At 35.7% G+C, this 72,089-nt stretch overlaps 1 protein-coding gene across 1 annotated transcript; it reads right to left on the bottom strand.

Moving 5' to 3' along the window:
- Window positions 1-6,231: 6,231 nt before the first annotated feature.
- Window positions 6,232-46,789, bottom strand: disp1 (dispatched RND transporter family member 1). Its single transcript, XM_088927332.1, has 7 exons — window positions 46,233-46,789; window positions 21,004-21,033; window positions 18,188-18,311; window positions 17,208-17,335; window positions 14,889-14,986; window positions 14,140-14,237; window positions 6,232-11,718 (listed from the first exon to the last, which is right to left on the bottom strand). The coding sequence occupies exons 1-7, from the start codon at window positions 46,754-46,756 to the stop codon at window positions 8,119-8,121; spliced, it is 4,602 nt and encodes a 1,533-aa protein (XP_088783458.1). The 5' UTR covers window positions 46,757-46,789; the 3' UTR covers window positions 6,232-8,118.
- Window positions 46,790-72,089: the final 25,300 nt, after the last annotated feature.

The following is a 72,089-nucleotide window of genomic DNA, read 5'->3' on the forward strand; positions in this document are numbered from 1 at the left end:
AAACGTAATTAATTACCATCCAATTCAACTTTTCCCTAACATCATTACGCAGTAGAATGAGTTCCAGCTACAATTTATATATCCAATTATTACACTTTGTCTTTACTTATATAATAATATATAACACATTGTATAATAATAGAAAACACATTTATGTGCACTTTCCAATTATAGACAGCCAGTATTCCATAATTGTTGTTTAATTTTACATGTGAGTAATGAAGTTCAAAAGTCATCCAAATATTATCTTGTCTACAGTAGGAGATTGTTCTGTCTTTGTCAGGGCCTGTTGGTAGCAGTAGCCCAAATAATCACATGGGATCCAAACACTCCATTTAATTGATTTATATCACCACTGTTTCCAGTTCTTAACTCATGATTATGTTACCTAAAATACCTGGAGTACAGCAGCCCTCAAGGACCAGTTAGGTCCTTTTAAATAGGAGAAAGGAGGAATAAAAGCAGAACTGGAATAATTGAAAATCCATCTTGAATTATGAAGTTATGAAGAAAACAAAGATTGTCCAAATTGTGCCAAAGGATTTTGCCAGACTGCACAGAATATAGTTGCAAAGGTGAAACATATAACATGTTAATATTTAAATGATAAAAATCCTAAAATTATATTAATCTACACTAATCAAGTCCTGGGTCCTCACTTGTAGTCCTTAATTTTAACATGATGCCATTACAGAAAAACAACACACATCCTCATGTGGATGGTGTAGCAAGAGATTTCCTGAGAGACCAGAATGTGACTCAGGAAAGGGCTTTGAGCCCCATGGAGCTTTTGTGGGATGACATGTAGCATCTAGGGTTTAGAGACAAGTAAGCACAGCTGGATCAACCCTGTTGATGGCAAATTAATTTACCGTAATAACGTCATGTTAAATAAAATGCGACAGCACAAAAACAAATTTCATCTTCCGGATCATTTCCTGAACTTAGATTTTTGCTCATCATACATCTACGGGAAAGACAAATCAAACTCAGTAAATTGTAATAGATTATTACCGGGTAAGGGCATTAATAAACCATTTTAATTTCAGATAAGGTGCAATACTGAATGACCAGATTAACATCATTATAAAAATGTAGTTTTAAAATCTTGTTCTATCTCAAAGTATCTTGGTAAACACCCAGCCAGGGAAACCAGCCAGGGTCTCCCTATTAATAACTGCAAAATCTTGGGCCTCTCAGGCCTGGCATCTTGAAACAGATTTCGGCAACTTATTTCTGTGACATTCATAAGGTTTAAAAAGTTTAACAGTGATAGAAGACTGAAGACTGAATTAATTTAATTGGTGGTACAGAAGATAATTTTAAAAACTTCGAATATGAAAATTAAATAGTGCAAATGCCATCTGACAGAATTATTCAACAGGCATTGCTCTGGTTAAATATCTTTATTATCCCTAAATCCTTACATACTGTAATAGAGTAACATGAACCCAAGGTTTTTTTTAAGTTAAATGCAACAATACATTATATTTTGTTAACCAAACCAACAAAACGAAAGCTTATCACTTCTATCACTATATTATTGTAGCTGAATATTTTTTCATATTGTAAATTGAGTTCAGTAATTCTGCAAAGTAGCAGCTATATCACCCTGCAACTCATAACTAGCAATCCACTAATTAGGTTATCAAGCAGATGTGAGGAAAGCTAAGATTGCAGGTGTTAGCGGGACCAGTAGGGAGTGCTCACCCCACAGTCTTTGTAGGTCCTAATGCTCCAATATGATAATGGGGACACTATACTGTAAAAAAGGCACCGTCTTTCGGATGAGATGGAAAACCAAAGTTCTGATTCCACACGGTCATTAAAAATCTTAGGCTATTTCTTGCAAAGAGCAGAGATGGAACCCCAGTGTCCTGGCCAAATTCCCCCTTGGCCTTTACCAATCTAGTTGTTGTGCTGTACTGTGTCCAGATGTGATGGTTTGTTCAGTAAAACATCAACGTGAAAGCAGTCATCCTATCCTAAATACAATTTTAATAAAAACTATTAAACTATATTGGAAATAAAACCATTCTGTCCTTGTTTTTATGTTGTTTGCACAAACAGATAAGAAGTTTTATTTTACTAAAACATAACTATTCAAGTGTGCAACATCTACCACTATAAAATTTCAACAACCAACATCATCAGAAGGATGGCAGTAAAAAAAATAAAATAACAGAACACAAAATGTACTCTGAAGACACACCTAATGGTAACTTTAATTCAGATGTAGTTTTCAATCTAGTCAAAGACCTGGATATTCAAAAACATCAGTTACTGTAGTTCATGTTAACTGCACTGGCAGTAAAAGAACTGTGTGTGGTAAAAGGAAGCACAAGTTTGGTTACAAGACTCCTAAATCTCAACAGGGTATATTTTTTGCATGTCTAAAGATTAACATTCATAATTATATCAGTTGTCTATTGCTATAGAATACAAGGCATTATTAATTTGGATGTGGTCTTTACAAAGTTACACAAATATGTAGTATACTTACTGACCACCTGAGTATATAGTAAAACATTATAAATGCATTTTAATAAAATATTAATGAATACAAACTGCAAGATATACTGTATAAATACAGTATATATACTTAGAAATAGAACTGTTTAATTATATGTTGTAAATATTGAAAAAGAGATATTAGAAATAAAGACATAAGAATCAATTGTGGTAAATGTGTAGTGTAGTTGCTTGTGAACCAGTATCACCCTTGACTGCTCCTTCTAATGTTTATCAGCTTGGGTCGATAATGGTCGCTTTTTCACTTTGCAGAATTTGTGTTATACTGTAGATGTATAAAAACGGAGGATCTCTGACATGTTTCTTATACTGTATATGTACTTTTCCCCACACTCACATCTTCAATGTTTTGAGCAATCAAATATAAGAATTTCCTGTTCTTTTTGACTGATTTATTGCCTGTCACATGCACAATGTAAGCAGTGTCCATTTTTATTTTTGTAACCCTTCTACAATGAGTCCCAAGTGTAGTGCAACTTTTGAGTACAAGAGGTAAAGTACTGTAGTAGTATTACCCTGGGCATTAAATAGGAAGTTAAAGTATTTGCCAAAAGGTGAACAGACAATTAATGCTGGACTTTATTTGGGACTTCTTCTGATGGGTACATGCAAAAGTAAATTGAAAGTAAAGCAAGGTTTTAAAGCATTCCAATGTGAATATTACACAGCAAAATGCTACAATCGAAAAATAGCTGTATGGATAGGGGAACTCCTTAAAAAAACACATCAATCATCCTTATCAGGAGATGGCCCTCAACTTGTATGAGGATTTAAAGGAGCTGGGAGAAGTTGACACAAAGAGAGAGATACTGTTTAAGGCTGCCCTTGGAAAAGAACTGTGTGTGGTAAAAGGAAGCACAAGTTTGGTTACAAGACTCCTAAATCTCAACAGGGTATATTTTTTGCATGTCTAAAGATTAACATTCATAATTATATCAGTTGTCTATTGCTATAGAATACAAGGCATTATTAATTTGGATGTGGTCTTTACAAAGTTACACAAATATGTAGTATACTTACTGACCACCTGAGTATATAGTAAAACATTATAAATGCATTTTAATAAAATATTAATGAATACAAACTGCAAGATATACTGTATAAATACAGTATATATACTTAGAAATAGAACTGTTTAATTATATGTTGTAAATATTGAAAAAGAGATATTAGAAATAAAGACATAAGAATCAATTGTGGTAAATGTGTAGTGTAGTTTCTTGTGAACCAGTATCACCCTTGACTGCTCCTTCTAATGTTTATCAGCTTGGGTCGATAATGGTCGCTTTTTCTTGGAAGATTTAATCAATTTCAGTCAAGACATGAGTTTAAAAATTTGAGAATGCAGGGAGTTCACTCAGTGCTGACACAGAAGCAACTAATTGAAATAGGCAGCTATCACCTTAAACAGGTATTTGATAGATGAAACCTGGAGGTATAGAAAATCTAGGACATACAGTACATTTCTGTAGAGAAAAAAATGGTTCTGGCTTTAAGTCCTCAAAAGATTGGCTAACTCTCCTGGTAGGAACTACTGCTCATTTACAGAAGTTAAAATTCATAGGCACTCTCGTGAAACCTCAGCTTCCTGTCACATGGAAATCCCATTGCAAGGCCTGGATAATGAAGCAGCTTTTCTGTATGTAGTTGATGTAGTCTCTAAGTAGCTCCTTTCTGACTATTGTGTGGCAAAATTAAAAGGTACTCTGAGAAGGAGAATTTGACATTTTGTATTTTTCTCTTCTTTGATAATGCCAGTTCCTACAATCTGGATTTCAAACACAAAAGTGTTCAAACATACTGAAAAAGCTACTGTATGTTTATGCCACAGAACACAATGTGGCAGCCCATGTTCAAAGCATTATTCCCAGCTAGAATTGTGATGGACATTCCATAAATCTAGCACTGAAACGGATGATGATGAAAACTCCAGTCCAAGATTTCTGGAAATCTGGAAATCTAAACATCTTAGATTTATTCTCTTCTCACTTAATGAACCTGGTTTTGCAAAACCCATATCCAGATGGAGTGCATAACTACTGTATGAGGGGGTTAGATGATACCAAGCCAGCAAAGCAGGCTACTTTTGAAAAGGTAGGAGACAACAATGAGGAAGATCTGTTGGAGTTGCAAAACATGCCTATAACTAATGAAGACCTTGCTGAATCAGACAAGCAAACTTGTGAGAGAGTATGGATGATGATTCTTCCAACCAAAAGGGTTCACAGTTACAGAGCAACAGCGTTTTGTGAACGTGCCTGTGCCATGTTTAATCTCATCCAGACACTCAACACTCACTCCGGCTGTTCTTCAAAAGTGAAACAGACTGTAAAAGATGCTTTATCATGCCATAAATTTAAAAGACAAAGCGAAAAGAAATTTTAAATAAAACGGTAAATTTAAAAGACAAAGTACAGTAGGCAACCCTTGACTCTTTAAAAAGAAACCCAATGAACTCTAGCCACTTACAGAGAAGCCTCAACCAGGAACTACTGGAATCATGAAGAAAAGCACTGCGACAACCATGGCAGGTTGTTTTTGCATTTTGGTGATGCAAAAAAAAAAAAAACCCAAATATAAAAAGGACAAGGTCCTGCGTTAGACTCTGTAGTAAGGGACAAAAGCAAAGTGAACCGAGGCAGACACTCTAATGGATGTTGTTAGTGATGCAAGGCAATCAAGAAAAACTCATCACTTTCTCAAGGTAAGATCATAAACAACATTGATACGTGAAGGTAAATTTGTATCCATACACTAAAATATTTTTAAAAATACTAAATGTTTAAAAATGTGATAGATTGGGGTGAAGATGTTTTTTTAAAAAATGTGTTGAATATAGTTTTCCATTAAAAATGGGTTAAATACTATTAAAGACGTTTAGAAATGCTAATAAAAATGGCTTTCAAATCAGTGTGCAGTATGTAAAAAAAAAGCTGTTATAAGGTATGTGTAAAGTACTTGAACTGTTCACATTTTTAAGGTTGCTACACATGAAACAATGCTACCCCACCTTCCAGTCCCTATCCTTACAATTATTCCAATTATTTCAATTATCACACATTGACTCCCATGTGTTAAGTTTAAAATTACTCACTATCCCCCTTAATCTTCCATCCACCTTTTTTTTTCCTATTTGGGGTCGTGGGGAGCCTAACCTGGCAAGTAACAGCCGCAGCACAAGAACGGGACTCCAGTTCATCGCAACACATTATGCTTATGAGGAAAAATTCCCCCAGTCGAAATCTTTTTGCTCTAAGTAGCTCCTTTCTACTACCTAACCCTATTGTATAGCAGGGACCCCCATGTACACTATCACTATATACAGTACTGTGTGCATATACACTGTATTGTAATAGGTACCGCTGCCCCCATGACATCCTGGGGAGACAACCTGGGACTAGAACAGTTGATCCCAGTGCCAGATGTTGCAGCCCCTGCTCAAGGGTAGGGGAGTTGGGCAGAAAGGGAGGGGCTGACAGCCCAGCGGCTCCTCTGTAGCCCCAAAGACTGTGCCTCCTACCGAGGGCTTTGAATAGCCCGACAGAACAGCTGCTTTTTCTAAATGTGAAATTCAGTTTTTTTTTTCTTGCAGGCATTAGATTAAGAAAACCATACAAATTCTGAGCTACCTGCCCATTCATGTACCCAGTACAAAAAAAAAGTACAAGACGTATGGATAAATAAACAACACTTTTATAATTGAACAGAAAACTTTATTACAGTCTTTTGATTCTTAGTAAACCTTCCATTGTAGAACACCTCAGCAATATATGCCATTTCATTTTGAATGTTGTATACACATATATAACTTAAGAACATTTAAAATTCATGTTTATTAATTCCCTTTTATCCTGGAAAAAGAAGACAGCTAGACTTTTTTTCCATAAAGTGGCTGCAACGAAATGTCACCGCTAGTACTCTGAAGACACATTTCAAATGAAGGAACTGGAAATGTAAATAAAAAAGACTGAATAAATAAATAAAAGTGATATCTTTGTGTATCACAAGTGACGAGTTTAAGTTTGGGAAACTACGGCACATTAATTACACCACACTTAAATTAGTCATACAAAAGCAGACACATTATTATTCATTTGTTGAGCAGATTCCCCTGTTCACTTTAAGATCTCTTCAGAAATTGTTTATGTTACCTTACAGGTTTATTTTTTAATAAATAATTTTGAAAAGCTTACTTTAATTTAATACAGTTTTCACTCTTCTCTTCTATTTTTACTTCATTTGACAGTGGTTTTGGGTGACTAGTTCCAAGGTAAACAACCAGATACAATAATCTGTCTCCTCTAAGAAACATGATGAAGCAACTCGCTCAACTTGTATTTCACAGTGTTTTAACCATGAACCACTAACTACTGTCAACTAAAATTTTAGAAGAAAGCAGACCAATGAAATACTAGCAAATTAAAATAAAGCTTTCTGTTGCTGAAGATCTTACTTTTCGAGAAGTATCATTGGAATACTCTGGAATCCAACATTAAACATGTCTGTATTTTAATATGGAAAGATCCTGAGCAATGCTTACAACTGAAGACACTGGGCCCCTTCTTAAGCGCAGAGCATTTTAAGTCTAGGAATTCAACACCTGTCAGTATTAACTATAAGTAAAGCCCTAAAGGCCTCCAACAACCTACCATGGCTGCTGGTTACCGGATTTGTGAGTACAGTGGTATATTATTGTTGTTTTTGTAGTGTCAGTTAATTTGACAAAACCACAGACTTAAATACAGTATGCATGAAATCCCCACAAACCACTTCAGCAACATCGCTAAGCATAACAAAGAACAAATGATAAAGAATTTTTTTTTTAGCTGGTGAAATTTTATAACAGTAGGGTACAAAACCTAAGTCATGAAATAACAAATCAATATGAATGTGGGGCTTTGAAAAGTAACAGTTGCTTTTCCAAGATTTGTTCTGATCAAAGCTTCTAGGTTTTGGAAGAATGAAATATTCTCTCAGGGTTCAAATATTTTTTAAAAATGCACGAGTAAATCAAACTTCAAGCAGATTTTCAAAGGTCATGGCCATGATTTGTTACATTTTATCAGATTCTTTGGGAAAAAAAACACTCTAAATGAAGCACACTCCCACACTGCTTTTTGAAAAATGGACAAGATACTCTCAGTATTCCAGTTTCCTAAACTAAATGTTAAACAGATTACCATACATCTATCACAAAAGGAGGTAAAATGAAGTCATTACACAGGCAATCTGCCATGAGAAAAACATCAACAATGAGTGTTACTTATTAATTCCAGTCCCAAAAGAAACATTTATTTCAGCCCATTTATAAAAGGAAGTCTAGCTGCCCCACAATTCCATATTTAATTAAGGACTTCTGCAAATTATACCAAGCAGCTTTTTATATTTTTGCATGTTAAAAGCTCCTGATCAGTTGTCCAATGATTGTTAAAACAATATCTGATAAAAATGTTTGTGAAAACAAAGAGACTTAATTGCTTGCACAGGATAATTTTGGTCTGTGAAATCCCAGATATTTGTTAAGAAGGAACACAGCACTTGATGGCGATATATTGAGTTTTATTGTTAGAAAGTCTTGGATTCAGGTTAACATAAACTTTCAGATGAAGGTTGTGAACTTATTGAGAGAGCAGGCACATTGGCTTCAGAGTTTGGAATTGAACAGTTAACAGAATTGCACTTAACTTTCAAAGTTCTGTTAAAATAGATTTTTTCAGGTGAGACTGCAGGTGTCTTGCTTTTACACTGAGGACTGTTTAGATCTTTCTTCACCTTCTCATGGGTAATGAAAGTAGTTTCTGACTGTTCAAGACCACCAGACATCTTTTCATTGAGATCAATTTTCTCCAACTCCCAGCTTTCTGTGTTTTGACCACTGATTTTGATTCTATCTGGGCTTCCTGTGTCACTGCCCTGCACTTTCCAGTTTTGTGTTTCACCACACTGAGAAGCTGCGGCTCCACTTTGTGTCTTAGTGGAATCTACAATTCTGTCAATTACTGGGTTGGTGCTGTCAGAAAGAGTTCTCAGGGCGTCCTCTGCACACCTAGAGCTCTGAGTTTCTGAAGCCTGATGTTCACAGGGTTGCTGGTGGAGCTGGTGGACTGAATGTACACAGTAGTTTCTCAGGTGATAGCTATGAGATGCATGTCTCTTTGCTCTCCCTTGTGAACAAGAGTGGTAGTGAGGGTGGGCATGATGAACATAATGCACGTGACATTCCATAGAAGCATGCATTTTATCCAGGGGAGACATTGGACTTTGAACTTTTAATGAATTTGCAGCAGAAGAAATGCACTGGGCACAAAAGGCATCTCCAATTTGTGAATGAGAATGAGGGCTCCATTGCATGCCTACACATTGGTGTGGGTCTCTTATATTACAGTTTGTATTATGTGTAGTATAATGGCATACATGGGCCTGGTCTAAAGGAGTCTTAGGTCCCTTCTCAGGAGCTCCACTTTTTTCAGCCTCTGCTTTGTTACTGGGTATGTGCATACAGTTATGAGGGGGTCTTCCATTGTGTAGTCTGGAGCTCATTTTTGCTTCTTCCGATGGTGCCTTCTCAACGGTCCCACTGCTGGACGCTAAAGGCTCTAGTTCATAGTGCTCATGTTCAACCTCAGTATTTCTGGCATCCAGTTGATACTTACTTATTTGGCACAACTTACTTTGACTTCTGGTGGCAGGAGCTGCTGAAGATCTTTTGGAAAGTGCTTGGCACTGTAACTTTTTGGGCAGGGGAATCTGACCACAGGTACCTTGCGGTCCCAAACATCTGCACATACACTGGAAGAAAAAAGTGGCAAAAGCCCAGCTGATGCACATGATGAGCATCATGAAGGTCCCCAGCTGAGTGTAGGCCAGGACGGTGGATGGCATCATCATTGCCCCAGCAACAAATGTTGTCAGAGCAGCCATGGCAATAGCAGATCCCATCCGGCTCAAGGAGAAAACCACCTTGCCCTCTCTGTCTGGCTCTGGTGCGAGGCGATAAGCCACCCCATAATGGACAGCAAAATCCACTGACAGGCCTACAGCAACAGAAATGGTCACCGACTCCAATACATTGAGCTCCCATCCAAGAAGCACTAACGAACCTACTGTGACAAATATTGTTCCAGCAATAGATAAAATGGCATAAAGACTTATTATAATGTTCCATGTTGTAAGCAGCATTACACTGAAAGCAACTGCCACAGACAGTCCCATAGCAATTAGAGTGCCATCTGATAAACTGTCCTGCAAGTCATAGAACTCCAGGTTGCTCACAAACCACCCAGAGCTCAGGCCTTCAGGGGCAGTCTGGAGTTCCTCCTTGATCCAGCTATCTACCTCCCGGTAGAACTGATGCATCTTTTCATAAGCCAATGTGAAAAGATAAGTGCTCTGAAACTCCAGTACAACACCCCTGATTGTATCATTGATATCAAACCTGGGTCCCGGAGTCTTGCTATCTAAATGATACCCAGTGCTTCTTTCAAGTTCCATGATTGCTCTCTTTATACAAAGCTCAAAGACTTCCTGCTTGTAGGGGAATGTGGACTGGCTGCAGCATGGGTACACTGTTGCCTCATCGCAGTCTTGATTGTCCATCCACTGCTTAAATGTCTCAATGAAACAGCTTGTGAAGTCCTGCTCGTCTGTTTGGTAAAAGAAGCTCTGGTTTCGCAGCTTTTGGCAGAAATTTAAAATCCAAACCTGCGATGCTGGGCTGGCAATATTAAAGTGGCTATCCAGTGTTAGTTTTCCTTTGTTTTTAGGATTAAGTGGATCTCCATTGTCTTCTGGAATGATCCCCCAGATAATTGTAATGGGCATGTGGAGTTCTTCTCCATGGTGGACTCGTTCAAACATGAAGAGCTTCTTGTATTCTGCGTCATAACGTTCAAAAGGATGGGAAGACCTAAAGACCTGGAACTCGGACAGCTCAAGAGAAGGCAACTTCATTTTGGGGTTTACACAAACAACGTAAGCCCCACCTACTGTGATGGCAAGGAACCAAAACAGCCAAATGTAGCGGAACTTGATTACAATACAAGGGAGAACTTTCTCAAAGAATATCCTTGAGGCTTCAGACACTGTGAAGAGGAACTTATTAATCTTTTGGCACAGCAAAGTCCAAAAGCTTTTGGTGTTGTACACCCTCTGCTGGGGAGTCTTGTAGCATGTAAAAATGTTGAGCAGGTATCGTTCATGCAAAACAACAACTGCTGGCAACCAGGTTACCATTAAAATATAATTGACTAGTATAGCAGTGCCGGCATACACACCAAAGCACCGGATTGCTGTTATGTTACTGACATAATTAGCATAGAAGGCAGCTGCTGTGGTGAAACTAGTAACAAACATAGAGAGGGCAGCATGCTGCAAGGTAATCCCCACTGTCTCTGACAACTCAGAGTTGGGCTTGTCAAATTTAGTGTAGTTCCAAACATCACACAGGACAAAGGCATCATCTGCTCCAATGCCAACAAGAATGATAAGTGCCGTGAGGTTCATAAAAGGGAAAAATTCGAAGCTAAACACTATGCGATATAGGAAGTAAGAGACGATCAAGGAGCTTATGATTGCAAACATAGTCATCAAGGTGATAAAGACTGACTTAGTGTACACACACATGACCAAAAGGACAATCACAATTGCAATGGCAGGATACACAGTATCCGTTAAAAGGTAATCTTGGAACAAATTATGCTTGATTCCAAACTCGATCCCAGTTATGGTTGTGATGCCATCAGAACAGTTCCAGTTTTCAAAATTGTCAAGGTAAATGTTCATCATGGTTTCTCCCTTTTCAGTTGGGGAAAACAACATGCTATATTTTAAAGCTGGCATAACGTAATCTGTAGTTTTTGGACTCAGAAAGTCCTTATCCACTAGAAAGTGAAGAATCTGATAAACCGCATTGTATTTTGTGCACTTCCGAGGCACATTAGAACACTTCAACTGGTCTTTTCTTCGAGCTGTCATATCCCAGCAGTCTGGTCCCAGTGTGCCATTGTAGTAGTATTTGGAACAAGAGCGGAGTATTTTTAGGGTATGAGAAACATCACGGTCTGTAATTTTCTGACATGAGGATCTGTTGTTTAAGATGGCAATATAGTTGCCCAGAGTCCAGCTTGGGCAGCATGAGGCATGAGAGGTGCGCTGGCACAAATCCCAGTACTGTGGATGTGATCGAACCTGTGTTAGAAAGCAGAACAAGAGTTAAGAACTACAAAATTGCAACAAGAAAAAGGGAACAGAAAGTTTTCCCACACCTGTGGGAATCCTTTTGCCTTTTGAAATATTTCTGGGGAGGATTGTAGTACTTTTTGATGCAGTAAGGCCAAAACCTAAACTACCAAAAAGGTATGGGTCAGCCAAGATGGAGAACTAATTTCATGAGGCACACTTTATCCCTACTTATGTATGTCTCGGTTTCCATATCAGATATAGCTCCAGTCTCTGGGTGGAGACCTGGTCTTTTGGGAAGACCAGACCTCTCTGTGGATGAGAGTGGAGTTTGATAAGATGTTGCTGATTTCTGGAGCTGTGGCTGCTATAAGCTTTTTGAATGCCAGAGAAGGAACAAGATTTTGTGAAAATGACACCTAAAGGGAGTTTTTAGAGTTGTTAGGATAATGTAAATATCTGGGTCAAAGTCACATGTAAATAAAGCACCTTAGCACATTTTTGAAACTCCTCATTTATATAGTCCTACTTTCTGAGCATGGGTGCACACCTGCAGTAAGTAATACAAAAAAACTACTATAGCAATTTGTGGATGCTCCTGAAGGAGGTGTGTATGTTCATGAAAAACCGTAAAACAATAACTGCTGAGTCATTTTAGAAGAATCAAATCCCAGTCTTCAGGGGATGGAGGATCTTGTGCGTTTCTTGATCGGTAAGTGGGCATTTAACACCTTCATTTTCAGACATTTAATTCATGTGCAATTCAGTGGATAATTAGTTAATTCTACAAAAACCCAGGAGCTCTTAATAAAAAGAGTTATAAATGAGAAAAGACCATTTGGTCCATTTTGCCTATGGAATTTGTACTGACTTCAACAACATGGCTAGGTAACTTGTTCTTGGGAGCTTGTTCAACCTTCTGTGATTCTCTTGTCCTTATTTATGAAAGTCTTATGTCCTTATTTATCCTTTATGAAGACCTAATTTTTAAATGCATAGACTATTCATAAAACATGAGGTCTTAATAGTAGAATTCTGTCAACCAATAATTTAAATGTTGTGCTTTTCAATATCTATCCTAACATTTCAGATTCCCAAGTCTTTTTCATATATAGCCTCTCAGCGTTTCCCATTTTGTAGCTATAGTTTATGTTTCTGCTACCCTTATACTCTGTACTTGCCTAAACATTTTTTCAAAGCGTATAATCAGTCTTGAAATTTATCTGAAACTCCTACTGTGTTTGCCAGTTCTCCTATATTGCTCTGCAAAGTACAGTACACCAGAGTTTAGAGATCATTAAACAATTTGAAAAGTACTGGTCCTAGCACAGATCCCTGTGGTAATCTGCTAATTACCTCATTGACCTTTTATCTATACTTTATGAATACCTTTTTGAAAATTCAATTTGAAAATTGGTTGGTGCTTGTTTGAGGAACTCCACAAAGCTAGTTAAGCAAGACCTAACTTTTCTAAATTAATGTAGATTATCCCCTAGGATTATATGTTTGTATAGTTGATCCTCTAGTTTAGTTCCAATTATTGGTTCAACTCTCTTACATGTAACATAAATCAGACATACTAGTTCAAAATTACACAGTTCGGTTTTGTCACCCTTTTTATGGATGGGCAATATATAAGCAATCCTCCATTGCATGGGTACTATCCCCATCTCAACTGATTGTTGGAAGAGTAGTTTCAGTATGTGATTTGTTGTACTGTATCTCTTGTTTCATTAAGTACAAATAGTGGAATACCATCAGAGATTTGTTAAACCTAAGTGCTTCTGGTACACAAAATACTGTACTTCTTCTATGTTACTAATAATAATATATAATGTGTTCCTTCTGCTGCCTCGGCATTATTTTGCTTTCTTTCTTCGTAAACACCTGCATTAAACTGTCATTTATATATCCACATTTACATACTGCAATACTACTTTCCCTTTCACTGTCTAGATCACTGATGTTCACTCCTGGTCCTGGAGGGCCACAGTCCACCAGGTTCTATAGTTAACTTAAAGTCCTCAATGAATACAGACCAGGGTGAAATGAAAATGAAAAAACAGTGAACTTCCAGGATGAGGACTGAATATCGGTGTTTACCATTATTATCCTGGATACATTGCACCTCAGCCATTACTATTTGTGCTGTTATAAAATAGTGAAAGAGTCTTTTATTATTTGTCTTTTAAAAATATTTTAGTTTTCCCTACAATTTGGGAATATATGTTGGAGTACAAGTCCATTGCACAGGAATTTTAATATTTTAAAGAGGAGACCTTAAAAACATTGAAATAATTGATTCCAGGATAACACACAGCATTCCAACCATTAAAGTGAACACAATCCAGAGAAATTATTGAACACTATCATATCCAAGAAGTCAGAGAGAGAAGACTTTAAACAAAACATTTAAAGAGGTAAACTTACTCGTGCATTATCTAGATTGCACATTGATTTAATTGCTTGAATGCTCCACAAACTCTTTCCTTCAGCAGACGTGAAGACCAGTCTGGAGTACTGATCACCTGTTGGACACAAGCACAATATTTTAAGTTGTCTCTTACTGTGCATTTGTTGAAGAAGTAAAATCCAAAAGCCACTATATAAATACTAGGAAAAATTAAACGGAAACCACATGATACTCTCAACAGATCATGCATCACACATGCAAATGTTGTAGGAGAGTACAAGAGATCTGCAAATCTTACAGCGAGGAGTCAATGAAAGTCAAGACTTTAAAAGCATTTAAATATGCTTTGGAATGCCACTATAACAAACTATCTAACAAATCATCTTCTTACTGCTATCATAAGAAAGTGACACACAGTATAGTGTATGAATCTGGTGTCAAAAAGTACTACTTTTTAATATAAAATCTCTGAAATGAGGCACACTCAATTGTCTCACAATTGCAACAAGCACTCCATGACTTCTACTCATTTTTTTCATTACAACCTTCTCTATTGGGAGGTTTAATACAGAGAAATATAACCTATACAATAAATCCCATCCTCATAAGTTACCTTGTTTTCAAGTGCTATTTTTGTATGCAGAAAAGCAGAATACAAAGTATTATATCCATTACAGTGCATAACATTAGAGTTATTTTAGTGTGCAGTTTTCTAACATGATAATCTAATGTATGATCAGCAAATCTGGCATTCTGATTTACCTACCAGGTACATCACAGAAGAAGCTGTCCTTGCTGAAATCCCATTCTGCTTGTCTTTTATCTCTTTCATAATGATCATCTGACCACCTGTCTTCTTGGTGACTACAAGTTCAGAGACAGGAAAAAAAAGCCATTATATTAAATTTTGACAGTATACATCAATACATTCAATTAGATTTATATTTTCCTTATCGTGAGAAACATGTAAACTGTTCTGTATTAATGAAGATAAAAATGGATGGGAAATTAGATAACAATTGATAATCTACACCCCAAAACAAGAGTGAAATAGAGACTGCTGTGAAAAAGTTTTACCCATTGTTCTAATGTTTTATTTACAGTTTTTCCTTCTTCACACACAAAAAAACAAAGATATGTTAATTACCTAATAGAAACATTTTGTTTAAGCTAACATATCCTGACAGATCTGTATTTTATTATAAAAAATGTAGCTATCCAGCTTGATGACTATAAACCTAGGACAACAAGTCAATTAGATTTGATTCAGACGTGAATCATTAGTGACTATAACACTTAATTTATACACTGCTTTAAAAATATGAACCACTTTACACAATACGAGTTAAGAATTGCTAAATCACAAGCTGGGTTTCCTCTCACTTAAAATAAGTTCTATTAATAGCCATCAAAGCTGTCATAATAGTAGAAAATACATACAATGCCTTCAGAAAGTATTCAACCACCTTGGATTGTTTTTACAATTTGTTAAATTGTACACTCAAAGAGGAATACAGTACATATACAGCATATGGAATTTTGTCTACAAATATCCCTCTATAAGGGCATGGAACAATGGAACAAAAGTTCTGGAAATGTTTAATATCTAATATAAAATAAAATTTTAAAATGTTGATTTGACAAGTATTCATCCCCTTTGCTATGACACTCTGAGCCAAGAGTCTGGCTGTGGTCACTTCTATTGGCCAACAGGATTTCAGCAGAAATACAACTGTCAATCCCTCGGTTTACCAGTGCAACTCCAAAACTCTAGCATGAAGACCAAAGAACTGTCTGTACAACCCAAAATAGAATTTTGAGAGGGCACAAATGTGGCGAGGTGTATAAAAAACATATCTAGGGTGTTGAAAGTTTCCAGGAACACTTCTAGGTGCAGCATTAGGAAATGGAAAGAATAAAGAAGCACCCAACCTCTTCCTAAAGCAGGTAATCCACCAAAATTGAGCATCTGGGCAAGTATGATCTTGGTCAGAGATGTGACAAAGAACACAATGACCACCCTGAGACCTACAGAGCTCCATGGCTAAGATCAGACAACCTGTCCAAAGATGTGCACCACCACACAGATTCAGACTCCATAGGAGGTTGGCTAGATGGAAGCTATCAGCAAGTCTGGAGTTTGTAAAAAAGCAGATACTGAGGCAAAAGATTCTCTAATTTAAGTAATTCTAAATGTGGTCTGAAGAAACACAAATTGATTTTTTTGGCCTTTGAAACTGAAATAACTATACCTGGAGCAAACTGAACAAAGCTCATCACCTGTGTAACTTCATTAAGCATGTGGTAGAAGAATCATCTTAAGTGGATGCTTTTCAGTGACAGGAACCGGGGCTCTTGTCAGGATAGAGGGGAAAATGAATGAAGCCAAATACAGGCAAATCACTGAGGAGAACCTGCTTCAGACAGCAAAAGACATAACCCTGGGGCAGAGATTCAAATTCCAGGACAAAACAACAGCACTGCAGTAGTTACAGAACAAGAAGACAAGTGTCCTTGAGTGGCCCAGCCAAAGTCCTGTCTTGAATCCATTAAGAACCTGTGCAAGGCCAAAGAAACCATCATACTGTACTTGACAGAGCTTGAGCAAGTCTGCAAGGAAGAAAGGGCGAACATCACCAAACCCAGATGTACAAAGCTTATACAGAGATACCCAAGAAGGCTAAAATAATTATTTGCTCCAAAATGAGATCCTACAAAGTTTTGACTCGGGGGATGAATACTTCAGTAAGCAGGATATTTTCATTTTTAATATTTCATTATTTTAAAAATATTTGTTACGTACAGTATGTTGTGTGAGTCAAGGGGAAAATTTCTCAACCAACCAGTAAAAATTCCGGTCATAACAAAAATATATGTATCCGTGGGGGTGGGTGGGTGAATACTTTATAAATGTACTGTATATAAATCAAAATCATAAATGTACTGTATATAAATCATAATGGTAAACACCATACCCATGGCAAATTTATGGAAAAGGTTAAGGATGTAAATGTGTGTATTATGCCACACTTTATAGGAACAGTTCAACCACACAATGTCAACATCTAGTACACACACGAATTACCTTTTTGCCTGCTCATCTGCGTACTTGAAAGGATAGTTTGCAAGAGTTGCTTTGTACCCTGTGTTTTTCACCATGTTGTTCCATGTAACTAACCGCTGGCCAATTTCCGTCCCCCTTGGTTCAAAACCCTGCAGTTAAGAAATTAAGACAGGAACAGAATGTTTAATGTCACTTTCTAAATAAAACAACCCAAATAAAATATTTTTTTAAAAAACTTGACTAGCTTATCTATTAATTTAAATGTGGGCTCATGATTTAAACAATTTAAGAAAAGCATCTTTTTTTTTTGTAGATGTATTCATGTTGCCCTGTGAACATATATATAGTCAGATGCATAAACAAAGATTAAGGAACTAATGGAGTTGTACAGTAGGGGTATACCCATATACAATGTGAAATCTTTAAATCCAAGTATTGAGCATCTCCAAATACTATAAAAACATGTTCATTTGAAGACCTCTCTTTCAAATCCTCAGTTAGTAGTGATTTTTGACATCTTCCACTTTCACAGCCCAATCCTATATTCCAAGAGGTCAGCAGCTCTGCCACAAAGACAGACCTCTTTCCTGTTTTTCAATTGTGAACAGCTGCTGTTCCCATGGGGCAGCCACTTTGCCGCAGAGCTTTAACAGCAGGAGGGAGAACAGAAACAGAAACTAAATGATGCAAAGATGATCTTAAGAAAAAAAGACACATATTCAGTGTGTACATGTTTCTTGCCATTGAAGGTTCTCAATATTTAAGATGACGTGACAATTTATAGCATGAACCACAAGAGAATCCTCTCCAAAATCTGTAGTTAAGGACTGATAAGTCTTGAGATGTTGCAAAACATTTGTATAAATTACCAATTACTGAAATCATTCTACTTGGCACTTTTATTGCTAAAATTGGAAATTATTTTATGAAATCTTATCTATGAAATTTTCTGTACTGCTTTTCGTTTACATACAAGACATTAATTGTGAATTACAACTCACCAACAAAGGATCTGAGAAGTCTGGCAGGTCTGGCACTAAAATCCCCACAAGTGCACAAACCACGATAAGCACAGTACACACTCCCAGCACAACAACAGGCCAGTCAGCTATCAGTGCTGCATAACTACAAAGACCAAGAATGAACAACATTAGAATATGAAGAGCAAAACCTCTTACGGAGGCCTGAATTCTCCTTGCAGGAAAATATCATAACAAATGCTTAAATACAAAGACTGCTGATTTACCCCAGGGAAAATCACTGTTATTATGTGCAGGTCATTTTAACTGATTTTCAAATGTAAAAATATAAATAATATAAATAATAATCTAATAAAGATTAGAAGCAGTCCTATTGTCTTCAAAATTAGGCAGAATCTCAATAATCAAGACTTTTTTCCCCCAACAGAAAACATTCTTAAGTCGCTCTTTTCAATGAAAACATTTGTGATGAGAAATTAAAACATCCAGATTTTCTGTTTTCAAACCAGGGAAGGCTTTGGTTGATGTTGAATATCATACTTAAGTGAACTCAGGCAGGGGTTTATGTTACTGCAGGAAAATCATAAAAGAAAAAAAAATCTGGGATAAAACACGGCAAAGATTGGATGCATTTGTGAGGAAAACCGACACTTACAAAACCCAGATGCTTTATCCAGACCAAAATGAAATGCCAGTGGTTTCACAAATATGAAATTTGAACTTTGTACGTACTGGCCTCTGGCCTTCTTTATAAGTCATTTGTAACTTACACAGTACACAAAAGTTGCAAGGTTTTTTTATTATACATGAGTTCTTTATTGCATCTTTTTTCATGCAAGTAAACAGACAAAGGATTATTAGATTTTGGCAGCACACTATGTAATCCATAGTGATCATATCTGGAAATCTGGTCACCTTACTCCTTCTAGGCAAAGCAATACTTAGAAATTTAAATGTATTTTGTCTAGTCATCTGTAACGTTTTCATGTATTTGTAAGTCTAACTGTAGCATACCTTTGATAAGATTCTATATTTAAATGTTATGGTTATTGTAATTAAATCTAATGCTTGGCTCCTGTAAGCTCCTTTAAGCACACAAATCAAAATCTTAGTTATGATGAAGAAAGACTAAGTGAGAATGATAACAAATGGTCCTATTAGACAGGATCTTAATGGGATATTATTTATAACTTCTAAAACTAAATGAACACAACTTAACAGATCCTAAAAACATGCCAAAATGTGTAATATCAATAAAAAAACAGCCTGCAGCTCCCTTATTTATTTCATAATCCAGGAAAACCTTTCACAGCCAATTGTTGTGAAGCAGGCTATGCCTTTTCTGTGGAAAAAGAGTAAAACTAGTGAACTACAGTGCAATTTGTCTTTGGTTCTAAAATGGGCTATGATATAACCCGTTTGGTATATAGAAAAAGAGTTCAATTTCTGCAAGACTTCAACGGAAAACGATTCACCATCTGAGAGAAAGCATTCTAAGCTTTAAATCTAAATACACATTTAGACAAAAATGTTTGCTTTCATATAAAGCAAGTGAATTTCTGGGATGATAAACTTCGAATTGGTGTTTTATTTTAACTTGACGGTATATTTGGTCAGATCCATTATAATGAAGTCATAATCAATGTTTTAACATACGTGTTATGAATCCTCTGATTTTTAGGTGACCAAATAAATGATAAAACTGTGTACTGTAATTACAGATAGATGCTTAGGGAAGTATGCAGAGACTTTATATTATTTTAATACAGTGGATATAAAAAGTCTAAACACCCTTATTGAAATTGCAGGTTTTTGTGACGTAAAGCCAGAAATCAAGATAAACCATTTTTCCTAATAATAATCTGTTTTTCTCCTGAATTTTGTTGGCTGCAAGGTCGCATTAAAGATGGAAAAATGTCTGACATGATTTATCTTGATTTCTGGCTTTACATCACAAAAACCTGCAATTTCAATAAGGGTCTGTAGACTTTTTATATCCACTGTTTATATACTGCATAAAAATTGCTTATCGTGAACAAATTACTTCAGTACTGGTAACTGATGTATCATGTTAATTGCATTTTCTAAAAGACTTTAAGGGTGAATTGAAAAGAATAAAATGCAAAATTCAAAGAGGTATAATGCACACTGAACAAGGCAAGATGACACCTCAGTAAATTGCTGCATCTTTTCCTAGTATGTGAAGAGATCCAAGGTGACCAAACCCCTCCCATCCAGAATTCAGAGGGGGTTGCCCTTGCCCTTAGTAATATGTATCCTTGGATACACCTTGCTAACCCATGCTTAACAAAGTATAAACAAAATACCCGAACAAAAAACATGGCGTGGACTGGCACTCGTGGACTGGTCTGAGTTGTGCCAAACTTGGACACAAATGGACCATAACAATGATAATTAAAACACAAAACAAAGCTATGTTTTTCAAACATTGCGATTTTTCTTTTTCAAACCCAGAACTGAAATTAGCTTTATTGCGAGTGTGCAGCTTTCAGAAAAAGGCATCTTTTTAAAGGAGAAAACAAAACAATGCTGATTGACTTCCACTGCGTACAAAGTACTGGAACATTCATTGTAGATTTTAAAACTAATCACCAGGTCCTTCCAATCACTCAAATCTATCTGGAAGCATGTCACAGCAAATACATTTCACGTGGAGGAGAAGGGCTTTGAGTTAAATGAATACTTTCATGTCGGCTCTCCTCAAGGTAGTGCTGTGACTCATTAGCGAGGAATGAGTGTTCTACTGAGTTCCGATAAACTGTCTGAGAAAAGTATCTGTTCAAATAAAAAAAACTACAGATTTTGGCAGGACTTACCTTTTAGGGAATCGGAAAGGTCTTGCAGGGCTGGAAAACAAAGAAAGAAAATCGGGTTTAGATTTAAAAACATCCAAGGCAAACTTGAATTAAAAACAGATTTGACTCTGCTTCTCTGCAAAAACATATGGCTGTCTCAAAATGAAAGGAGAGCCATATGCTATTCGCAGATTACGTAGAGTGCATGTAAAATAATTTGCTATGCCATCTAACAAGCAAATGCTTCACTCCCAGTTTTAAGCGAACATTAAATACATATAATTCAAGGGGTTCTGCGAGTCCCATACAGATTAGTATTTTTCAGGGGACCAAAAGAAAACAGCACACTAAATCTCTGATGGATTAATACTTTCAAAGAAACTTTTCCTTTGATATTATGACATAGGTAGAGAAAGCTGGAGAATTTCTAATGAGGTGACAAAATAACAGCTGTGTAACTAGAGTTATACTTTAATCAGAAAATGTCTATTGTCATGATTGACTTGGCTGGACACTGCATTTTCTGACCAGTCAACCAGTCACACCGGATGATAATGTGATTTTTAAGTGAAAATAACTCTTATGAAGGCATCTTTGGAGTTTAATACTTAAACATGCAAACTTTCAATGAATCATCTGCAGTTTCACAAACTGAGTAATAAAAACCTGTCGACCGCAAACATTATTCCAAAACAAGGAGATGACAGCAATGAAAAAGTTTCCAGCATGGGAATGGAAATGATTTTTTACAGACCAAGCTTGTGAATTCTTATCTTATTCTGAGAGACTTGATTTTAAGAGTTTTTAAGTATTAATCATGGGAGTGCACTGACACAAAAATTACTTTAGTACTACCTGGCCAGCCTTTTACTTTGATAAATCTCCCTGCAGAAATAAGGTCAAGCTAGGGCAACAAATGTTAGCTTGTTTTTAATGTACTGTAACTATTAGCAACACTACAAGCATCCAATACAGTGTCTCTTTTATCTATTATACTAACATGAGAAAATAACAGTTTTGTAATCCAGCATCTTCAGAAATTTGATTAATTTCAAATTTATTAAGTATGGTAAATATTGTTGTCTGAACTAAGCTAACCTGACTATAGTATCTCTTGTAAGCTTATTAAGTGTGTTGAATGTTGACTGTGTGGAATGTTGAATCATCCCAGCACACAGTAATTAAGATTCCAATTAATTTCCAATTAAGATGGAGCTCCATGAGAGAGAAGAGAAAAACCTCCCACATTCATAACATCTTAGTCAGCTCTATACAGTTACCTGGTCAGACTAATTAACCAAAGCAAAGGACAAATAATTTCATAGCTCTTTATAGCATATATAAACATATCCTTGGTTAAATTGTTTCTATGCCTTTCCTTGTACTGTATTTATTTATCCCTCTGTGAAAGATGTAATTTTTTCCAAACAATAAGCAATATACTGTACATGAACACTTAAAAGTACCGGCAATTTGCTACAAATTTGTCTACAAATGTCATTGCCAAAATAGTGCTGCTGAGCTACTGAGCATAATCTATTTCAATGCACCTTTGTTTGCTCTCGGTTTGCCACTTGGACAATCAAGTTGATGTTTTACTAGCCCACTGGACTGCTGCACTGACAAAATACTGCTCTGACTGCTCTTACTTTTACAGTCATAAAATACTCTAAAAAACTTTAGTCTAAGAGCTATGATTTAGTATACCGTGGTCAATATTAGGAACATGAGAGTAAGATATGAGTCCCATACTGATATTTAAGCAAACATGTGGGAAATCTAAATATAAACACAGTTTATATCCTGATCATCAAACTTTCTTTCATACTGCAGCTTACAAAACAATACAGATATGCATCAGTAAACGTGTATACTAGGTGAATTTGTCCATATACTGTACATATGCATCTAAAACATATGACCAAAAATCACAGAAGCATCTGAAAGCCTCACACAACCACTCATAAATTCATGTAAAACTTATATCACGTTCAAATTTACACAGGCCGAATATGCTAAATGCATGTCAATACATACAAATGATTTTTTGTATAAAGAAGTAATAAGCATAACAATATTTGAAATGGCATTCACAAAAACCTGGCATGTCCAATTTGAGTGAATATTTGAACAAACTAAAACCAGCTGTAAACATTCAAGATCCTTCTTAAAAAAGAAATTACTGAGAAGCACGAGTGGTTTATGTGAACATGGGGGTACTGTACATGTCAGGCCATTCAACAGCTGAAGCTGAGCCAAAAGTGGGCCATGGAGCATGAAAATAATCCTAAACAAACAATCAGATCTACAAAAGAATGACTGAAGAAGAAGAATTTTTGCATTTTAGATTGATCAAGTCAAATTCCAGACCAAAATCCCATTGAAATGTTATGGCTGGAACTGAAGCAAGCTTTTCATGTGAGGAAACCCTCAAATTTAAGATTTTCAGTAAGGAAGAAGGGGTCAGAATTCATAAATACCCTGGCATGAAGCATTTCTGTAAGGAAGAGAGGGAGAATTTTTTAGTTTTTCTCTCTCGCTTCCTTGGCTATGGAGACTTGATTGCTGCATGAAATAACGTTCACATTATATTTTCTACATGAATGGGATGTACAACAAAAACATTTGGATATCATCTTGAGGTGGGGGTCTCTTGGAACAGGTTGGAAAGTAAAGACTGAGTGAATTTCTTAGTAGTGCATTGCAGGACAAAGTGGGACAACAACCAGATGATATTAAGAGGAAAAACCACATCAAGAATATTGAAATTCTATATGGATGCATAAGTCTTCTCTCTTCAGAAATGTGATATGGGAAAAAAGGATTGAAACTATACTCTCTTTGTACTTAAAAGACACTGGCAGAGCTCTAGGCATGGGATTTAGGGATGGAATCTCTTTGGATGAGGACAGACTCCCTCTCTCTCATCTTAAGATTCCCCTCTTGGAGGGCCAACTTGATGTCCTGACTTCTGCTTTGCTGCAACTGGAAGAACTGGCCAAAATTCATAAAAGCCGACGTGAAAGACAGTTAGGAAATGTCTAGTTGAAGTCACTGATGTTTAAGGAGGTGCCACGAGTTACTGTATCTTAGGGCTTGCAAACTTATTAACATCAAAGGTATTTACTGTTGGACCATTTTTTTAGCTGAATAATCCAAATAAATGTATTTATGTTCTACGTTTTATCAGGTAATCTTTGTCTTTTATTAAAATTTCTGTGAGGATCTAATTACTTTAGGTCTCCTATATAGTGTACAGTACAACAATGTAGACCAACTTAGGTAATGTAGGTACTGTATTCAAAACCTTTTTCTTGTATGATATTTATATATTGGCAGTGTTTTCACTTTCTTATGTTTCTGTCATGTCCCACCACTGAAGGTTGTATAAGCAGCAGTCTATGAGGTGTAAGATGAACTTATGCAGTAGGTGAGAAAGAGACACAACAGGGAAACTCGGGCAGTGTGCTGACAAGGGAGCATACATGTAGGCATGGTTGTGTTTGGGAACTGTCAGGCAAGTAAAATATGTAGAACACTGTCCATGGGTGTGGTCCAAGAGTCCAGAGTTGGCAGCCAGGCAACAGATAGACAAGCAAAAGTACAGGGAAATGCAGTCCAGAGAAGTAAACTGAAAATGCAGCACCGTTCAAAGCCGGGTAATTACAGTACAGGACTACCTATAGATTATGACAAGGAATTAATCACTTTTTAAATAATCAAAATAATCAACCAAACATAGCACCCAACAATAAAGAAAGCATTTGAGCCTGTTATAAACTCATAATAGAATGTTTTAGCTATTCAGATCCAATTAGCAAAATGCCAACAGGTCACTTAATATAAGAATGACATGTAATTATTGCCTGCACTCTGTCAAAATCACTGACAAATTGTCAAATATTTATTATAAATTATGAATTATTTTTACACAGTGTGCTAAAAAAAAATTATCTTTGACAAAATAAAAGTATCAAAAAAGTAAGATGTTAAGTTGTGTAAAAGTGTTTTCTTAACATGATCCTCTAATAGGAGATCAAAAATGTAATTAACTGGATATGCATAAATATTTACAGAGCTTCAGAAAAAAATATCTATTTTTGGAAATATGCTACCAGAATAATAAACTACTTGAAATTTGGTAGTAAATGCTTGTGGTGTCATTTTGATTAATGGAAAATTTATATACTCAAAAGTCTTTGCTGCAAAAGTACCTCATTAGTGAGAGAGTCAGCTGGACCCAGATGAAATAAGATGGCCCACTGAGTGCCATGTGAGGTGAGAATCAAGAAAGAAAATCTTATAATTGTATATACAGAACCTTTGAGAAGTGAACAAAGAGCCATCAAGATGTTGGAGGCTAAATTTCTTCAAGTGGACTCACTAGCTGATGAGTCAAGTCCTCTAAACACTGATGGAAGATAGGTTTGTGCAGGAGTGCCTAGTTGATACAGAACTTCACATGTAGGAATCGTGCAAAGGGCTACACTAATCAAGTCCTGGGACTACACTTCCTGCCTATCCTACATACTGTATTACGAAGTGACCTTCCCATGCTGTGTATAACAGTGGCTTCCTTGAAAGATAGGAACGGGACATTTATATCATGGATGCTCCGTTCAACATTTCTTGGAGGAGCTGAGACAACAAGAGGCATCCAGGGTTCAGAGACCAGTCAACAGGCACATGTTTGTCCAGGCTCAACAAGAGGAATGTGACTAAATCCCACAAGGCAGCATCTGCAACCTGGTGAAAAGCATGTGTTGTAGATAGTTTGTTTTGTTTCCAATGGTGACCAAGCGCACTATCAGCAAGTGACTTTCACAGGAGACCTTGATGATCAAGACTTTCTGGCAAATTTTACTCAACATAATGAGTTTAACTATTACACATGTCCAATAAAATATCAGTGCTACAAAAAATATTTTTTCTGTAATTTTCCTGATAACTGTGAATGACTTGCGGTTATAAGTAATGCTTCTTTTGGTGTTCACCATATGCTGTAAAGGTAAACCGTTGTATAATTAAGAAATAACCTAAGTAAAAATAACTTTTGACATTTACCTATTAGCTACAGTACTTAGGACTCCAGCTAGTTAAGGTTAATGTAGTGTCGAGCAAACATAACTAATTTTTCAGGACATATATTTTTATTTTCACTCTGGAAAGTCCTAAAACTAAAGTTAATTTGAATGCGACTGACAATTCCTTGTGCTCAGGATCCATGGTGAAACAAGCATTGAAAACAGCCTTGAGACTTAGCTTTTCTGCCACAGTCAATAAGCATATGTGCATGAAGGATACTTTAAAGTCAAAGGGAATCAAAGTAATATGGCCAAAAGGGCAATAGGTCACTGTAGTTTTCCTTCTTCTCCTCTTTAAAGGGAATCTACGGAATGCTATAATTAGTGGTTGCTATGGCACTGAGAGGCACAGATGAGCAAAAAGTATTGGCAGGAATCTTTCACCACAGGGTTACCTTCTGGGAAGCCTGTAAATCCCTTTAAAGTTGCTGGACATGTTAATACGACAACCAGATGTTGTGCAAAAGGTCTTAAGAGAATCTGCATACTCTGGACAAGGTGAATTCTATTACGGCTTGGCAAACAGAAATGAAACCCATACTTCACTTTATATTGGTATGCTGATTTTCAGCCAAAAGCTGCTATTATGTTTGCATTAAAATACCATATATATTATATATACACATAATCCATTACTAACACTGGCATCAATGTTTCAAATAGCAATTCACATTATCTAAAAAGATCAGATTACTTATAAAGACGTTTTGTGTTGGGGATGGGACAAATTCTTATCTGAATTCAATTCGAAGGCAAAAATGGTGTTACTTGAGAAGGATACGTCAATATAATTGCAATACACACATAATAGTGTAAGTGCACATTCATTTTTATTTTCAGATCCTATTTCTTTTATTGTGTACCAAGACATTAATAATGAATTATTGCCTTTTTTCACAAAAAGAATGCTTAATATATGACTACAACAATTCAATACTACCTCCAGTGCTACTGATTTTTGGCTTTCTTAAACAAGAAAACTTATTGTTCTGAATATTTCATGTTAAGGGCTAAGGGCAAATAAAACTCTTCAGACTGGTTGACTTATGGATTCAAAATGTTCTTCATCCATGAGAACACAAGGTGTTCAGTTTGCTTTCAAGAGTAACAGAATGCTTTTGTCCTAAAAAAGCTGCCTGTATTATTAGTCAGAGCCATGCAGTCCAAAGGAATTACTGTTTAGGACATGTCAGAGCCATGGTGTCCAACAGTTCTGTCCAACTACAACTACACAGCAACCACAAATGACAAGTACAGAAAAGGAACATAACCTTTCTTTCATAACCAAGGTCACCCAGAGCTTGGCAATAAAAGGATATAGAAACTTTCGGTAAGTAATGCATATGAAGAACATGCCCTTGCTTCAGCATTAGAAAAACACACATTCAAGGGCCTTGAACACATACTGAAGGCACAGTGGGAAATAACCAAACAACAGACATTTTCAATCATCCTCTTATCACCACCACCAGTGGGGTGGAATACTGCACTTTTGATTTTAAAAAAATACTTAGAAAACTTTTTTAATCAACATGTTATTTTATTTGTATAAGGAAAATGTTCAGAGATCACTGGGTTAATTTATTAAGCAAATATTATGCAAAAAGGTCGAATAGTATTAGGAGACTGCTGATTTATTATACAATGACAAGGTTTTAGGAGGTTAAAGGTCTCCGCAGAGGGGAAAAGTACTAACAGATGTTTCAAGGTATTTATGGAATAAGTGCGCAGGACAGGGGAAGTCCAATTACTGTCGACTCATTTAATGTCTGATTAAAACAAATGCAAAAATGACAAGTCATTAAACAGACTTTAGAAAATTGTCATCTGAGCCTATACTACAATTATAATCTTACTTAGTTGAAACAAGAATACATACAAATAACACAATACTTCTAGCACAGATATTAATACAATTAATTCAAAAACACCAACAGGATTAGTAATAATACTGACTTTATATTTCCATTATTTAAATATTTAAACATGGCAGAACTATAGGAAACACAGCATCTTTATCAGTCAATGGCTGTATTTTTCATGGATCAACTAATTTGGTAATTATTTTAAATGGTGGTTTAACTCTCAGACAGTTAAATTGCTTACAAATGTGTTATGTCCTAAAACATGTAATCCACAAATGCATACAAAGACATCCAGACGATGAAACATACAGAACCTTGTCCCTCAATATTAAAAAGCTTCCGTCACCTTTTTAACACTGTTGTAAAAATAAGACATATATATGTAAATTAATACTTGAAAAGTATTCAGACCCTTGCACAGTTTGCATACTTTGTTGCTTTAAAGCTTGTAATCATGCTACTTTGAAGCAGCTTTTAATAATACTTGCAACTGTATATACACAATCTACTCCACACATTCAAATTAAAAATCAAAAATAAATTTTACATTATTAATATAAAAGAAACATGGAAAGTTACGATTACATAAGTATTAAAAAACTCTGCTATGGCAAACTGAATTTAAGTGCACATAATTACCTCAATGAGCCATACATTTAGTTGAGTGGTCTCTGTCAGTGAACAATAATAACCTGAATATTCAGAATACATGTACCTCTCGCTGGAAGATTTCTCGGTCAAGTAGTGAATTAAAAAAGTCCTGGCAATTCTTAAAGGAAAACCTGCGTCAGGCCTAAAACTGTGAAAAAAATTAACCTTTCAGCAGGATAATGCTCTAAAGGCAAAAGCTACAACGAAGCAGCTTAAGAATAAGAAAATGAATGTCCTTAAAGGGGTCCAGTCAGGGTTCTGACTTGGATCCTACTGATAATCCATGGTAAGACTTAAACTGCTGTCGATAAGTGATCCCCAACTTGAGAGCTTGAGCAAGTCTGCCAAGAAGAAGGGGCAAAAATGGTACCAGGCCAGTGTGCCAAGATGGTAGAAAGTAAAGTAAAATACTTTTAACTAATTGCTGCGAAAAGTGCTTCCACCAAACATTGAATTCATGGGGTCTGTACAATAAACACATTTCAGTTTTTTCTCTGGCATTTTTTGTACGTTTACTGTAACCTGTCTTCACCTTAAAAGTCTTCAGTTTGAGCACACAGCATGAGCATTTGTTTTTGAATAAAATATTAAGTTTGAAAATGTGAATAAAGCATTTTGTAATTTCACAAAATGAGACACTATAGAAAGGGCTGGAAAACAGGAGGAACTACTGTATATTTGCAACAAAATACCAGAAGTGGCGATTAAAAAAAGAATGTTCAAATTCCAGAAAAAAAGCATAATTCCTCTTCCTTCCCTACTCTACTCTGATGAACAGAACTGGAATTAATTTACATTCAATGCCTGCAATGCCATTTGTAACAACCTATTGCATATTGCTCTATAGAACTAAAACACCGAGGAAAACAAACACTCATGTGTTTCCTTAAACACTTCATTCAAAAGGATAAAGCCATTCTTCCACTATGGCAGCCCCACCTACTGTATCAGATTTCCTGCTGGTACTCAGGTTATCCACTGCTGTCCATTGGCCTGTATATTTACAACTGCAATACTGCCACAGTTGACCCAACCGTTACTGTAAATTATCTCCAGCTCACTTCTGTCAGCATCTGTCAAGATTAAAGTCTTGATAATCTTCAGAATAGTTGACTAGGCCCTCTTATCAGTCTCTCAGCGAACCACAGCGAAATGTTAATGGACTGTATCAAATGTAACAAGTAATACCTGCTACTGTACAATGCCTAGAATTACACTCATCTTGCAACAGGAAGAGGGGCATATACCATTTCTACTTTTGTGCATACTGCAGAGAATACTCAAAAGTGTATTTTATTTAAACTTCAATTCATTACTCAATCTGCTTTTGACCACATACTGTATCTAGATAACACATTTATGATTACCACTCTTAAAATCTGGGAATTTATACACAGTTCAATTTGTTTAGTCTTATTACAACAAATACTTGTTCAACTTATAGAAAACTGTTTTTTGTCTTTCATTTATTAAATTATCCTTGACGTCTACAATCTGTTTTCTTTTCAGCATTTCACTAAAGTGCATTTTAAATGGCGTACATGTTAAAGGCTCAACATTTTAATATGGAAAAATACTTCGTTGTTACAGATCTAGAAAAAAATAACACTGCTTTCATAAGGCTGAGAAATGACTAGCAAAAGCCCTGGATCAAAATATTTATTTTTAAGTGATGAATCAGAAAATAATAGATGTAGACAAAAAATTACTTTAGCTGTAACAAACCTTCTTAAACATGTATGGAAATGTACATGTGTCTTATGATTTATACACAACAATGAATAAAGATTTGCTCATGAATCTATAGCTTGTTGTCCTACACGATATTAAAAAAAAGCTTCCCCAAATATAAAATGCCTGAACAGCAGTACGCTGCTTTTTTAATGCATGTATCAACATCACATGCCAAGTTCACAAATGCTTACAGCGAAAGAAAACCCCCCAAATCATCCAGTTACTTCAGAACTGCCCTGAGAGAGCAAGAGAGCTTGTTTTCCATACAGTAAATACAAGCAAATACAGTAAACACAAGCATGCCACACGCGCATGAAGTGACACAGACTGTTACATCCACTGATGCCCAGAGGTTGAAGGTCACACCTGCTATCACCGCATTCTTCTGCTTGAAATATGGACTTGCACAAATTCCAGACATACAGAAAGGATTCCGCCAATAGACACACGCTGTCCCGGAGATGTCTCTATTATCCTTTACTCCGGTTTAACTACAGTATGTTAAAAAAAACATGGCTTTTATAAGCTATGATGAATGCCGGCGGAATTGTAAACCTCAAATGACTTAAGTATTTAGTTTTTGCTTTAAAAACATATACACACGGCACATATAAAATGTTTAATTAACTGTGACTACTGTACCACAAAATAAATCTCAAATAAACTGATGCATGACATAACACAGTACAGTGGATTTACAATTCATTACAACCATTACTTGCTTTATTAATTCAACTAAATCAGAATGTGAACGAGGGTATAAATAATTATTGCAATACAAATCTAAATGGATAAATGTATTTAAAACTTCTCATAAACTGCATAACTAACATATCCCTGTTGACTACAGATAAAAAAAAAAACTTTTGTCTTTATGGCACCTATTTATGGGTATTTCAGCAACATTTTTGTTTTCTTTATTTACAATTTGAAACAATTCTACTTATCTAATATTTAATCTAATGTAGTTCAGGTGGGTAGCTGCGTCAGCATGCGTAGGCTGCAAAGGAACAAGTAATAGGTTTATTCCATGCTGAAAAAAAGAAGAAAGAGAACACAACGTTTCAGCCACGGAGCCTTCTTCAGGTGTGAGCTCACACCTGAAGAAGGCTCACACCTCACACCTGAAGAAGGCTCCGCGGCCGAAACGTTGTGTTCTCTTTCTTCTTTTTTTCAGCATGGAATAAACCTATTACTTGTTCCTTTTAATCTAATGTAGTCTATTTTCCATTTCTATTCACTTTGCTTAGCAACTACTGTAGGCAGGCATCTATTTCAGTTTGTAAAAAAGACATGTCTACTAACTAAGATTCTTAAACATCCACTGCTGTTTGCGCAAAATGCTGATTAGCCAGTGAAGTTCCTTAAGTGTGCATATTTTTTGCTAATGCTATAAAATATCTAATCGATAACATGCCTACCACACAGTATCACAGGCACAATTATCTAAAAAAAACAATACAACAATACCTTATTAAGATTTATTACTTAGAAAGGGCACTGAATGTTAACTCCAGCAAAGCAGATTAATATTACTGAGTTCCATAAATGTTTTAAGAAACTGTTCTCTTCATCTCAGTTAAATCACTGGAGCAAGTACATGAATATTTCTGTCAATCCATTTGAGATAATTTATGGTGCCGACCTTTAACTTCCTGCAAGGTGTTCAAATTCAGATTACACTTTTTCCAAAAGCCCTCAACTGGAAAAGCCATTTTCTCACTTGCTGGGATTGTTTTACAAAAGCTCCTTTCACACTTTTTCTTCCTGTTCCCCGGGCAGCTGCAAGCCCAAACCAATGCAATCAAAAGGAATCTTGCAGTGACAAAGGAAAAATTATACCTGTCTATTTGTATGACATCTTAATAAACCATGTCTGACAGCTTTTAAAGAACCCAGAAAAAAACCCTCTTTCTCATCGTAGATTATCATGAGGTAAACCTCACCTGGATCAACGTACGGCACTTTGGCGGCAGCCAGCCTCCACTGGTGTAACCAATCACTTACAGCTGCCCTTCCGATAACTTTATAACTAAACATACGGCTCTATTTTCACCAACTGTCACGTGGAATAAGTACGGCATTTCACAAAAGCACTGCTTGTACCTCTCCAGATCAGTGCACGACAAGAATCCATACACTGTCCAAACACCAGGAGCATGACAAATGACAAACAGCTGCCCACAAATTTTTATTGTACCATTATATACACTTCAAAATCTCATTTTCCTTCTGCGTGAAAAGAAAGGTCAGATCAAATGCCTTCTTGTCACCATGATTGCACTCTCATTGTTAACCTCCTTTGATATAGTAATATTTTAATCTGGATTCAACAGAACCTTTAAGATAAACTTTGATAAGACCCAAGATTATGCTCCTTTGACCTGCTCTGTTTCAAAAACTTCACTGTTTTTGAAATCTACTAATACAAGTTCAAACATTAGAGAATTTTGAGACTGCCGCCATTTGAACGTTTGGAATGTTGTAAGGATTAACTGTTTTCCATCTGTGTAACATTTAAACCTAGTCTTTGCCTAATGTTTTATGCTTTCAGTTCATCAGGATTGCACTACCTTCAGAGGTACTTAAGAGGCTTGAGTATGTCCAGGATTCTGTGGCCCATGTTCTTTCCTAAAAAAACTGTGCTTCAGCACATTATTCCCTCCTCTGTGCACTGCATTACAATTGTTATGGAGCTTTCTTGTGTGCTACTCCATGTCTGTGGAACTCTCACAGCCCGCATCCATTAGAGACTTAATTCTGAAACTCACTTAATTTTCAATTGCAGTTCTTCAACAGCACTCGTAAATAAAACTATTATCATCCACTTCCAGATACTTGGAGTAATGTGTCTCCTGTCCTGTGTCAATCTGCTCAATGAGCCACAACTGGAATTTACAATAAAGTATCATTTAATGATAATACTTAAGATTAAAATAATACTTAAATAATAAACTTTCAGGGTCATTCTGGCTTTAGATTTTAATTAAACAGCACTGAGACTGCCCTTGATTCTAAATTCTAAGATATTAGTGCTATATGTAATACTGTAAATCTTGTTATTGTACTTAAACAGTTGGAGAGTTTGGTATCTGGTAAAATAAGCCCCTTAAATGGCTTAAATCTTGCCTTGGTGAATCATGAAATTATATTTCTCTGTGTTGTTATCGTTCAGATGTTGTGGTGGTGGTGGTTACATCTTATGTTCCACAGAGGTTAGTACTGGGTCCTTTGCTATTTAGTATTTATACATTTCAGCTTGGTCAAATATTATCATTGCCATAGCTATGCAGATGATAAATGTTATGTCTGCACCATGTGTAGAACAATGTAAAGACTTGGTTCTCATCAGAGAAATATTGCTGCATACTATGCAGTCTTTGTAACTGAAAAAATGATTTGTTTTTTCAAGGACTGACTGTGATACCTTTTTTGTAGGAGCCTTTAAACTATACTTATTGAGTTACAATCAAACCTTCCACTGGATTTTAAAATCCTTCTGTTTATGTTCAGTGCTCTACATGGCTTGGGACTGATGCTGGCTTCTTGTCCACTGTTTATCTACAGTACACGTTTACAGGTGACAAGTGCAAATGTTGCTATTCCCAAGAGCTCTGGAACATCGTCCCCCCCAAAAAACGTGAACTTGATCACATCGGGTGTTTTAAGTCTAGCCAAAAGTCTTACTTTTCAAAAGAGTGTTTTGGAATTGTCTTCTTTTTCTAATTTGTTTTGCTTTGGAAATTTCTTTACAGTAGTAGTGGTAGTACATATTGGGTGATTCGCTCCTAAAGCAAATCCACAGAGTTTCCTGAGAACATTTTACCATGCCTGTCAAACACACTCCAACTGATCTTCACTCTTCTTTTGAATTTTCCAGGTAGGTCTCTATCTGCAATAAATTTCTGATCCAGACAATCAGAAGTCTTGATCTCTTCAAGATTAGCTTGATGTGCTCCTATCTTGTTAGCCTTTGCAAGGCTTGTAAACATGACTTTCACTTCCAGCTCATTCTGAGTTCTGTCTGGCATTTCACAGACATTTGGTAAAATGTCAATGTCATATGCATGTAACAAGTCGCTGAAGTTCCTTTTACCTCAGTTTCTCTTTCTTCCCAGTCCAAGTTCTTGATACCAAGTACTCTTTGTATCACTCTAAATGGTTTTGGAGAGATGTGTCTCTTGTGAGATTATGAAATCTTACAAGAGACAAGATACTTTTTCACAGACCTCCTCACTCTGTCACACTTTGATGAAATGTGGTTTTCGATATGGCAGACTACTGTTGTAGATAATATTTAATTAAATATATTTAGACTGTTATTTAGATTAGATGTTATTTAGATATTTAGATTTGTTTCTTAAGAGAGCTGCATTTAAAGTCAGAGTCCAGGACTGTCCTGTTTGAGATCACTTTACTTTAGGCTGTACTTTTGTGTGTAATAGATGACTGACTCTCTGACCTTACAGTGTTAATTAAGATTATTTTCATGCTTTGCTGTTACAAAATCAAACTGTGAAAACTGCATTGACCGTTCAGGTTTCGAACAGTCATGCTAATGACAGAAATGTTCCTTTGATCAGAAGGGCAAATGTATTTAAAAAGCAAATCTCCATCCCTAGCTCAAGAAAAAAAACAGAGTCAAACATATCTTATTACAAAAACTGTCCAGTTAGAAGATTTATCTCTGGAAAAAAAAGGCTTTTCTATTCATGGATTATGAAGCATTTAACCTTGACAATTCACTCAGCCCCAGGGAGATACTCTTCTTTGTTTATATATCCAGTTGCAAACAGCAACAAAAACCTTGCCTTATATCATCTGTTCAACTCAAACATAAACTAATTCCCCACTGAGTTATATATAGAGAGATATCACATGTCTCCTTTGTGGTTTGGACACAGGTTAATGGCCTTCAGGTACTGCTCCACTTTTCTTTAAAGCTACTGAGCCATCAGAATTTGATCACTTGTCCAAGGTTCTTTTAAGAAAACCTGTGAGAAAAGTTTGACAAAGCTAGAGAGGCAGTTAACACATAACTTGTGAAGCACCAAGACAATACATTTGGAACCATTGGAAGCATGAAAAGGAGTGATGCTCTAAGCTATAATAAGGTTCAAAGTAAAGCTCATCAGAAATCAAAGAGTAATCTAAGTGTTATAGAGTAATATTCCATCATTTTCTCGCTATGCAGTATAATTTGCATTATGGTAGTAGTTCAGGTGGGTAGCTGCGTCAGACCTGCGATCTACCATTATGAGCTATCATAAGGGTAGATCAATTTTGTTATACTTTACAATAAAAACACAACACACATTTTTTAATTTCCAAGAAATCTTGAGTCCTATAACCTTAAATAAACATAAATAAACTGGACACTGTCTCAGCTAATATGTTAATTTAATAATAAGCGTGTCTGTAACAAACTCCTGTACTAATGTGTTCTGCATTTCATTAAAGAAAATATAGTTAGCCAGTATCCAACTCTTCCACCATTAAGCCTATTTTACTATAAATCAGATTAGGGGGAATTGTAATTCTTAGAAGAGCAACATAATATGAAACAGCATTTTAATTTTTCAGTGAAGCCTGTCAAACAGGTTAACTAAGTACTAATTCGAGGTAGTGACAGGGATTTCTCTAAATTCTGCTTTCATCCCCTTTAAGGATAGTCTTTTATTTGCTTTGATCTTCAGTAGGTTCCTTTATGAGCTGCGTGTTATGTACTGAGGGAAAACTGTACATGGAGAATTAAGTGTAAAACAGCAGAAGATTATTTAATTTACTGCTGCTGTGTTGCCAAATTTGTTAACTCTTAGAAGGATTTTCACTGGCTTATGGACGCAGTAGTGTTTTTTGATATATAGATGATGTCCACATTAACTGTAGGTTTGCAGATATTTTTCTGGGTGTCTTATTCTTTTTCCCCAAATGTTTTAAAAAGTGAATAAAGGTGTTTTTAAACAAACAAAGTATCATCTGTACAACTATTATCATATTACAATCTATAATGCTGGGAAAAACTGTGGTTTAGGAATCATTTACTTTTTATTTTATGTACTTTACTTCTTTAGTGACCACAATATGCATAACAGTTTTCAGTTTTTCAAATTGAAGAATATTCTATAACTATAACAAAGTTTAGATATAATTTAGCTTGGTCAGTAACTGCACTCATAAGCAATACCAATGCTGTTGCTGTGTGAAATGAAAAATTAGTTCCTTCTAACTATCAAGGTACTTGGTGACTTTTTTGAAAATCTTTAATATTTGTATTTTTTTTATTATAGTTACTACAGTCACAACTTCAGTCACACATTATATTTTAACCTATGTCCAGGAAAGAAAAGATACTATGTAAAATGTTGCTAGTGAGTATCACATTTAAAATTAAGATATTTTAAATTACTATGAAATGAAATAAGTGCATGCACAATTTAAGACTCTGATTTTACAATTATCAGAAATAAAACCTGAAAGTTACATTGCAGAAACAAACAGCAACACCTCAAGGAACTATAACAGAATGCTTACACCATGTCCATGAAACTAGAATTAACTATTATTCTTTAATAGATACTGGTATTATGAGAGACAAGAGAAAGGTTTTCTGGGCCTCCTATTCTTTATAACTGTCATTATTTTCCTATAATGTGGGGAAATCAGTTTTCAGTAAGCCATTGCTAACATAGTCTACCTGAACAAACCCCATCAGAAAAACCAAAACCGTGTATTAGTAGGAGAAAAACCTTGAAAACAACTCATGAGTCTTAGTTCTCTCAATTTATCCTTCAGCCTTGGTTCCAAAAAAAAAGAAGGAAAGATTCTGAAGGTTAAAACTGCTTTCACCAATGGACGCAGATAAATAAAACATACACAACAGAGTTCAGGGTAGCTGGTTTCTACATGTAAAAAATTAATGCAATGGCTACCAACTGTCCTGATTTTTTTTTTAGTTTTTAGACAGACTCTTGATAAATTGTATGAGTTTCTGCCCTGTTTTTGTGCTTAGCAAAAAGACAACTCTAACGAGGCACCACCCCGCTGAAACCTATTCACTGAATGTAGGGCTCTATACCCATTAACTAGTGCCGTGTCCAAAGGATGCACACCTGTTAAAACAGAGGTCCTCCACTCTGAGAAGCAGCTTCTTTCTTGTGGCGATTACAGACTCCAATGCAAAATACCCCATACTTAGCACCTCATGTCCACACACTGACAAACATAATACCCCATGACAACCAGATTTTGATCTTTCAAAATTAATAGTCTTAACAATAGTATTCCCTCTGGAAAAATATAATGGAAAGGACAACACATTTTTAATATCACAGTTAAACCTTTTACTCTTCCATCTTGGAAGAATCTTGTAAAACATTAAACTTGTTAAGAGTGAAAAAACTGCACTAAATGAAAACCTTTTTTAATACCTTATATAGGATGTGGAAATAGGTTCTGTATATTGTTATATTTATATTAAAAATAGCCTAAGTATGTCATGTCCAAAACACTGATTTTACCTGAAATAGTTTTAAAGAATGATTTTTGTCCCAGCTATTTGAAATGCAGCAGTTTCTTGTAGACCTTGCTTAAGGAACTGTTCTTAAGGATCCAGTTCTTCTTAAGGAACAGAGGACTAACTTCATTTACAGGACAGGAAGTCTTACTAGAATGGCCACTAATGTTTTTTAACATCAGCATTCACTTTGCCAAAAACAAAACCTTTTAAAAGGAAATGGTTGTCGTGTACTCGGGTCAAAACTTGATTTATAAGTTTAAGTACTTAAATCTAATTCAAACTGTAATCTTACAAGAGGTAGCTGTCATCTATGATACATTCAACATGTATTGATATGCCTTTGTCTTGCCTACATTTAAAAGTGTTCTTTCATGTGGTTTTACACTGTTATATTGCAAAATGATCACTGAAATGTGCCTGAAAAAGGCACACATAATTATAGGCCTCAGCCTGTAATGTAAAACCAATACTTCTAAAACATTATAGATCTTTTATGAGAACCCAAACTAAAAATCAAAACATGCTAAAAATAGTAATGTGCTTCACAGGACAACATATATTAATCTTAGCATGTATATTTAAGTAATTCAGTCTCAGTATTTTTATTGGAAAATAAAGTGGACATTATGGATTTTTAAAGACCCTTCTTTAATAGCAAAATATAGAGAAAAACAAAGGGCTGGCCGGAAAGTAGTTTAGGGTAACTGCTAATGAGATTTTCTGCACGAAAACCTATTCATTTAAATTTCCATGCATTTTGTACAATGGAGTTACTCCTTGACTAAAGCAGCAGTCTTAATCTGATAACTGGAGATTTCATTCTTTAAAAACCTCATAGAAACTGTAGCTTATTCTAGCAGCGACCTAAATTGCAAAAGGAACAAGTAAAAGTTTATTCCATGCTGAAAAGAGAAGAAAAGAACCACAATGTTTTGGCTGTGGAGCCTTCTTCAGGTGTGAAAAAGGCCTTCTATGACTGTAGAGCCTCCTTCAGACTCCACAGCCGAAACATTGTTTCTTTTCAGCATGAAATAAACCTATACTTGTTCCTTTGCAGCCTATGCATGCTGATGCTACCTACTTAATTTTTAAGTTGCCCAATAGCGAACATATATTCTAAGTTTCAAGATTTTAAGGGATGTATACTAACCTCCACACAATCACAATTCAGTCATACTTTCTTCACCTTTATTATGATTAGCTTTGTTCAGTATTACTCCACTCACCAGGGGTCTCTTTCAGAGATGGTAAAAAGGAACTGGTGCCATACAGCCCACTTTTATTTTCACTGAATGTTCCAAAGAAATTGTCCAAGAGACAGACTTTATATCATCTTCTGTATTTCAAAATCATTAAAACATAGAGTAACAAAAGAAATGGGTTAGAGTTATGTATTTAATATTTGGTGCCTAGCCATAACGCTTGCATAAATGCAATGTAAAAAAGGTATAACAGCAGTGGTCAATAATTACTGCAATTATTAAAACAATGAAAGAAGCCCAGAAGAGAGAAAGGCACTAATGAAAAATTCAACGTTTTGTTCTAACTACTGGGTGACAGGGGAAATTAACTTGCAAGTCCACAAAGCATGATTGATTAATTTTATAGAGGGCAGTGTCAGCCACATAGATAGATTGTCCCTGCAGGGGATGAAAACTTTTGAATTGACCACGGTTCACAGGACTCTGGCCCCAGGCCAGTAGGTGTGTAGCTATCACTCTCCCCTCCAAATTCTGTCTCCAGACAGAAAAGATTGAAAGAGCTGTGTTAATGCAGTACACACCTATGAATGCTTTCTACTTTGAATGCACAGTTTTCAGTTTATTCTGCCCCAGCAAAAAAAATAATTAGTGCTTTTACTTCTGCTACACCATTTCCTCACAGCATGTTTTATTATAATACATGTACTAATGGGGTTTATTGGAAATTCACTCATCCTTTAAACTTCCAATATTTTTTAGACTTTTCAGTAAATATGCTCATGCTGTAGAGACAATTTTCATTCCATTAATCTTGGATAATGCAGCCTTCAGTCTGAACTGAGCCATTGCTTTATAAAACAAAGGTCAAGTGATGTTACACACTTTACAGAAGCTTACTGTAGACGCAAAGCTATCGTAATGTCAACCGAGGCATATCTGTATGAATTATAACGTAGGAACATCCTAGGCTTCATTTAGTACCTTTTCAAGGCAGAACTTTACACTGTATAAGGCTTCAGAAACCATTGTTTCTTTTAAATTTTGGAAGCCTGTTTCAGCCAAATGCCTGAAATTGTTATCACAAAGGCAGTACATTTGCTGGTTGGGACTTGTAGCTTTCGGATAGCTACGTATTTGTTAAACATTTCAAAGGAAATTCTTTGTTTAGGCAAAGAAACTTCAGGCAGGATTTAGAGTAGGTGTGCTTATTATGTTGCAGAGGAAGACAAGAAACAATAGCAAAAGAAAAATGTTCTTGGAGGACCCCTATGTGAAGAAAACATTAGCCCTTCTGTTTTGTATTACTATGGTTAGATGAGTCTCCTATGTGTGATAACACACAAATGAAAGTCCTACACTCTTGGAGTTTTACTACAGCTAATAAAAAGTACTCGTCTTGTCAAAAGAAACTTATCCTATCACACAGCATATTATAAGGCAAGACCACAGCAGAAAATACATATTTCTAAAAATGCCTTTAAGCTATTCATAGTTTTATCTTTCTTCATGTGTCCCAATTATGCAAACCTGCAGATATACAAGTGCTCGTCACATTTTTTTAAGGAATCACAAGTGAATAATGCTATAACACTACACCAGGATTTTACTTCAGGTGAACACAGGGCAGAAATAAGAAGAGCTCGAAGACAGGAAGATAGGTTGTTTAAGGGGACTGTGTCCCGTTACAAATAATTTTCATATCATACAGGTAAAGGACTATTGGTGCTGAAGTATGAAAGGCAATGTGGTTATTTCCAGCACTTGAATCTGTAAGATGCCCTTGGCACATTCTTCAACTACAGAGCAAGTAGGAGATTGAATCTGAGGTTTAAAACTTCAAGAAACACCACAAAATCATGTGCATGCAATGCGTTTGTGTAATCCATTCTCAGTACTGCTGAAGAAATCCTGAAAACTTTAGCTTTAACCATACTGTATATTTCTCCAAAGATTACCTGAATGTGAGGTTGTTTTATTGAAGGTCACATGTAATTTAAAAAAATGAAACGTAAAACATTTAACTGAAGCTTTCTCTAGGCACTACTGGACTAAAAATATAATGGCTCAAATGCAGACAGGAAGAAAAGAAATCTATTAGCAGTAGAAAACAAAAATACTATTCTATAGCTTGATCAATCAAAATTCTACACAGTAGGGGAATTTTCTTTGCTTCGGAAAAAAAAGGTTATAACTATTATAAACATCGAAGGTATTGCCTCCATAAGAAGACAATCTACAGAGTTTGCATTTTACCTTTATACTATATCAAAGTAGAGTAGGCTGCAATGCAAATTCTAAGTAAGAGAGTGCCTGTAAGAGTAATGTAACACATACTAAAAAAAAAAGAACTATTTTATTTAGAACTCTTCTCAAGGCAACAGTGAGTATAATACTATTGGAGGTTTTGTACAATACAGACCTTTAAGAAGCCATAACATTTTAATGTACTTCAGATTTTCTGTGGATCCACAGCTTATGACAGTTGTACTGTCCTGGGAACATGGTATACAAGTACCCTATATGGAAGTCTTCTAAGTCAGTAATAATCCACCCATCTATTACCAGAACACCAGTTATTAGTGTCAGGGTTGTGGGAATCTGTAGTGTATCCAGGAAGCACAGGGCACGAGACAGAACTACACCATGGGAGGGAAGCTAGTCCATCACAGGTTATACACACAGAAGATATAAAAGAGACCAGTCCACAGAGTCAGCAAGTCTTTGTCCAGTATGTCTGGAATCAAACTCAGGGGATGTTTTTTTTTTATAAGGGAACACTGATATTAAGTTATAAATACAGTATACTGTTTTTTCTATTTGTTTTCTAAAAGGATATCTTCTGGTTTCGAAGAGACAATTCATGAAAAAAAATATGATAGGACTGATTTGTGTCCCAGAAATCCCATTCCACAGTCTTTGTTTCTGCAGGGTTAAAAAGGTTATTAAATCATGCATTCCTCTCTTTTGATGCTTCAGACAGAGCCAGTGCTATACAGCTTCTTTCTTTTTTTATACTTGAGCTCAATCCAATAAGAGAGCAATTCCAATGCAGCAAATATGCTGAACATAGCAAATGCTGGCGGTGCTGAAGAGCATGAATCTCAGCACACACAAAGAGATTCTGCGTCATCTCCAGCAAATTCTCATAAGTCAGCAGCCTGGCCTATTGAACAGCTCTAAATCAGACACTTGCAAAGCTTCCAGCAGAAATAAAAGAATAAGCAACTGAAGAGGTGTTTTTATAAACAGTAGGAGATAATTAGTGGAAATCCATCAGCCTGCCAGAAGCACATCTTACCGAGCTCTGTGTAACTCACTGCCCTTAAATACGACCAAGCTGCTAGGACTAGTACAGAAATGTATGGTACCTGATTTTAAACTGGTGCTGGAGGGAAAAGTATAGTCTGTCTGATGACGCCCAAGTATGCACCTCTAATTGCAATCTAAAGCCTTCATTCAAATTTCTAAGTAATCCACAGTGTATAGTATTTCATAGCAGGTTCAATTTCCTTTGTAGTCTACAAAGTAGGAAATTCAGTGTCAGGGCCAGAACATGAATGCATCAGGCAAGATTATCTATTTTCTTCATCTTTCAATCACTGACTTTCACCTTTCAACAAGCGCTTACCCTCCCTTCTCTGGTGTACGGAGACACCACAGGGGTTTCCCAGTTATTTTCAACTGAACTTTCAAAGGTAGACTTAGATGCAATGTTGTCTTCCACATTTGATCCGCCCATTCAAAGACTGTTGTGTCTTGTTTGGTTGGTACTTTTTTAAATTATTTTCTGTAATAATTGTAAAACAAGAAAAAAATTACTGCAAAACACATTTTGCATACTTCTTAAAAGAGTATTTCTAAAACACTGCTGATTTTTTTCCAACAAAAATATTGCTTTTAAAATCACTGAAAGTAAAGCAAAGCATATTTTTCAATTTTACATTTGAAGGTTCTATTTACAAATGCTTCTCATAATAGATTGCCAGCTATTTATTTTGCACACTGCCATTGCCAAACATGACAATTAGTTATTTAGACAATAGAAAATTTCTATTTATGGTGTTTTTGCCAAGTTCTTTTTTCTTCAGTCTTTTAGCAGGGTTCCCAGCATTAAACGGTTTTAATTAATAGCTGAATGCAAGGCAAAACAGTCATAAGAAATTAATAAAAATAGCATCTGCTATTCTATCTATTCGCTAAAAGTCTAGAAGCCCAAAACATGAAGATCAGCAAAGCTGCACCTTACCACGTGGAAATCTGTACATCCGATTACAGTTCTTGATTGAAAATCATGAGATGCTTTCCCTTAAACAGTGTATTTCAGTATACTGTTTGGTTTTCATAAGTATACAAATGTTATACATCAAATTGAGCCACACACGTCTTCTCTAATGAAGTTAAAGGAGTCAAATTTAATCTCTTCAAATTTCCACAAACTGAAGTAAGCAAAAAAGATCACTTTACATAAATCAAGAACCACTAATGACACTTGCTACCACAAGTAAAGCCAAAAACATACTTAAGTTACTGAGGCCCAGAACAAAGTATTTTTTATGTTTCTTTATTTGAAAATGATAAAATAAGATTGAGCATGTGATGCGGGTTAGCAGGCATAAAATATGAAAGCATGTGGTTAGCATTTACCAGACCTAATGTGCCAAATGTGTCACATTTCACTCTGCTTTTAAGTAAGTGTATCCATGCTAAAGAGTAACAATAAACAAAATATATTCCCTGCAAATATTGCGAGTGTAGTAAAGTTAAATAAATCTATTAAATGTATTTTATGAAATTAAAATGTCAAGATTTTGTGTTTTATCACAGCTTGCAAAGTGACATTTTATCTATCTTCAAAACAATATTGACTGCATTCACAAATTGTTTATGTCTTGAAATATTTTCATCCCCCTTTTGAAAATGGAACAGCAAAGTCTCTATGCTATAGGATAAAAAGAAATCATTCATTTACTTCAGTGCTGTTACTGCAAAAGATTAGACATTCAACATTTTTGTGTTGTCACACCAGATAAAATGGGAATAAAATAACATTCAAATAAATGGGGATAAAATGGGAAAACTCACTAGAAAAAACTTAAGATGGTGATAAACTTTATATGAATACAGAACTATGACCAATAACTGATTATTAAAAACACCACCTAACCAAAAGATGAATTATCCAATTATGTAAATAATAAAGGATTAATACAATCAGAAGAAAATAAACCCAAAAGCATGAAAGCATCTCAGAAATACTTCAGATTACATTCATACAAGTACAACTACAGAATTCCTACAGAATTGTTTAGACAACGGCTCCATACTTCTTTGTGAATACTAATCTAATGCCCTCATGAGCCTTGCTCAGGCTGCTTGGCATTATAACAGAACCACATGCAAAAGTAAAAGAGTGCAACTAGGAGGCGCTGGTCTGTGTTAATATATTTAAATAAGAAGGCAGTGCTTTTCTATTGCAGTGGGTTTTCAATTGTTGTGCATATCAAGACTTAAGCTCTAATACTGCAGGATGGAGTTACCCACAACAGCCTAAATACCCTTGTGTACTGGAAGAACTAAGTAATAAAATGTATTGGGACAGAACAGACTTCTCACATTTCACTATTTTTTTTTCATTATTTTCTTTTACCTCAGAAAACGTTTTTTTGCCGTTATTTCTACTAATGTTCAGAATGTAACTGCTCATATTTAAAGCACACCAACGCATCACCGAGGACTGAATTAAGCAGTACTGTTGAAGACTCCAGTCCAAATAGCCACTGATATGATCACCCTGCTTCAAGCTTTCTCTTGTTAATGTCTGTATTGTGTTTGCCTGGGAAGGAACAGCCAAAAATCACCAAACCATCAGCACCCTTCAGAGCAGAGCCTATCAGACGATGAATGAGGAAAAGCCTCTAAGAAGTAGATGGCATATGGCGTAGATTGACGGAAAGGGACAGGAAGGGAATGGAATGCTTGTTTCATCTTCAGTCATCTATGAAAGGTGTACTAAATTGAAAGAAATATGCTACTGCATGGAAGTTTCGATGTGTTTTGTCAATTGTTCTCAGCTCCCTGTTGCTATTCCCTGGCTATACAAGTCAGGGTCAGGTTATCTGCAAGCTAAAACTGCAGCTTAAGAATACAAAATTACCTCATTTTAATTCACTGGATAATACATGCAAGTAAAGCAATGAAACAGAGCTCTTTATGTGAGGCACGATTCATCTTGTTCAGAGGAGGAATAGGGAGGGGATATTACTGAAAGTCTTAGGTCATGACAAGTGTGATGTGTTACTTCACTATTTAACTTAACATCCCTGTGTTTAATCCTTAGACTGGCAAGCTGTAACAATAGTGGCTGTGCAACCATACACCTTGTAAAGAAAATACTGAATCAAAGCAGACAAAGGGTATTTACCTTGGCTGTTTCTCAATATTGAAGATCTACAGATGTGTACATTACACGTGCTCTTTATTTTATGTACAGCATAGAACAAACCACATTTTATACATACTTATCACCATATTCTCATGATACTGCAGCACAGATCAAACTCCTTTTAAGGTGCCTGCAAAGGTAGTGTTTACTGGAGAAGGTGAGTTTGATGAAGACTTATGTGTATGTGGTCTAGTGTTTCTAAATGTTACTGAAATTATCCATATCCCTGTAACCATGACACAGTGGTGATAATGTACAGTATGAAGACTTTAAGCATGTAGTGAAGAAGACACAAACGTACCCCTTTGTGGTAGGGGTAGGGGGCACAGTCGTAGTAATTGCAAAACACTGAGGTTTACACTATGGTCATAGAAGTGCTTTGATAAAAGCAGATAACTGATTTGTGCTCATGTTAACATGACATGGCTCTGTATGAATAAGATGATCATTTATGCTTTTAGAAATATACTTACAAAGCAACTTCTTTATGAAATTGGACTGAAATGGGTATTTGCTTCTCTGGCACTAAAACACTGAAATAATCCTTTTGCAAGAGTACAATGAAAAGGCTTGTTTAAACATGGAACAACAACAACAGTTTGCCTCAAGCAATGAGAATTTATTTAACCCTTAATAAAGAGAAGATGGAAGAGCAAAGACACAGCTGTGCGTTTACACTGCCACACAGTTCAGTGGCAAAACGCATTCCAGCACAAGTGTTATGCCACGTGGTGCAACACAGAACCGACTCACCTCATGCTGGCCACATGGGGCAGGACTGGCTGGTTCTGGAAGTGCTCTTGCCAGCGGTGATGCAAGCAGAATGATGGCGAGGGTTGGAGGCAGCAGGAGGTTGGATGAACAGGCGAAAGGTTTTGGCAGAAGGCCGGGTACTCGGCATGGTGATGTGGGCAACAAGGAGTCAGCGGGGAAGGTGCGGTGCTGCCACCACCGACTGAATGACAGTCCTGCTGGCTGTTATGGCAACAAGAAGGGGAATGGAAGGGGCACGGGTGGCAGCACGGAGGTAAGGCCTGCGGCATCAGCTTGGAAGGCCTTTGGCTGTCTAAAGGGAGTGAGGATGGTTTGAGTGAGCCGTTCTGTTTGATGCTGCCATTCTGACTCACTTTTGTCCTTTGTGTCTCCTTGGGCAGTGGCAGTTTGGCTGTGGAGGCGTCTCCATCGGTGGTGGGGATGGCGCCGGCACTGGTAGCACTTGATGGGATGCTGCCATTGCTGAGAAGCATAAAGTCTCCATTCCCGTTACTCATAGCCATGCTCTTCTTCCTTCTAGCCACTTGCAGAGTCCACCACTCGTCTGAAAGGAGGAGAAAGAATATAACTCACTTAATGTGAAAATACCACATCTTAAACTAATTTCCAGGGAGCCTTTTTGGATAGCAGGTAGATTTAAACATGAAGCTAAAATAAACTACAAACTAGTTCCAATTAAATCACATAAAAGTACCTTAAAACAATCAGCTAGTTAACATTTAATGTAAAGCTGAGCTGGAATTTTCCCACATTTTATCACCCACTGTTGCCTTTTTATGTTAGTGTGCTACTGTGGTATAATACTTCTCATTAATCTTATTGTACCAAAATGCTCAGTACACCATATTCTAGTGCAGCCCCAGATGTGAAAATATACTTCAAGACTATCAGCAGAAAGCTCAGATGACACAATGGGCTTTGGAGTCAGAACCTGCAGAGAAATAGGCTACTGTGATTGTAATGATAAGCTCCATCACCTGTGTGGCAAGTCAGTGTTAATGACAACTTCAAAACAGCATCAGTATTATGAGGGAAATAGGATCTTGTGTTATCTAACTGCTTACAAAATCATTCAAGTAAAATATACAGAAAGTATGCAATCCAAAAACTGTTAGACTGTGAGAAAAGCAACATTACTTTGTGTAGCCAAAAATTAATAACTATAAAAAATCTAAAAAATCTGGATAGCCATCTATATGAGGCTATACCTGCATGTCTGCAAGATAAAAACCTCCATGGAGATGATCATTAGCACATAAAATATTCCAGGATGTGTGAGTACATGGATATACACTCAGCAAAATGAAAATAAAACCAGATGTGAAAGAAAGTGTTTTAAAATTTACAATGACACTGTATCAGTTTCACCAATTTCAAAGAGTTTTTCTGCAATACCCTTTTAGTTTAAGTTGTACAATACAAAAAGTTTTCCACCCATAGTCTATCAATGAAATAGACAAAGACAAGAATAGGTGACAGAATCTAAAGGAATCACAGTATTTCTACAAACTACATTTCTAAAAGTATCCGTTAACATGCTTATAATTCTCCATTGAAACAGCACGGTTTAATCAGATGTGCTCAGTACCTTGCAGCACCCTAGAAAAACAAGATGACACAGTGCATTCATCAGGGCCGGCCTGTGAATAAAGACTTGAATAAATAAGTATTGCATGAATGGCATGTGTGTTTTATTTAGTGAGGAGGTGGAAACAGAATGACAGGCATGCCACCCACGCTTCACCTGTGTGTGTGCAGTGTCTTTCGTACTTTGCCACCAACAAATCTGGAGTGCTAATATTTGCCTTACAGCGATCGACAAAAAACATCATTCACTCACGACTTTAAAACGCCACGATCAGTCCAAAAAAAAAAGAAATTCGGGTTCGTAAGTGTCGTTTACAGTTTCAACTCCGGAGTGGGTGAGACCATGCAGAAATGAGTCTCAGTAATTCTTTACAGAAAGGGAGATGTTGTTCAATGCTGAGAAAAATCATCTGGCATTAAAGTAGAAAGGCTAATCCATGGCAATGACTCGCCAGCCAAAAACAGAACAAAGCGTAAACAAATACTAACATGAAAATTAATAGTTGTCCAAAGCAGCAAACTTTTTTTTTTGGGATGAAACAGCACTGCCCGAACCACAAAGAGATTACTGTATGCACTGTTCTTACAGTGTTCAAAAGGCATTACAGCTAGTCAGCGTTTCCTGGCAGTGCTCAGAACCTTGTGCGCCACTGTTAGTTAATAACAAGGCAAGGCATGAAAAAGTCCACACATGCTTAATAAGTTGTGCTGCTGCTGAGACGGCTGCAGTAGCCGACGACTATTCTAATATTAGAAAAAAGTGAAGCAGATGAAAGGATGAGAGCATTTTGCCTTCAAAACTTTTAATTACTAGAAATGGAAACCTGAGCAGCTGCCAGGTGCACAGGGAAAACAAAGTGCAACTGACACTTTATCCTTAATTAAGCCCAATTTAGGTTTGACTTAAAGGAAGGTGGCAATAACCGTCAGTGATTCCCACAACAAGCCAAAAATTAAATGAGGGCTTCAAAGTCTTGAGCTTGACACTGCCAGAAGCAATCCTGTCTCTACTGTTAAAAAAAAATACAAGAGCTACAGAAATCTTTAAAGTCAGTCATGGAAGAGAAAAAAAAAATCAGCAGTTATAAAGAGAGAAACATGAGGAGATGGCCAAAAAACAATCTACTTACAAATAAACAGGAAATATTATATATTAGGTACTCTTATTTACAGTATACAAGAAAATATAATAACCAAAACACAATGGTAATTTGTTGCAAATATATTTACACTTCTGTTTGAATAGGTACCACAGTCATACGGGTTACAACAATGCTTATGTTCACCATTTTTATTTTGTTTTTCAACCTTCAACAAGAAAATCTTTCTAAGTTCAAGTTTTCATTATTGTAGTACTGATGTACAGTACCTTGCAACACAGCATGTGCTGATATATATATATATCACAGTATATCTAATGTATGCCTATGTTTTTAAGGTTACTGTATGAAACAGCCTTTACATTCCTCTGGAGAAATATATGGATAAGAGAAACTGTCATTTAGCAAGAGCAAGCAATAGGTGTATAAAGTGTTAAACATTTGTAAATTAGTAAGTTATGCATCTGTGGCTCATGGAAGGATCATATTCTCCTGCAATTTTTATATAGGCTTTTTCCTGCCTTTCAAAACACAAATTATACTCTGATGGAAAAAAAAAACATTAAAAACCTTTTCATCCCATGAATAAATAAATCATAGCCTTGAAGTCTATTTTATACAATTACTGTAAATAGTGTTACATGGGAGATGTCTCGAGGGGAACTTCCTTACTGCATTGCTGTAAAAGAATCGGGAAACAAAAATGCTGTTTAAAGCACATTTACCAATTTTTATTTATGAAGAGAAGTTTGGTTAAAAGCATGTTCAGTCTCTAACATTGAGTACTTTCAAATACTAAAAAGGTTCTTGATAAGTAACAGCAGTGCATAACTTTGTTGAAAGCACAATCAAAGCAACATTAAACTGAAAAAAAGGTTATTCACATAAGGCCAGACCACAGTATACTGGCAAGTATGATAAAGTCATTCCATTATATACTCCCACTTGATACACAGTATTCCATGCAAAAAGATGCTAGAAATAAAATATCATACAATAACTAGAGCTAATATGTTAATCCCAAACAAAGGATAGCAGTATGAATTTGCTAAATGTCTCAAACATTTACTATTAGATCTTTCTAATGAACCAAACATACTTAGCAAACAGATCTAGGAAAGCCTCAAGGCTCTTTTTAACAGTAGCCTACACTTATTTTTCATATAAATTACAATTTAGAATTAAGTTGTGCATTTTTATAAAGCGCTCATACTGAAAACTATTCATGTAAAAGAATAAAGTTAAAATGATTTATTTTGGGGAACAAAATATATTTTCCCGGCTGTTGTAAGCTTGCTTACTGTGGTTAAGAAAATGTTTTCCCAGGGAAGATCAAGAAGTCCTTTGTGCTTATAAAATCCAGAGATAAAATTGCTCCAAACAGATTCCAAGCCTCAGAAGCAACAAGTCCAGAGCTAGCTGTGCTGCACGGGAGAGAGTACTGTCTGAATGACAAGCACATGCAGCCTGCCTTAGAAGGGGCATGCAGTGGGCTGGAACTTTATCAGTGTTTGCTTTGTGATAGGACAGCCAAGTTCCTCTTGTACTTAACCCACCAGATACTTTGGCTCTGGGCAACAGCTGGTGTGGGGAGAGCCTTCTCCCAGCAGGTCAGAGAGCCAGAATGTGCAGGTGACATGTGCAATTTTAGTCTCTTCCTGCTGCCACTTAAACTTTTTTGCTCTTTGAATAATCCTTCCCCCCAGAGTCGGTCTTCTCAAGGAAAACCACATGTAACTCAAGTGGGCTTGTAAGGAGGGGACTAGAACAACTTTTAGAGCTGATACTTAAATCTCTCAGGGATTTCCTAAACAATGTGCCGATCTTTAACTGGCTGTGAAAACATTTGTCGCACTTACAGTGAAATCAGTTTCTTTTTTTAATTAGTTCCGTTTTGATTTTTGTCTGTTCATTCTAATTAGTATATCATACCATATTGCACACAGCCAGTATTTCCTTCTTCTTGCTGTATATGTATTTTTATTGTAGATTTGTATTTGTCACTCCTTACATGGTTATAAAAGGAAATCCTTTTTTTCTCATCCAGCTGTCTTAATTTAACAACTTTCTGCCACAAAAACAGAACACATTTGATTAATGGCATGCACAGTACCCTGTTTTGGGTTGTAAGTTTTAAAATGGTTGCATTTCATCCTAGACTGGCATTATTTATTGGCAGGTTCATTAGGTGAGCTTGAGCTACAGCCTGGTTGTTAGATTAAGCTGAGAGAACAGTCAAAGAAAACTGCTTTGCTCCAAAACCATAAAAAATAAAACAAATGATGTTCTATTACTGAAATTTTTCTGAACCTAATTTATAACTGTTATAGAAACCTTCAAGAGTCAAGAGACTCTTTATGATTCATGCATGGAGTATTGCTAGCAAAGATGGAATGCTGATCCAAGAGCAATATTCTGTCTTTATGTTTTATGTCGTTTGGTTGTGGTTATCTGTGAAGTGAAGTCACAATGTTTGTAATAATTTGGGCTATTGAAAGCATTAAATACTAAAGTTTTTATAACTCCACTTATAACTCCACTTTTAAAATAACTGCACCCACTAAAGCAAATGAAAAATAAATGTGTAGGAGTTTTGATTTGTAGCAATATCGTTTCTCTCTGTAGAGTCCTGACAGTCTTTAATCTGTTAACGCTTCATAATTGCTCTAAACTTTCATAATCTGCATGTCCTTATTCAATTTAAATATTCACTTTACCATGCTCAATTAATAATTATCACTCAACTCCAATTCACCATTTTAACTGGTAACCGTTCTGTGGGATGTGCTTTCTCCTTATTTATCTCCCAATTTTCACTTTTCAATACAAACAGGGACAAGCTGTTTATCTGGAAGTCTTGTGGCACTACCACCCAATTCAAATGAAACCTGAAATTGTACTGTTTGCATCGTTCTTTATAGTTATTAATGCAAAATTCACAGAGAGGGATTTAAATGTCACAAATGCTGTTTGTTCCAAAACACCTTTGCTGCATTTTATGCTTATAAGTAAATGAAAGCTAGTTAATATTTTATTTTCATGTTTAAACAATACTTCACTTCATTCACTTATATTATTTTTAAAAAGTGACTTAAGAAACAACCTAGAAATAGTATTTATTTTTACAGTGATGCTTTTTAAAACTAATATGACTTCTAGACATTTATATTTTCTGCTTATAAACACCAATCCAAAAAACACACAGCCAACAGAAAAATCATATCCGCAAAGTCTATGTATTTACTCATATTAATGTTAGAACATACTACATATTACTTTCATTGAAATTGTACAGATGAAGAAAGGTCACACTGTACTTTTTGGTGTAATTTGGATGCCCAGTAATCCCCTTCAAAGTGTGAATCATGTTTTTCTATACGTCAATGATTTAATGAAAAGGTTATAGTTTTTATTCCGTCCTCAATGCCTTTATGATGTCAGCATTATACGCATATACTGGCTTTCTTTGGTGAATGCAGATGCCACATCAGGGTAAAAATAGAAATCAGGGCTGAGTTGGTATGCTTCTGAGGAAAAAAAAGGTTTTCCTGCTCGTCACACTTTAAGTCTCCAAACATGAAAAGGCAATCAAAAACGCAGGTCTTCACAATGTCTGTGCTTTTTGTCTCACTCATAAAGATGCCAGCTAATTATAGTGCAGTAGTTCACTGCAATTGTGGATCAGCTTCACTACTCATTCCTTTAATACAGCTTTGATAAGTGTTTTTAGATGTTATTCTTTGATAGGATACTGGGCATGACTTGTGACAACCTCAAAGCAATGAAGAATAGAAAAAACAGATAAAAAGTCACGGAATATGCAAAATAGCAAAAATGAAACTTATCTAAACAATATGAAATGAAGACTGGAGTGATAATGGCACCTGGGAATGAATCTCTTTATATACTGTATATAAATAATTGTACATACAAAAAAACAGCAAGTTTTGAATAGCACCTTCCATTCACTTCAGTCCATCATCATGTCTGATTATCTCAGATACCAGCTATGTAAAAACTAACTTCTTATTCAATGACAGAATAATTACTACATTTAGAGAAACACCTTTATTCTTAAAACTAATCATTACCACACAGCCCACCTTCTATAATATCCGAAATTACAGATTGTACCGAAAAAAATAATTCAATAATTTAGATGAACACTGTGTTTAAGTTAATAACCTGTTAAACTACTCTAATTCAATCTACTACAAATACCTTAAACTTTTTCTGGAGCCACATTTACTGGAATTATAATAATTACAATATGACTAACATAATGCTCTAACAATTTTTTTGTTTTTGAAAATAACTGGTATGTATTCAGTACTAAATAGTAAAAAAAGATTTCTGCTGAATAGAGCTTTCAACCACTGAACATTGCTACAGTTCAGTTCCTTTTAAGGTTACATTCAGTACAAGGGACAGTATATGACAAGGAATCTCAGCATACTATAGAAACTATAGCAAATTTTCAAGAGTCCTGCTAGTACGTACGGTGTTGCACTGCAGTGTGCTTTATGCTGCAGTGGAAGGCCAGTGCCTTTGCAGAGGTGATCAGTGATTAAAGAGAACATACAACCTTTAACTATAACATGAGAAAACCCAAATCTGTTGCTTTAAAAGAACCTGGATTCAATTAAGAAAAATACATACACTTTGTTTCTGTATGTAGCATAGCTCTCTTAGATGAGATTGCTTCACACCAAACAAATACACTTTTCCAAAAACCTTCAATATGCTTCCTTTCCAGAAAATATGAAAAAGTGATTTATGCATTTTATATCATCCACTTGTTAAAACAGTAAATCAATAAATTCTAAAAAGTTTACTACTTATCTCTAGTAGTGTCATCTTCATAGTGCAAAATATACTAGTTTTAATATGATTAGCTTAGCGTGCTTCACTGTTAGCTTTCAACAAAGAAGTACAAAGTCAAATGTCTGGAGTGATGGTGCAAGCAGAGCTAAAGCACAAACGTTACATTAAAACTGAAGTAAAACAATGGTTTTGAGAAATCAATGTTTTTTTTGGAACATTTCATACAGAAATGATTTTATTTTTGGTATTTGCATTTAATTCAATAGATATTTCAACATTTTTCCACAGATAGAAATTCTTAAGCTGTTAAGTGCATGGTAGTTATACTAAGAAAAGCATTCCATATTTAGCATCAATCACAGCAAGACTTGGAGATTTATTTTTTCAGTTGAGAGTTTAATTTCAGACGGTCCCTGTTCTTGCCTTTTTAAGTACATAACATATAATCTACAAACATCCAAGCATAGACCAAAAGCACTAACTTTAAAAGCTTAAGCATTCCTTTTCTGTTGAACTTTCAGGAAATTAGACTTTAATTTCACATCCTGGCATCTTATAATGCATACTTTTCTTAAAATAATTATAATCAATGTAAAAGGCAAACATTCTACAAGAAAATAGCCTACTGCTAATATTTTCACCATCACAATGCTTGCTTTGTATTTTATGGAGACTGGGCTCCTTTCTCACTTTTCAAGGATAAAGACATTCAGATTAGTTTTTCCATGCTCCCTTTACCAGTACATAAACTTGAAATTGCTTCTTAATATTTTAATTAATTATTAAGGGTGGTGGAATGCTGGAAGTATTGAGTTTGGAAATGTCCATACAATATATCAGAAACTAGAACAGAAATAGTGAGGTAGCTTTAGCCATTAATCTATCATGCATTTTCTTCAAGAGCCTTCAGGTACAGCACTCAACACCTAGGGATCTCCCAGTTCCAGGTAAAAATCAGGAAGCAACAGATTCTCCTCTTCCTCAATTAAAAAACTATAGTTTTTAATGTTGTTTTGTGTAATGACCATTACTGAAGTATTCTTAGTTAGTGTACCAAGCCCTTGTTTTATATACTGTTTAAAACATGTTATCTGTCACACCTGTTGAGCTGTTTTTGAGAAACATTTAAATAAAAAAATATCGAAGTACCTATACAGATTAAGTGTCAATGATGTGATATAGATTCAAAATCACATCAAAGGAATGTGAAAATAGTATTCTTCTAATTGCTGTTGTATGTAAATTGTAACCTGTGAAGAAAACTTTTATGGACACGACTTCTGTTGTGTAATAATAGTTAAAACCCTGAGGGAGTTGTAAAGGAATGAATTCTTATCCCAATAAGTAAAATTCTGATAATTATTTGCTTTCCTACTCCAAATCTGTGAAAGCAGATTTTATAACTTCTCTATAACTTTTTTATAACTCAAATTATACATTTATCATTTTGGGGAAACTATGTAATGGCATATTGTATACAGATTTAGTATACTTGAATTACATTTCTTCATATTTCAGATGATTTAATGCATAAATTACCTTAAATCTGTACCTTTCCATGAATAAAAACATAGTAAGAAGACAAAAAATTCTTTAATGATGTTCTAGTTACAGTGAACGGTCAGTGCAACACAATTAAAACAAATACAACGTACAGAGGAGTAACAGTTGCAACACTTCAACTCCACTTATGCTAAATTATAAGTCAGGAATAAATAGACACCAGATCTCCGTGTGAAGAGAGAACTATTCTTGCCTAGTGGCTATGTACTCTAGGATCCTTCTTTGTTTACAAGGAATGAAAGTAGTACTGGAAGATGTGAACAACTCTTAATACATGTGCAATGATTCATTCAAGAGAAAAAAAGCTACATTATTTGATTGTAACCACTTAATGAATCAGTTATTTGTCCATGAAAAAAACAATTCTTCAAATCCAAAAGACCAGAGTTTAGCTTTGAACTTCTGACATGCACAAGATTTCACTATCAAGGAGAAAGTTTTGCTATCCAGTCCATTCTAAAAAGTATTTTTGTAGGTTTGAGTTAATTACATTAATTTAAATCAAAAAGACTATTGGATATTAAACCAAATCAGTAGGAATATAATAGTTTTAGGAAAACTTATTTAGATCTAGTCAGTCTGCAAGCAATCAGGTACTTAACTGTGATAGCTGCACAACTTTAACCAGATGCAGCTCTGAAGTAATACAAAGACTTCACCTTGATGTGATTAATTGAAAGAACACTAGCTCAAACTGTCAAAGAAAACTAACCTACCCTTCATGGAACACAGCTAATCAAGCTGATTTAAATCATAGTCTACACTAGCCAACTAATTGGGAGAGAATCTGAAAATTGAAACCACTGTTACATTAGCAATACCCCTAAGTGATTTATTTGCATAAATTATCCATTTTTGGTGAATGATAAATATTAAACAAAAGCTCCTGTTTACTAATGAACAAATTAGGAAAATACTTTTTTTAGAGATAAGGTCCAAGCATAACTTGTATTTTAATTTACCATTGCATTGCAGAAACAGGTTTTGAAAGAAAATTTGAAAGACTAGTGAAACGACAATTTGTTTTTAAATCAAATCTAATCCATACATCATACCCATTACCAAGTTTTATTGTAATTACAAAGCACTTCCGACATATTTCTGCATTGTACTGTAGTTACAAAAATACGAACAGCAGTCTATCAGACAGGGAAAAAATATACAGTTTAACTCCTTATAATTAATGATATGGAAACATTCAATCCATTTTTTACTTTTTTTTCATAAACAGTCAACCAGCTCACAGAGATTCCCTCAGGACACTCAGGTTTAAAAGCATTCAGTATAAATGTCATAGGTAAGAAAGTTAAAGTTGCTCCCGTTCCATGAAACAGAAATATAAAAGATCAAACAACTTCAAAAGCAAAGGCTTCCTGCTATAAATTAAATATTTCTGATTTAAAGCATTATTATAGCAGTATAATAAACTCCACAAACATAGAAACTGAAGAGAAATTAGGTCTACTTAGCCTAGAGTGTTTTGCCTAAGCAAAGAAAAAAATAACTGAATGGAAATGCAATCGTGGGTGGATGTTTAAGGTTAAGGGTTCTATACGTTTTGTGTAAAACCATGGAAACTGAAACCAGCTTAAATATCCCAAGTGGGGATTGATGTCTCTCAGCTGATAAATGCTTGACAAACCCATGGGAAATTCAAGACTTAACACATGAAGTGAATGTAATAGGATTTGATTGAGCATATCCTGTTGTAGGGACACACTGAAGAAAAAAGGCTTCTGGCTTCATGTCCTAAGGTTTGTATAGTCTATTTAGTTTGGATTTTTTTTATATCAAGAACAGAAAGGAATATTAGAGGCAAAAATAGCAACAATGCATGTCAGAGTGGGCTGTAAACTGGATTGCATTTGCAGTAACCACTTCCTATCTGGGGATTTGGTTTTGTCGCACATGATGATACAAATTGCAAAGTGTCTTGGACATTTTTTAATGTTTTTTAGAATACCCATACTGTACTTTGCATGCAACTCAAATGGGAAGCTCAGCTAGAAGTATGTCAGCCTACCACTCAGCCTACCAGGATACATTTAAAAATGTTACTGTAAAAATTAAATATACACAATAAAGTTAACTTCTTTAAAGGTTAAGATACAAATTCACACACTTAAAACTTGTGTTCTTTTGGTTATGTGTAAGTAAATGAAAAGACAATATTTGGCCTATCTAACTCATTTGGTTTTTGGGAGTTAATTCATCCAAGAATATTATCTAAACATTTCCTGAAAGAAGCCATGGTACAGGACATTACAGCAAGACAGTAGTATTCTCCAGTCTCTCACAACCCTTTGTTTAAATTTTCAGTTTTAACTGTACTTCCTCTCACTCATGAAAATGAGGTTTTACTATCGCATTGCATAGTTTTAACATCACATAATTTGATTTAAACCCTTAACTTAATATTCTGTTCACCTGTTTTGTCGATTCCACACATTATCTGATGAAAATGGTGCATCAACATAAACACCAAAGTATCTTTTATAGGTAGCTTTTCTAAGCACAGTGTTTCCATTTGATGTATGATGTAGGCTCATGTAGACTTCTGAACATTAATTACCATGTGCCAGATGTTTGCTTGGACTTGAATACTATAAATCTTTGAGTTCAGGTTTGACATTGCTAACTCATCTTCCTATGTTAATATCAGCTGCAAACTTGAATAAATTACTACTACATTTACTACTACTTTACTACTGATTTACTGAGCATCAAAAGAAACCACTTAGAACTGCAACACATTCACAGATTATAAAGAAAATGTACTGACTAGCAGACATGACATGAGTTACATTCATTATGAGCTTTAACATTTGTCACTGACAAGAGTTGATCAGCAAAATGTCACAGGAGAGTAATGTGTGGCCAGTGTTGGAAGTAATAAAAGCTGTACTTTTGTGACAGATGCTTTGCTCCAGGTTGCAGATAACATCTTGTGGGATTCTGTTGCATTTCTCTTGCAAAGACTGTATATGTGCTATATAATGTATATATCAATATGGATATAAGCTACACAATCCTAGATATCCTAGACAAATACATACGTACAAAGTTGTTCAGGTGGGAAGCTGCGTCAGCAAAGGAACAAGTAATAGGTTTATTCCATGCTGAAAAGAGTGTCACCCGAAGAAGGCTCCACAACTGAAACGTTGTGTTTTCTTTCTTCTCTTTTCAGCATGGAATAAACCTATTACTTGTTCAAATACGTATAAATGCAAGTACCTTAATGAATCACATCTCTGACCTCTTGATTTCACATGTCATTCCAGCTCATCCCACAATTTTTTAATGGGGCTCACATCTGGTGAGGGAGGCATTCATGGCATAAATGTCATGTTTATCTCACAAGAAAGCGGTTGTTACACAAGTAGCATCAGGACATATGTTGTGCTGCTGGAATACTGACATGTCAGTCCACAGGGAAGGTGTTTTGGAAGACTTTCATGAGCCCAATCGAGGGGCAACAGTTGGAGCTTCTCATCGAATTGGTCTATTGTACACAACAGTTAGTACATCGTTCCTCACAACTTTGTCACACTGACTTAGATTTGACGGTTTACCCAAAACTTGCAACAAGTGAACAAATTTGCACAAATTAGCACAACATATCCACATGATGGAACAGCAGTAGCCAAATCAGGATCAGACAATCCAGATTCAACCATTGTGAAAGTTTCGGATGAGGGTGAAGTTACTTCTTGCGAGGAATGTTACTGCAGCTCACAATGACCTGTTCAGCACTGATGTGACATGCTGGAATAAAACAACTGAAATTGTTAAAAAAAAGTTCAAAACAACAACGGTGATTGGCTTCTATAAAATAATACAAAAATTTACAAATATCAGAAACTGTTCATGGAAAACCCTCTTCACACATAACAAAACAATGACGGCTTATTGCTTTGATAGGCGACTATTTGGAGATTTGTGCAAGTGCATTTATGGCGGTGGCTTTAATGACTGGAAACAAGTTGCAGTTATCATTGTTGAGCATGGCAGTGACACTTGTCACAGAAATACAGTGTTCAATCGGATTTCTTGAATATAAGCCAAAGGAGACTTGAAACTGAAAAGAGAGTTTGAATAAGACTATGCATATTGGAGACAGGATGCTTCAGTTAAGTTGCTGGTTGAGCATGGGCAGTTTTTTAGAGGCGACACTTCCCCAGTAATGGTAATTACTAGGTCAGTTTGATCCTTTTCTCCAAGAAGATATAGAAATATAGAAATGCTGGTTAAAAAAAACAACATAAAAACATAAGAAAAGGTACAAATGACAGAAAGCCCTTCAGCCTATCTAATCCAGTTGGTAGTTAGTAGTAGCTAATTGATCATACTTGAGGAAAGGTACTGTATCTCGGAAGAATTTAGTACTTTTAGAGGGCTGCTTTCAGAAATAAACAGTTGCAGTTTACAGACTTTTCAATTATTGATTCCACTCTGGATTTATCCCACAATGATCAACTTCTGCTTGTCTGCGATGTGTCCCAAAAGAGACATTTCTCCCAGTAAATCATACTGGAAAATTGCTTTGTATTTTGGTTTTATAGCAGTTGGATACTGACACAGTAAATTCCAGACATCAGTGTTATGATATACAAAGGACTGCAATCACAAATTAGAGATATACAGTATGAGGTATGCTCACACCTGAAGAATTCTTCACAGCAGAAACGTTGTGTTTTCTCTCTTCTTTTTTCAACATGGAATAAACCAATTACTTTTTCCTTTCCAAATTAGAGATGGATGGGTACCTTGTGCAGCTAACACTCTCAATTTAAATGGGGTAACAAAATTCAGGATTTTTTTCCTTCAGTCACTTACTGCTCTGAATCAATGTTTTGCTAGCTGTTACTGCAGAACTAGAGACAAATGATAACGAAATAGAGATGCTGCATGCTCTGTCCTCAAACTGGTCATCATATGTACAAGATACAAAAACACTTCATTTCTGTTATGGAAATATTCAAGAAAATCTTCAAGATGTAGCTAATGATCCATATCAAAACCCAAATACTAGACACAGATACCAAAACTCGCTCACTGCTCATGAAAATGCCTTGGCCCCTGTTGTAAAACATGTGGTATCTTTAAAAGATTTTGTGGTTGGTTTACAGTTATGTTTAGTTGGACTGCTTTAAAACTACTCCTAAGGAATGACATTTAATTTGTCAACAGTATAAATCAGAAAAACAGTGAAACAAAGTATAAAGAAACACGGCAAATGCGATATTTTCCTTTGCAAGAGATTCAACGTAGCTATTGCCAAACCTGTGGCACAACCTGTGCCAGATATATGAAGCACACAAAGAAGCACGCAGCGACTTTGTATTAATAATATTAATCTTCCTTTTGCAATAGAAATATGTTTCAACTGCGAAACTAAAGAACACAGTACTGAATTACTGTACAACAGGATTTTGTGAATTAAGTAGTTGAAATATTCTAGTTTTCCCAAACAGAGACCAGTGACTTACTTTGGAATGAACAAGTGATAGCATTGTTCTCTTGATAAGTGGGGCATACTGTCTCCTTTCTGTTTTTCTGTCTTGATTTTCACCAGGCTGGTGAGCACAGTTAAATCTGCTCATCACTTCTTCCCAATCAGCTCTCTCACTAATGAGGTGATTAAGTGGGTATGTAACAATGTCCCTCGAATGCATCACAATCAGTACTGGATGACCAATTAATCCACGTTTCAGCAAAAACGATTAAAAATATCCAAAATTTCTACACAGCCTCTGCTCAAGTAACATAATTTGTTCCTTAAAAAGCATAAGGTGAACATTCATAACCAAATGTGAATTTCCCATGAATTTACATAGAATACCTTCAGACTCATTCCCAAGGTCTGGAAGAATCATCAGATATTACATACTTCTACCCCAACAGAACACTGAATAACCAAAATAAGAATGCTGTTGATTATTTAAGGTAATTATCACATTTACCCTAGCACAAGAGTTACAAGATAAGTAAAATACACCATAACATGTCTAAGAATGGGGGTGCACTGAGATGCTGTGTTTTGGGAGCCTGCAGTGACAGGTTGTGCTATGAGGATGGAATCTTCTATGACTATAAAGGTTGCACCTTTGCTGTAGAGAAAACCTCTTCATGACCACAAAAGACAGGTATGAAAATGCTTAGTTGCAGTGAAAAAAAGTGTTAAATTTAGACGAATAGACATTGTTTTCAGTCTACTGCTAGCATTTTGAAAGTTCATGACTTTTAGTAAAAACCATCTGAAAACCTAAAAATGAATTACTGCTGTTGCTTACTTAAAGAATTCTAAAAAGAATTACCTTTGTTACAGTAAATCTGTAATAACCATTCTCTAGAATGTTCCACATAGATGATGTTCTATTATATAAATATTAGAATTTCCCCATCCCTTGGTTTTAACTAGGACACTGAGACCAGAGGATGCTCCTGGGGCAGAACAGATCCTGTTTTGGGCTTTACAGAAGGGATGGCTGTCTTTTTCAATGCGACTATTACTTTGTGTGCTAATCATAATGCAAGGGAGGTCTTTTTGAATACCTTAATTTGTGTTACACCACAATGCTATTTGCTATTTGACAAGTCTTTTTTAAGTTGTCACAAACACCAGAACCATGAGGTCAACCTTGAATGGCAATCTTTGAGACACTGTATGCCCATATTGATAACGTTTTTATTCTTACTCAACCATTGTTGCCCTTGTGTGGAAGTAATCCTCCCATGCAACTGATCACACATTTGGGTAAAACTTAATGGCCTCTTTCTGGTGGAGGAGTGAACAACCCATTAGCCTTGAACTCCTTGATGATGGACATCACAGTCAAAACAGATGTCTTATGTATTTTGTCGCCTTCAACAGAACTAGATTTCAAACAATTCTCCAATATCCCCCCTGATGCTGTGATACTGAGTGTTTTGTTTCTGCTCCATTAATTCCCAGCGGCAATCTAGGTGACATCCAGAAACCTGCTGAGGCTATATAAAACTACCATATGACTAAAAAAGCAGGATTAGACTTGCAGGATCTACTTTCTGCATATTTACAGGACACGCATATACTGTACTCGTGAATTTAGAAATTCTGTATATGTAGTTTCCAACAATATTATGTATTTATACACTTTTCATACAGTTATATTAAATTAGAAATTAGAAGCTTTTTCTGTGCTGCTATAAGTCAAATACAAGTTTCTGTAAATTTCTTTATTTGTGAGAAGCATACTGTATGTTTCAGAGACTGACTACTTGGTACTGATACTAATTGTTACACGAAGTGTTTTGTAGTTACATTTCCAACTTTCAGCCTTTTTATAAAAATTTATTCTTTATTTCTCTAAGACTGGACAAGAAGCAACATGGTTATGACTAGTGTGTTTGCACAGCATATAAACAGGTTACTAAAGTTTCACCTTCTAATTTATTAATCTGTGCATAAAGATCAGAGGCCCAGTATCATCACTTGCCATTCAAGAAATCAATAACATTTAGAAAAATGCACCATTGTTCCACTGTACATTGGAGATATTAAAAAAGGTGCTATCTGATGTGTGGGAATTAATAATAAGCAAAAATAGCATTGTAATGTCCAAGTTTCCCCATAATTTTAACCACAAATAGACACATACTGTACAAAGACAAATGTAAATAGGTATTTCAAAACTGTTAAATATATGCTTTTATACCTGTTGAATGCTGTCAGAGCTATCTTGAAATAGCTAAAACCAACTACGTTGCAGATATGGGAAACAAAGCATTTGTGATGTCACAACATAAGGCGCTGTACTGTATGGGTTGTCCAAATGTCACAACACAGACCCACTAGCCCCATCACTAAGGGCCATACAAGAGTATGGTGGCAATACCAATGAAATCTGTTTAAATGTTAGATACTAAGGAATTGAAAGGATACCTGAAACTGACATAATTTTCCAAATAATTTTCTGAGAGTAAACAATCTAGTGCAACATAAAATTCCTTTAACATCTTTCAAACATACTTTGCTGTGCGTATGTCTTGCCTATTGCCAGAACTCAAGATGCTACGTGGAAGTCCTTTAAGTGAAAACCAAAGACAGCAAATTTTTAATGAATTCGTTTTAAAATATAGAGATTTTAAATTTAAAATCCATACACTTCTCACCATGTTTCCTTAAAAACCTGCAGTTCACAATTGGGGTGAGAAAAAACAACCAAATCAGTCAGGTTCTTCTTTAAAAACCCTTGAAAATTCCTTAAGGACAAAAGATGTAAATTAGAAGCATTAATTCAGCTTAGAAGCATAACAAAGAAGGACATTTTTATGCCTCAACTCACCTTGTTTCATGAAGGTCCAAAATGTAACATCTATCTCGGAATTTTATAGTGACCGTACTGCTCTTGTGTACAAGAAAAAAAAAGAAAGCTTTAGGTTTTCAGCATCCAATTAAAAAGGGGTTATGCTCCCGAGACAGCGCTCCAGTGTTATAGGGAGTATAGGCTATTGAGAAAGAAGTACTGCAGCTACAGCTTGGGAGGTGGTTTCTTGCAGCACAAAAGCAAGCCAGGCTCTCTAATCACTTTTGTTTTTACAAGGGATTTCAGTAAAGTAGTGTCAAGGCTTTAGAGTAACGTCCATAAGAGCATTCTTCTTGCCTTTGTCCTCCACCTATCTCCCACCCCCTCGACCACCACCACCACCACCACCTTTCCTGAGAAGGGAAATGACACAAGCGGGCAGTACTTTTTTTTTCGAACTCACAAAAGATGTCCGAGTGCTCGAGAGCAAACGGACACAGCCAGCGGTCCATACAGAGAGCTCTTATTTGATCTGAGACTTGCTGAGACGCTAACGAAGCCAGAGGCAGACAGGCCAGAGGGAAGGCTTATTTGAGCACAAATTTAACGTTTATTCATCAGGACGGCTTTCCCTTTGAGGAGCTGCCCAAACACAGCCCTCACAATCCAGAGTCAATCTTTTCTTGCTGCCTCTTAGCAAACACATGGGAGCCTGGGAATTTCTCCCGCATACTGATAAATCAAGGGCTGGCCCTTTCACACGCTAACCTTTAGTACCTTTAGAAGGAGATGTCAAATTTCTCTGGGACTCTCGGATTTCAAATGGTATAAATCAGTTGAGCATGGAAAAAAAAGGTGCTTTACATGTTGTAGGTACAATTATACAACATATCAAAAACTCACAGATCATGCACCCTCCTTAGTAAAAACACTGATGGCAAACAGGTTATTGCATGCTGAAGTGAATCTGACACCGAATAAGAACATGAAAGCCATGAAAGCATTTAGAAACAATAACTGTTCTTTAACCTGTTGACATTACTGTAGAAAGACAGCCCCTATATACTGAAGTTGATTTATTTTTCGCTTCTTTTATAGGACTTCACCAGACTTTGCTAGATGTGAAGCTGAGCCTAAAGGCTCATACAGATAATGGTAAACAACGGTTATCATTATCATCATTATTATTCGTGGAATGCATAAAGTAAGCAGAGTTAAAAGCTGCTGAAAAATGCTAAAAAAGGTTTATCTAAATGTTTGAGAGACACTTCATTTGAAAGCATTGCAACAAATCTATCCTCTTCCATCATTTATTTTCTTATTTAGTGAAGGACATCTGTTCTGACTTGAAGAAAGTCTTCCATAGGTTGGTATTATTTCCCATTCTTACTCAACAGTCTGTTACTTGTGCCAGAATGGTAAAATTCATTCATTCTGCGCCTTCTCACTCAGCAGCATGAACACAGGAGTAAAAAGGGGATTAGGCTCAGAGACTTGTACTAATGTGATTGGGCTGGGAATAACTAAGCAGTGGCATTCAAATGTGTCATGCTCCCTAAGGAAGTATCTTTGCCAGAAAGCCCAAATGTAGTATTCAACAGCTGCTAAATAGGCCCAAACTGAGTTGATATTAATGTACAACAGACCTCCCATGCCAATCCTTGTATTCATTAAAAAGTAATGCAGTTTATGAGATCTTTCATTTTTAGGAAAGGACTTTTTTTATAATACAGTTATAAATGTAATGGCTGACACATAAATGTACAAATAACATACTTTAAAAATTAAAGTATAAAACTGAACATTAGACGTAATATATTACCTGATTTCCATTTTTTCAATGTCTGCAGAATTCCGATCTGTAGACATAGTGCAGTTAATAGTAGCAAACATAGTAGAGCATAGCTTTTTTTCCTTGAATTGTGCCTTTTCGTTTTCATGTAAGCACAGTGGAACAGAATCTGTTCAAACACTATAATTTAAACCGAAAAATCTTTAATTGCTAGCTAAATGAATAACGTAAAAAAGTCACTGTCAGTGTTAACATAGAGGTTTCATTCCATTAAAATTAAAATGTTACCACGTCAAGCGGTTGAAGACATTGATTAACAAAGAAAAATGTCAGAATGAATACTGGCTATTAAGAGTATATGTTTTCAGGGGGCCCAGACACCATCAGTGGGAGGATGATTGTCTTCTTTGACAAATATATGCTATAAATACCCATACACATGTACTCATCTATCACAATCATCTACTGCCCTGATACAGATGGTAAACTTTTTACAAGTTGCTTTCTAAAAGATCATGGAGTTAAAAAGCAGATCCAGATAGCTTACCCACTTAACATCTCATTCCTCATACTTGTGCTCCTGGCTATGACACAAAGCCATGCATCAAAAGTAAATGGATACTGTAACAGGATCGAAAGATGGCCAAAAAAAACTTCAGTTGGAAGACTACAGGACACCACGTAATAATACCACTCAGATTCTAAAACTTGCGTTTCTAAATGTGTTTAGTATATCAAAGCGGTCAGAAACATTTTTAATTACAACACTCAAATAACCTGCAAACTGCAAATAAGATGCCAAATAGAAGTACAAAGTATTGAGATTAGATGAGAATACCTCCTTTATTGAAAACCTAAAAAAGGATTAATATTACTTTTTAAACATTTTTCCAATTTAAATATGCATTAATAAATTTAACTTTGTGAATCATGCTACCATATTTTACGTATGCTTTTAAAAATAATGCAGATAAAGAAAAAATAAAACAAAAGGCTCATTGGCTACTGCTTATCTATACCATACTGGTCAATTAATCAACTTTCACAAAACTACTCAATTATACCTAATTACCCAAGTTTGATCCTCATGTCAAAAGGATTCATTTCACTTTATTTGATGATGTCAATATATTCAGCTCAATATTGGTTTCATAAATGATGACAGCACATTTCAAAAGGCTGACGTTGTTGCTTTATGCAAGAACATGAGGATATAGCTCTTAGGTGAGCACTGCATGCTGGAAATTAAAGTTTAATCATTTGGGTGTATGGAAAACAAATGTAAGCTTCCTAACTTTTTTATAAAGAGCATTAAAAGAAACCAAAATATGCAATGTACAGCTACTTAATTTAGATGTCTGGTTGTTTAGTATGGTATTAGGCACGTAACACCTAGCTGAAAGAGCATCATGTTAGATATTTCGCTGTGATTTGCTTATTTTCATGTTGCTAAACATACAAATATATGCTAATGGAGAGGCTTTAATTTTATTTTAGCTTAATCTTTGTTTATGGTAACAATCCATTCAATTGAATATCTCAATTGTTCAGATTCACCTAATGTAATACACTGTATCACCTTTCTTTAAATGCAATTTAAAGTGCAATTTTTACTAATTAAGAAGTTTTATTATCATTCAGTATCCTAATAGTTGCGTATAACTGTTTCAATAGTCCCTGAGATGCTCATGTAGGCACTGGAATTACTCTTAAATAAAGAGCTCAACAGAAGAAGCCAGGATCTACTGTCCTCCCACAACGAATGCCAAATGACCAAACAGCAGTCATCAGCAATGGCTATTAATGGCTAACAAACTGCCAATACTGTATTACAGATTCTTTACGCATCAAATATACAAAAATCAATATCTAGCACAAAGGCTAGCTTCCCATTTCAAGGCAAGTCAGCTAATTAAAAGATCACTCATCATCAAAAGACAGTCAACTGAGTGAGACAAATGAACACAGGAACCACCCAAACACAGGAAACCACCCAAACATACCATTTTTGTAAACACAGAAAAGCATGAATACAAACCTAACAACTCCTCAATACTAACAATCACTTATCGTTAATGTATAGACCATAAAAAACAACAGGGTTATACATTATTTTGATAATATGATGTTATGGTCTATTTATATGACGAGTGGGTAAAGATGGTTTCAAACTGAGGTAAAATTAATACAAGGTTAATACAATTTTAACAATTAACTTATTTATCTGTTGGATTTTTAAAACCAGCTTGCATTTTAGATGAAAACTATCTTGCCTTGAAGTGTTGGGGCCCTCTTTAAGGATCTGGATTAATTCTCGGAGCCATTAACAGTAGAGTAAAATTATAACTGACAGGCTTATAGAATTACATCATGCAAGAGGTCAACAGGGTTTCCCCACAAGGCAGAGTTTCCAAATTATAATGAGGAAATCGAAGAGGGAGGAGGGAGCAGGGGGAGAAATTTTGGGGGGGTTGATTTCCATAATGGTGCAGAATGGAGCAGTAGCTTAATAAACATACCACTGTGGCTAATAAAATGGATTAGCCATAAGGACTGGCACAAATCCTGCAGTTCCTCTTCTGCGTCTCGCTACAGAGCAAAACATAATTTAATGTACCAGCATTTCCTCTTCTGATACAACCACAGCATTAGGCATGTTTAAAGGTGTACATAAAGCAGATGTAGTAACTCCATATTTGATGAATTTGTTTCTTGGGTTTCACTGGCATCACCAACTTGATACTAATTTAATATATTCATTTCATAATCACTTGTGCCTTAATATGCACCTTAATTTTCACAGCATGATGTCACGCTTGCTAGACTATTACATCAATTCTGGACTGTAAAACTAATTTTTACAGCTGTTACCAAACAATGTTCAAAGAAAAATAAACGTTCAAAGTATGCCAGTCTCTTATAGCTCAGCTTATAACACATTAATATCATGTTTTCAAATATACTAGTAAAACTAATGCTGATATTTATTCTGATTTTTTTAATTAATGATCAGACCCTTAACAAAATCAATACAAAGTCTATGTAGTCAAAACTACAGTACTTTAATCATTACTTTCAATTGTGTTGGTCAGTTTGAAACAAAACTAGAAAGATTGTCCTCAGTATATCCTGCCTAAGGCAGTCCAGAATGTATTTTTTTCATTACATACTTATGGTTCATTCTTGACTAAGTCTGCTGCCACAGTCTAAAATTGTAATAACTGTTTAGAATATTTTCTTGGTTTATTCTATGATGTTTGTGTTTCTCATTTTTTTTTCTATATTACAGCTAAAGGTATATCTTACATTTTCAAAGTGAATTTAAGCAGAATAAACCCTTTGCCAAAATTTTAAAAAAAAGTTAAACAAAAATGTTAAAAATGCTTAAAAATTTACCAAAAAAGAATGCATTCTAAAAAAGAGCTTTAATGTTTTGTCATATTAGTTTTAAGCTTAATATTAAACAGAAATCACATAAATAGTATTATCAATATGCTCATAGTTTACAGTTTAAGAAAAATATATTCTCACACTCTTACAGATGTGATCAATTAATAAATTCCCAAAAACCTTTGTCATTGAATTTGGCAAAATGATAGTAAAATCTCAAGATGCAAAGTAGGCTTATACATACAGTATATTTACATGGAGTTAACAGAGTATTGGCTTCTGTGGAAAATAAACATTACTCATTCTACCTTCAGTTTTTATGGTTGCTTTAATGCATCTTTAAAAACAATGCATTCGAAGAAACATATTTAGAAATGTGCAAATGTATCTGTAGAGAGAAGTAATCATCATCAATACTATACTGAGAGATGCTGGAGGGAGCAAAAGCTAAAGGAAAGTCAGGGCTTACAGAAGAGACAACACCCCTCTCTGGAGTCTAGACAGTGCTCCCCACTGGCACTGGCTTTTTCACCAGGCGTCCCGGTTTTCAGTCCAAAGACATGCTGGTAGGTTAACTGGTTTCTGGGAAAACTGGCCCTGGTGTGAGCGTGTGCATGTCTGCCTTTGTGTGTCTGCCCTGTGATGCCCATCCAGGGTGTACCCTGCCTTGCCCCCCACTGCTTGCCAGAACAGGCTCCAGCTCCCTCTTAGCTCTGAATGGGATGAAGTGGTTAGCACATAGATGGAAGGACTGAGGACTGAGGGATAATTCACAATTGAGAATCTGAGGGGGGAAATTATATTTCTTTTGCCCTACGGGTTGGGTAGATTAAAAAAACTTGGAAGTACAGCATCTAGGAGAGCTACTGAGACTTTTAAGCTCTTTTTCTCAAGCTTTATGCAGAAGTAGCTTCAAGACTCGAACTTCAGGAGGAACTATTTCCTACAATGTTTGTTCTGCATGTTTTTCTTCTAAGTGTAAAAACTCCACCAAATCCGTCGTTTGCGGTGTTTGAAATGGAGATAATCAGACAGCCTAAAACAGATTTAGGAAACACAATGTTTCGGCTGAAGGCTCCACAGCCGAAACATTGTGTTTTCTTTCTTCTCTTTTCAACATGGAATAAACCTTTAACTTGTTCCTTTGCAGCCTACGCATGCTGACGCAGCTACTTACTTAAAACACATTTAGTCTATTTAGTCCATGTTATCATAAGTAGCTTCTATGTGGGGAACAGAGGGGACTTCAAAGCTGGCCCTCAAGTTCTCAGAGGTTAGGGAGAGACATTTTTTTGGAGATGATTTGCTTCTTCTCCCCAGAGCCACTCCTGCTGTGCACATTTACCCAGTGAGGTCACACGGAGAGCCCTCAGGCAGAGCGCAGCACTGCCAAGCACGGTTTTATTAGGCATTTTTAGGAAAACTAAAGATCTAAAGTTTAGTGTAATAACAAAAAATGAATAAGCTTATTGCAACAAAAGTTAGTGCATTTCACTTTCTTGAGCCTGAAAGGTTACACAGTTCCTCCTGCCTTATACTTTGCTCCTTAAAGATGTCTGGCTTTCGTCACAATCAAAATAAATATTAAAAATATTATATTAATCCTTCACTTCTGAGCAAGGGAAATGGACAGGAATGAAAATTTTTCCAGGTACGCACCACTGTTCCACATTGGATATACTATAGCAAAACATACCGACTTTAGATACAATAACATCAACCCAGCCATTCATTCTCGGCAAGGGTCACGGCAACCCACAGACTACCCTGGAAGCACAGGGCATAAGGCAGGACGGAACACCAGCATTGCAGTGCATGTGTGAACAGAAACCGGAACAATTTACATCCAACAATTCATCTAGTCTTGTCTTTGGAAAGTCAGAGGAAACGAGCACCCAGAGATAACCCATGCGAACACTTTAAGAAGTTGTCCCTGTCAAGAACTGAACCCAGCACTCAAGAGTTATGAGGTATTAACATATTCCTAAGGCTAAAAATGTGAAATTAATGGAAGGAGGAAGTGGAACATTAAAAACAATGTGTATGCGCTACTGTCTGAGAAGTAAAATAATTCCTAATAGATATATACATACAATTTCTAAGAACTATGTTAAAGGCCTTTCACTGTGGAAACCAAGGGATAGAGAAGTAATCAATTAATGCATAGCATTTTACATTACTACATTAATATACCATTAAGCAGCAGTTGCTCCTCTGAACATATAAAACATACTTGACAGGAACGACTAGTTCATTTAATAACCCACAAGACCCTAGAAGAAGGGGTAAATGCTTTTTAATTGCAAAAATGTATACTTTAAATTAAGCATGTGCCCTACCTCCATGTAACACTATTTACTTTTTATGATGACTTTTGAGCCAAAATGATTTTCCAAAATAAGGAGAAATGGAAAGAAACAGAACATGAAAAGTTTTGCTGAACATCATTTAAATATGAACAGACCAAACTATTTAATTTTGACTTACCTCAAGGGTTATGATGACCCCGATTCTCTTGGGTTCAGACCCAAAGGGTATAAACTCTTTCTAGTATTGTGATTTATAATGCTGGCACTAAGACAAAGATAAAGCTTCCCACAAGAGCACAGAGACTTTACTTAGCTTCTTGGACATCTCTCCAGTTTGCCTCTATTCCTTACCATATGAACAGGGCCATCTTTGTTTCATTTGCAATTCAGTTAGAATGTAGACTAATAAAAATTTCAAAGATGTTGAAAGTCTGGTTGCAAGTTCAAAATGCAGCCATGCTGTCAAGTTAACATTTAAAGAAGACTTGGAATGTCAAAAACTAAATAGCAGAATACAGTTACTCCATTATTTTTCTGACCATAAAAATAGTTATAATAAATACATTTTAAAAAAGGAAAAATGGTATGTAAACAGTTTATAAAATATGTTCAATAATATGGCACAAGTACAATTTCTGCAATACACTCTGAAAATGAAATTGAATACTCTTGTTCAGCACCTGGTTTTAAATTCTCAATGGTGAGCAGATTGTTGTAATGCAGATGTAATCTCGTTCAGACATTTCTCAACCCAATGTTAGCATCTATACTGTCTCAGTGCGTTTAGGTAGGTTTCTAGCTTAAGTCCTTCTGATGATTATGTATGTTTGCCAACTAGCCACTTTAGTTAACTAAGTGCAAAATAAAGTTTAATCAATCCAACACAAAATCTATAAAAGTTTCTTTGCACAGTATCAACAAGTCACGACTCTAATATTTCTTGACAATTAACTTTTTAGTTCACGTTGCACTAAACCGTCCTG

This window comes from Atractosteus spatula, chromosome 2 (genome assembly GCF_055471065.1).
Source record: "Atractosteus spatula isolate fAtrSpa1 chromosome 2, fAtrSpa1.hap1, whole genome shotgun sequence".
In the NCBI taxonomy this organism is placed as follows: Eukaryota; Metazoa; Chordata; class Actinopteri; order Semionotiformes; family Lepisosteidae; genus Atractosteus; species Atractosteus spatula.

Excerpts from the sequence above, each read along its gene's own strand:
- disp1 (XM_088927332.1), bottom strand. The coding sequence starts at position 46,756 with ATGGCTATGAGTAACGGGAATGGAGACTTTATGCTTCTCAGCAATGGC. Across the intron at positions 14,987-17,207 it reads GCAGATGAGCAGGCAAAAAG|TCACCAAGAAGACAGGTGGT; the intron begins GTAATTCGTGTG and ends CTGAACTTGTAG. Across the intron at positions 14,238-14,888 it reads CTTCTTCTGTGATGTACCTG|GTGATCAGTACTCCAGACTG; the intron begins GTAGGTAAATCA and ends TGTGTCCAACAG.